At 49.4% G+C, this 59,223-nt stretch overlaps 3 protein-coding genes across 8 annotated transcripts in view; 1 reads left to right on the top strand and 2 right to left on the bottom strand.

Moving 5' to 3' along the window:
* Nucleotides 1-5,901, top strand: part of ACACA (acetyl-CoA carboxylase alpha) — a 100,077-nt gene extending 94,176 nt beyond the window's left edge. For all 5 annotated transcript variants that reach the window (XM_015646545.3, XM_033518965.1, XM_015646543.1 and 2 more), the window contains 4 exons: nucleotides 37-191; nucleotides 392-562; nucleotides 3,479-3,615; nucleotides 3,767-5,901. In XM_015646545.3, coding sequence (XP_015502031.1) covers nucleotides 37-191; nucleotides 392-562; nucleotides 3,479-3,615; nucleotides 3,767-3,893 — 590 coding nt within the window. In that variant the 3' untranslated portion in view covers nucleotides 3,894-5,901. The remainder of the gene's footprint in view (nucleotides 1-36; nucleotides 192-391; nucleotides 563-3,478; nucleotides 3,616-3,766) is intronic.
* A 2,351-nt stretch (nucleotides 5,902-8,252) lies between these two features.
* On the bottom strand, nucleotides 8,253-45,511 carry AATF (apoptosis antagonizing transcription factor). Its single transcript, XM_015646969.3, has 12 exons — nucleotides 45,403-45,511; nucleotides 43,952-44,140; nucleotides 43,325-43,756; nucleotides 42,606-42,743; nucleotides 31,753-31,867; nucleotides 31,249-31,453; nucleotides 30,371-30,535; nucleotides 29,529-29,612; nucleotides 22,497-22,564; nucleotides 21,255-21,335; nucleotides 18,318-18,389; nucleotides 8,253-9,099 (listed from the first exon to the last, which is right to left on the bottom strand). The coding sequence occupies exons 1-12, from the start codon at nucleotides 45,485-45,487 to the stop codon at nucleotides 9,036-9,038; spliced, it is 1,698 nt and encodes a 565-aa protein (XP_015502455.1). The 5' UTR covers nucleotides 45,488-45,511; the 3' UTR covers nucleotides 8,253-9,035.
* Nucleotides 45,512-51,748: 6,237 nt separating this feature from the next.
* Nucleotides 51,749-59,217, bottom strand: LHX1 (LIM homeobox 1). Of its 2 annotated transcripts, XM_015646171.2 has the most exons (6): nucleotides 58,176-59,217; nucleotides 56,632-56,858; nucleotides 56,044-56,321; nucleotides 55,199-55,364; nucleotides 54,449-54,850; nucleotides 51,749-53,990 (listed from the first exon to the last, which is right to left on the bottom strand). In XM_015646171.2, exons 1-5 carry the CDS (start codon nucleotides 58,343-58,345, stop codon nucleotides 54,471-54,473), a joined length of 1,221 nt encoding a protein of 406 aa, XP_015501657.1. In that variant the 5' UTR covers nucleotides 58,346-59,217; the 3' UTR covers nucleotides 51,749-53,990; nucleotides 54,449-54,470. The 2 variants fall into 2 exon arrangements, with proteins under 2 accessions (XP_015501657.1, XP_015501656.1); XM_015646170.2 differs by having other exon boundaries at nucleotides 51,749-54,850.
* Between the last annotated feature and the right edge of the window lie 6 nt (nucleotides 59,218-59,223).

Below are 59,223 nucleotides of genomic sequence, written 5' to 3'. Positions count from 1 at the left end.
TGAGGTTCCCCAGCCCTGATCTCTGTGTGGTTTCAGGCACCCCCGAGCTGAGCCCGGCGGACAGGAAGGAGCTGGAGGCGAAGCTGAAGGAGCGGGAGGAGTTCCTGGTCCCCATGTACCAGCAGGTGGCCATGCAGTTCGCTGACCTGCACGACACCCCCGGCAGGATGCAGGAGAAGGGGGCCATAACCGTGAGTGTCCCGGGACGGCCTCGGGGCCCGACCCTTCCCGGTCCCGCGGAGCTCCCGGAGAGCCGGGGCCGTGCCGGGGTGGGAATCCCTCGTGGGGTCTTTCCTTTGCCAGGGGACAGAAGGGTTGGGTTTCCCTTTGGGAAGGAGACGTCTGTTTCTCCGGGTTTCCCTCACTCCTTTCCCCGTCTCGGCCCGGGCAGGACGTCCTGGACTGGAAAACCTCGCGGACCTTTTTCTACTGGCGGCTGCGGCGGCTGCTGCTGGAGGAGGTGGTGAAGAGGAAGATCCACGAGGCCAACCCCGAGCTGACGGACGGGCAGATCCAGGCCATGCTGCGCCGCTGGTTCGTGGAGGTGGAGGGCACGGTGAAGGTGAGTGCGGAGCCCCCAGCCCGGCTTTGGCCCCCCAGGCCCTGGGGCAGCCCTGTCCTGCTGTCCCCGGAGCCACCAGCGCCACCCTGAGCCCCTCCCAGGGCTGCCAGCCCTTCCTTCCCTCGGGAACGGGGACATGGGGATGGACAGACAGCACAGACCCTGGGCACTCCTGCTACAGCTGAGCTCAGCCTGCAGGCTCTGAAGGAAGGGCAAGCTCTGGAGCTGCTCTTGGCTTGGTTTTGTCACCAGCCTCCAATCTCAGTATTTTATTTTATTTTTTAATTATTTATTATTTTTATTTATTTTTTTTTCATTTTTCAATTTAATTTTTTAATTATTCTATTTTATTCTATTTTATTCTATTTTATTCTATTTTATTCTATTTTATCCTATTTTATTCTATTTCACTCTATTCTATTTTATTCTACTTTATTCTATTTTTATTGCATCTAACTTTATTTATTTTACCGTATTTATTTATTTCATTGTACTTTGTCACTGTGCTACTTTATTTAATTTTATTTTGTTCATTTTATTTTACTTTATGCTACTTTATTTATTTTATTTTATTTTACTTTATTTTATTTTATTTTTTAATTTTTCAATTTAATTTTTTTGTTTTTTATTTTATTCTATTTTAATTTTATTCTATTTTACTCTATTTTACTCTATTTTATTCTATTTTTATTGCATCTAATTTTATTTATTTTACCTTATTTATTTATTTCATTGTATTTTGTCACTGTGCTAATTTATTTAATTTTATTTTATCCATTTTATTTTACCTTATGCTACTTTATTTTATTTTACTTTATTTTATTTTACTTTATTTTATTTTACTTTATTTTATTTTACTTTATTTTATTTTACTTTATTTTACTTTATTTATTTTACTTTATTTTTTAAAAATTCTATTTTATTTCATTGTTTTATTTTTTATTTCTATTTTTTTTCATTCTGTTTTTAAAGTCCCCAACACCCAGGGGTTCCAGGGAAGGGGGGGATGTTCTCTGGAGGGCAGCAGCCTTTCCAAGGTAGAGCCTGAGCTCTCCAAAAGCAGGCAGCTCGTTAGCTAATACATTACACCAATCAAGGAGAGTTATCTTAAGCCACAATTAATCTGCTCCCTGGCATATGTTGATAGGGAAGCATCATGCTGTTTCTTAATTAAAAGCAAACGGATTAAAAATGATTAATAAGAGTATTAAATATTCTCCTAAACTAAAAGCTTTGGGATTCTTGGGTAAATGGAGCTTTACACAGGTCTGGGGCTGCATCGCAGCTTCCTGGGCTGGTTTTTCCCCCCTTCCCTGGAACCTTCCTTTGTATGCAGGGAGCGTTGGGGCACGGGCAGGGAGCGGAACCCGGAGAGTTTCAAATCAGAAAAAGGAGAAAAACAATGAAATAAGCAAAATCTTGAAGTGACATCACCGGGCTGAGACAATCAGAGACGTCGTGTGAAAGGAAATAAAATAATCCTGGGCTTTCTGAAACGTGTCAGGGGCTGGGATGGGCTCTGAAACAAAAATTCCTCCCTGGCAGGGTGGGGAGGCCCTGGCAGGGGCTCCCAGAGGAGCTGTGGCTGCTCCAGATCCTGGGAGGCTCCAAGGCCAGGCTGGAATGGACCAGCCTGGGACAGGGGAAGGTGTCCCCTCTGCACTCCCTGACAGCAGGGGACAGCCAGGGGACAGCAGGGGACAGCCAGGGACAGCCAGGGGACAGCAGGGGACAGCCAGGGATAGCCAGGGGACAGCAGGGGACAGCCAGGGGAGAGCAGGGGACAGCAGGGAATAGCCAGGGGTGTGAGGCTCTGCTCCCAGGGACAGCAGGAGAGGGAGCAGCCTCAGAGCCAGGCAAGGCTCAGGCTGGATATTGGGAAAATTCCTCCATGGAAAGGAAACTCCTCCATGGAAAGGGAAATTTCCCCATGGAAAGGAAACTCCTCCATGGAAAGGGCTGCCCAGCCCTGGCACAGCTGCCCAGGGCAGTGCTGAGTCCCCATCCCTGGCGGGATTTAAACGCTGTGTGGATGTGGCACTTGGGGACATGGTCAGTGCTGGCCCTGGCAGTGCTGGGGGAACGTTTGGACTCGCTGATCCCAGAGGTTTTTCCCCTGGCTCTGTGTCCCGGGGCTGGGGCAGGGGCTGGCTGCAGCAGGGGGTGCCAGGGAGGTGCCACCGCGGAGTCACCGCCCCCAGCTCATTGTCATTCTGCCTTTGACTTGGTTAGTGATAACAGAGAAGGATAGTGCACCTTTAAATGAGGAGCTTTGTGTTTAATTACCCAAATAAAATGACATAAATATGAATGAGTGCTAATGGCAGTACTTGCTTTTCCGGAAACCATTAACAAAACGATTCTTAAATGATTTGTAAAGAAAATGAGAGGAGAGGAGAGAAGGCTGTTAGGGGCTCACCCACTCCTGAGTTATTACACAGCCAACTATCTAGCAAATATCAGGTGAAATGATCTTGTGAAAGGCAAAAAGGGGGTTGTGGCTCAGGGTTCCAGGAGCTGCCCGAGGAGCTGCTTGGGTCAGGGGTCCCAGGGTTGTTGGGGACAGCAGCACAGGGACAGGCTGCAGGTGATGGGCACCCACGGGTGATGTAGCCCTGGGAGAATCCCTGGAGCAGCACAGCTCAGGTCAGCCGTGTTCCACCAGGATTTGGGGAGCTGATAACCAGGGAAACTGGGATTTATCTGGGACAGCTCCTGGGATTGCTGCAGCTCGTTCTCTGCTGCGCTGACCAAGCACCTCCTTGGTCCCCTTCCATCGCATTTATGGCAGGATGCAAAAGAAAGAAATAATCTTTGATCTTGTGCTGCCTGTTAGGTGTGTTTGTGGGGACCCCAGATGTGTCACCCCAGCTGCCAGTCCAGGAGCTGTGGGGTGAATGTGGGATTTTTTGGCAGGCCTACCTGTGGGACAGCAACAAGGACCTGGTGGAGTGGCTGGAGAAGCAGCTGACGGAGGAGGAGGGCGTTCGCTCGGTGGTGGAGGAGAACATCAAATACATCTCCAGGGATTACGTGCTCAAGCAGATCCGGAGGTGGGTGCAGGGAGGGGCCGTGGGTGGGACCAGGGACGGCTCCAGGGCTCCTGCCCCTCGCTGGCCACCCGGGGCCGTGTCCCCTCCCAGCCCCCTGGAATTCCTGCTGGCAGCTCCGGAGCTGCCTCACTCCGCTGTGTCCTCTTTGCAGCCTGGTCCAGGCCAATCCCGAGGTTGCCATGGATTCCATCGTGCACATGACCCAGCACATCTCCCCCACCCAGCGAGCCGAGGTGGTGCGGATCCTCTCCACAATGGACTCTCCTTCCTCCACGTAAGAGCCTCCAGCCCAGGCTGCCCCTGCCCGGCGCCACCAGGAGGGACCCGGAGCTGGGAACTGCCCTTTGTCTGCTCAGCGCCACGGGGAGCCTCAGGGAACGCTGCTGCAGTGACAGTTTCATTTTTACAGATCAGGCTGACCAGAGGAAGCGTGTCCTTTGGCCAGGGACACGAGGCAAATGTATAAACACAAGCGCCTGCGGAACTGAGTCCCCGCTGTCCTCCTGTACCTTATTTATTGACCAGAGCGGGGCTGGGTGCTCTGGTACCGCGAGGCCTTGGCGTGGCAGGGCCCTGCAGGGACATCCCTGACCTTCCAGGGACACCCCTGGCCCTGCAGGGACACCCTGCCCTCCTCTCCTCTCCTCCCCCGTGCCCGGCAGCAGCAGCAGCTCTGTGCTGACAAGTGCCAATGTCTCCCTGTCCCCTCTCCGGGGACCCCCGCAGCCCCTGGCTCTGTCAGTGGTGATTTGTGTGTCACCCTCTGTCAGTGGTGATTTGATTTGTGTGTCCCACGTCTGTCTTGTCTCGTAGGTGGAGTAAAACCAGCCTTTGGCTGCTGTGGCCAGGGCTGGCCCCGTGCCCCCAGGAGGCTCCCAGGCTCCCCAGGGCTCTGAAGGCTTTTTGGGGGGCAGGATTTTGGGGGCTGAACCCCCCTGGCTTTGCCTTTGTGCCCAATTCCTTTAGAACAGGCTGTGAATTTTGTGAAAGGCCCTTCTGGGAGGAGGTACAAGAGACCAAAGTGCAGCTGCTCAGCGTTTCTGCTCTCCCTTCCTGATGTTTTCAGGGAGAGTGGATGGGGCAGCCCTGCTGTGTATCCCTGCTGTAAGTGCTCATCCCCTTCCTGCAGGCAGCAGGAGCCAGATCCAGGCAGCTGAGGTGAGGGGGGGGAGAAAGGACAGAGCCAAATCCCCCAGTGGGCTTGGAACTGCAGAAGGAAATCTCTGAGGATCTGAGGAGAGCTTTTCTCCAGCATCCTGCCCTGCCCCAGAGCTGCCTGTGCTTGGCTGGGGAGGGGCCACTCTTACCTGGGAATGGGAAAAAATGTGTTTGGTATCTCATTCCAATGGTCAGGATTAATTGGGTGTCAGGCAAGTGCAGGAAGGGTTGACAGCTGCCCAGATCCACAACTTCTTTGTACGTGTTTTTTATGTAACAAAAGCTCAGAGAAGCTGCAGTGCTGGAGGGAAGCACAGCCCACCCCTCACACACAGCTCCTGCTACGGAGCTGGGTCTGCCCAGTCCCGGGCTCACCAATGATGGTCCTGGAAGAATTTCAGATTTTACAGCCCCTCCTTTGGTAGAGCAGGAAGGGCTGGATGTCAGAAGTGTGGTCAATCAGAAGGGCTGTTTTTATGAGAATGAATCAATGATGCTGCCAGTGCCTCTCACCTCTCCTTGTTTCCTCCTGAAGTGCAATGCAGCCCTTCTGCCTGTGGTGCCAGTGACTGGAGGTGCCAGCCCGGGGTCTCTGCCCCCCTGCCCTTGGCCAGCAGAGCTCGGCCACCTGCAGGACTTGCTTTTTCTTAATAGTTAAGAACCCTAATTTGATTTAAGGATTTTTTTTTTTTTCCCCCCACTAGAGCCCCCTGAACAAGCCCCAAAGATGCTTTTGCTTACGCCAGGGTGGGCTGCAGCAGGACACACAGACAGAGAATGTGTCAGCCAGGCAGGACCGGACCTGTGGGCTCCTCCCCTGCCTCCAGGGCTCCCCCGTGGTGTCACCAGAGTCCCTTTGCAGGACGTGCAGGTGCAGAGCAGCTCCCCCATTGCAGTGCTCCAGCACTGCCCCAGGCCCCGCTCACCTGGGGCTAAAACAGCTCCAGAAAAACCTGTGGGGTGACATCGGGGTCTGGCCCTGGCCTGGGGGGTCTGGGGCTGCTGGGGCCCTGTGATGGCCCCAGGTGTGTGGGGGGGGTGGGGGAAGCCCCCTGGGTACGAACGGTTCTCGCTGGTGCTGAAGTATTCACTTACCTCAATTTCTTTTAATAAAAAGAATGAATTACAGCTCTGTTGCTGCGAGTGGAATCTGTCACCCCTGTGCTGGGGGAGCTGAGCTTTGCTTGAGGCCAGGACAGGGAGGGTTCTGTGGAACCCCTCCAGGCCAGCTCTGCCCCATCCCAGGTCCCCATTCCCCCAGGGGTCTCCTGATGGTGGCCACTCCCCAGCCCCATCCTCCACGATTTATTTTGTCACCTTTAACATCACAGTGAATGGGACAAACAGGGGAAAAAACCCCCAGACCTCAGTGATGGCTGCTGAGGTGGGAGAACTTCGGGACCCTTTTCCCAGGGCAGTTTTATGGGCAGGGATGGTTGGACTGGAAGATCTTGGAGACCTTTTCCAGCCTCACGTTGTGCCCTGGTCAGTAGGAGCCTGCAGGGAAGGGACTTTGGCTGAAGGATGTCCCTGGGAGCAGATCCACAACCACCCTTTGGAGGTCTCCACGTGAAAGGTGAGATTTAAATTCACCCACATGAGCCACCACAGCTCCTGCACTTGATTCTTCATGTTTCTCAAACCAGAATCCTGACAGTTAAAATCTGGGGTGGTGAGGGGGCAGACCCTACTGAACTCCAGCATCACGTTTAAAACTCTTTAGCCTAAAATATCTCCATATTAAAATGCCAAGAAAAGACGTACCAAAGCTGTAAGCTCTCCAAAGCCCAAGATCAAAGTGCCATCATCTTTTAATGTAAACCTTTTGTTGCATCAACAGTCTTAAGAGGGATGAGAGACATCAAAATAAAAACTGAGACAAACTGGGGCTTTGTAGCTGTTTTTTGTTTTAGTCTCTTCTCTCAATTTGGGCCATGAAATAGGTCAGCTCCATTACTGATCAGCCTTCCCACAAATATTTAAAACAAATTGAATTGCACACCCAATACCCATCACAATTACGCCAGGCACAATAACTAAATTAGCAATTCAACAAAATAATTGGAAATGCGATTCTCTCCATTCCAGAGCCTCCCCCGGGGGTTTGGCCGATCTATGGGGGGAAAACTCTGCTTTACTAATTCTGCAGCTAATTAGAGACACACTTGTAAATGAAGTTGTTTGTCTGAAAGTTGAAATTCTTCGCTGTGGCGGGGCTGGGGGGAGAGGATTAACACAACCCTCTGTCCCTCCCTCTGCACACCCCAGTCCCCAAAACACCTCCGAGTGTTTTGCCAAGGTGTAATGCCCATTTGTGGAGGTACTAATTAGCAGCTGTATCATGAATTAATAAAGAATTAATATTCTGGTGGGGGGGGGGAGGGAGGGAAGATCTCACTTGCTGTTAATTGGCAGCATTAGGAAAAGTTGGTGGAAATCACCCCTGGTTCTTTGTGTGTGTCCAGGGACACTCGGGGAGCTGTGCCCGTGCTGGACCTTGGGGACACTGCTGAGGCACAGCCCCTGTCCCTGCTGTCCCCAGGCTGTGTCAGGTGCCACCACCACGCTTGGGGGATGCCAGGGGCTGCACTTTCCCTGCACCACCTCCACATCCAGCCACGGCCCCTTTTCCTTGGCCTTTCCAGCAAGGTCAGAGCTGCAGTGGGGCTGCATCCCCTGGGCCAGGCTGTCCCCAATGTCCCCTGGGCCAGGCTGTCCCCAATGTCCCCTGGGCCAGGCTGTCCCCAATGTCCCCTGGGCCAGGCTGTCCCCATGTCCCCAGCCCAGGCTGTCCCCATGTCCCAGGCTGTCCCCGTGTCCCCAGCCCAGGCTGTCCCCATGTCCCCAGCCCAGGCTGTCCCCGTGTCCCCAGCCCAGGCTGTCCCCGTGTCCCCAGCCCAGGCTGTCCCCGTGTCCCCAGCCCAGGTGCTGGCAGGGATGGGGATGCAGAACCGGCTGCTTTCACACTGATAAGTGAATTCCAAAGCCGTGCTTAGCGCGGCTCGGGCTCTTATCTCCTCCAACAATGCTGGCGAGAAGTTATCGCATTTAAAGTGGTTGGAATTACCCTTTTAACATTACAGCCAGAAAGAGAACAGCAAAAAGCACCGAGAGCCCCGGAGCTGCGGCTGCAGAGGACACGGGAGAGGCAGGGGAGGCTGGCACAGCTGGGGCAGGGCTGGGATGGGCTCTGGGGGACACTGACATCCCCCACGGGCACCAGTGGCTCCTGAAATCCTGAAATCCTGCTGCTTTTCTGCCTGGCCAGAGCTGGGGAGGGAGGAGAGGGAAGGGAAATCGATGTCCTTCCCTGGGAGCTGCAGCTCCTCTGCGAGGGAGCGGAGATTTATTCACCCCTGAAAGCTCTGCTCCACCCAAAGTCAATCCTCACCTGGCACTTGGCCTTCTGAAGGAAACCTGATGTGTTCCCACAGGGCAGGAGGGACCCTGGGGCCATTCCTGCACGGATCACACCGGGACAAGCAGCTCACAAACCTCTTTAATTGGGGTGCCCAAAGCCCAGCCAGGGACAGGGTAACTCTGGCACAAGCTGTGGCAATCAGTGATCTCAGAGAAATGCCAGGTCTGACTGATCAGGGCAGCTCCCAAATTCCCTTCATGGGGATTTACTGCAAAGCCCCCACACCCCTCAGCTCTGTCCTGGGCTGGGACCCTGCCCTTGCTGGAGAAGTCCCCGGGAGCAGCAGCAACATCCCAGCACATCCCATGTCAGGAGCAGCAAATGTCCCTGTGTGTGCTCAGCAACCAGAATGGGAACTGGGAGCCCTGGTGCCTGCACAGGAGCACCTTTCCTCTGTTTTCAGTCCATGTTAATTATGGAAATGACATTTAAATCCTCTTGACTGGTGAAAAATGAAGTCACACACTCCCAATATGCAGCCAAGCACCAGAACAGGGCACTGAACCCCCCCAGCCCCCAAATCTCCAAGGTTTTAACACAACCAGGAGGGGATGGATTGTGTCCCTCCCCCACACTGTGCCCAGGATGCAAAATCAAGGTCAGGAATTGAAAGGGAATAGTTAAAAATGGATTGTCTTTGGGAGGAAGCACTCCAGGCTGGACAGGGGGTGTTCAGCCAGGCTCACTCTTTTCTCTGACTTCACAGGGTTTGATGCTCCTTCAGGGAGGATTTCAGGGACAAAGCAGAGGCTGGAGAGAGCTGGATCTGCTCCTGGGCAGCCTGAGGGAGCAGCTGAGGGCAGAACCAGCTGGGAGAACACCAGCAGCTCAACCCCAGATCCTAATTCTGCTCCAGCTCTTCTCCGTTCCTGACTTTTCCAAACAGCGACCGATAAAGCTCCGTCCTGGGAAAAAAAAAAGGTGGAGAGGGAAAAGTTACTTTTCAAGGTCAGAATGGAAGCAAAAGGCTGCCACAAAACCTCCACTCCTTCCATAGGAAAGGCCTCATGTAATTAAAAATGCATTTGAGAATCTTTATTAATAAATACAGGCTGGGGGGGGAACTCGTGTGAGCCCAATCCCAGGCAGGACAGAAATATGGAAATATTCCAGTGTGGCTGGATATTGCATCTCCAGAGAATGAGGGTTTCTATAAGTTTGCCCTTTACAGACAGGCTCTTCAAGTAAGAAAACAAGATTGAATATTTTAATAGGATGTACGGGGCTGTGAGGAGGATTCAATCACACAGCCAACGTGGGGCTGTAATTTAGTTTTCATACATTTTCTTGGACAGTACTTGAAAAACAATGAAAATGACCCAGCAACAAGATTCCAATTAATATCCCATGTGCAGCAATTCTGATAACAGGAGCAAATTTCCCTTTAAAAAAAAAAAAAAAAAGAAAAGTGGGCTGGTGTTATTTATCTTTAATTTTAGAACCAGAGAACGTGAGCTGGGGGAAAGGAGGGATTCTTATAAACCAGGCATGGAGGGAAAAGCAGAGCAAAAGCTGGATTTTCTCTGCCTGCAGCTCCTAAAGCCTGTGGTGGGTGCATAGATGGGGTTTTCCCTTCCAAGCACAGCAATATTTGGGTTTGGGCCAAATACACCTCCATGGGAGGTTCCCTGTCAGCTTCCAAAGGAGGAATTCCATGTCCAGCAGAGAAGGCAGAACTTCCCCAGGAAGTGAAGGAATGAAGTCTCAGTGCCAGCAGTGCAGGATGGATGGACAGTTTTGTGCTGCCCGCAGGGAACAGCCTCAAACTCCCCTCAAAAACCACCCTAAAGGAATTTGGGAAATTCCAGAGGGGTCTTGATCCTCTCTCCAGGCTCTCTAGGCCCTTCCCCTTCCACATTCATTTGTTTTTTCCATCCCCAGCTGCCCATTTTGGGGAACTCCAAGGGAATTACTCAAAGAGAGCAAAGCTTCTGTGTCTGCCTCATGAGCAGCTAAACCCCAAAGGTGCTGCTCTGCAGCTGCCTTGGCCTTTCCTGCTGGGGGAGAACCCAGGAGAAGAATTCCTCAGGTTTTTGTCTTCATTTCTGTGGGTTTGATGCTCTCCTGTGGGTGCAGGAGTTCAGGGATTGATGCTGAATTTGCTCCAATCCCACAGATTTGAAATAAACAGTGATTTTTCGAGCAAGCAGGGCCCAGGGAGGTTTCAAGGAAGAATTTGTCTTTGCTGGCAGAGCAATGTTTGCTGGCACTGACAACTGTGACATGGAAACTCCAGGTTTGGGGGTCAGGGGGATTCCCTCATCCTCCCAGGAATGGCACTGGCAAAAGGAATGGGATGAAGCAAAATCCCAGGATAATGACACAGCAGGGACAGACACAGATGAGAGAAGGAGAGAAATCAGGTAACCCCAGCACCCCCAAAACAGGGCAAATATTTCACCCTGAAAATAAAATATAAAAGAACCCAAGCCTTTCCCCCCCTCTCATCAGCCAGGCTCCCTTTCTCTTCCAGCCTCTCCCCTCAGCAGGATTTAACCATGCAGAGAGTAAAACTCATCAATCCTCCAGGTTTAACCTTGTCTGTGTTTCAATTCACCAGGGTAAGTGCAGATTTTAATACTTTCAGCCCCCTTCAGGCGATGCATAATGAACTTGGATTTTGGTTAAAAAAATATCAAATTTCTCTCCTCCACCCAGAGATATTAAACAGCAGACTTGAGGCAGAGGGTTGAGACACCCAGTGCTACCTGGAGCTGGGGGAAAGGTGACTTTAGCACCAGGAGTGCAGCCTGTGCTGAGGAATAACCTGGCCAGGTAATTAACACAACTTCCACCTCAGCTACAGCCAGAGCAGGTCGATACAGGGGTCTTCCCTGAATTAAAATTTAACTTACCCTTTATTGCAACCCACAAAAGCAAGTAATGAGCACTAACATTTTTATTTCTTTTAAACTGTCATTTAGGCTGTAGAGGGGATAATTACCTATTTCCACTGTAGTAAGGTTTTATCACCCTTAGTGAGGCATTTTCTAATTTAATATTTTTACTGTATTATCATAAAACCTGTTTCTGGAAAAAATGATCAGGAACCACACAGCCATTTGCCATAAAACATGTGTGTGTAAGTACCTTGGCTTAATTATTTATGCATCTCTTCCAGAGACAGGGGATGGCACGTGGCACCTCCCCACCTGGACACTGCTGCTTCCAGGTCAACAATATCAGTTTTAAAAATGAAATAAAAGCAGCTCCAGCCAGTCCAGGTGGTGAGCTGGGGTGCTGAGAGTGGTTCTTCCCCCTCCAAACCCCAGGTGTTGCCACCACAGACATTTTATAGGCAAAACAGAGAGAAAGGAGTGCCCTGGATGAATATTAATGGCTGCAGCACATTTCATAAATCTCCATGAAGCATCAAAATATAAATCAGAAAACCTCTCAGCAGATCCCCAGGAATCTCCTCTGCCCCCCTGCAGCAGCACCAAACACTCAGAGGGGAAACCAAACACGGGAGGGGGCAGCCAGTGCTGGGCTGTTCTGGGTAATTACAGTCATGTTATTTCCTTTTTTAAAACACAGTTCTGTAAATCAGTAGAACAATATCAAGGGGAACAATTCAGTTTCTAAGGGGTGGTTTTTTTTATTAAAATAGCCATAGTGCTCCAGTCACTGCTGTGCTCTTTAGTAAAAATACCCTCCAACCAACTTCTCTGCCTTTTCCCAAGTACCTTTTACTTCTTCTCTTCTTCTACCCCCCAAAAAAGACAATTTAGAATATGCCACAAGCAGTACTGAAATGAGTACATCCCCCATTCCTACTGCCATCCTCTGCTGGGAACTATGAATTTTTAATTCACAAGAACTGGAGAAGATGGAACATAAACACCCGTGGAAAACACACAGCTCCTGATGGAATCTGAAGTTTCCTTGGAGAACTTTCTGTGTGCCAGACTGGCTCAGCTGGTCAGGGCAGGTAACACCAGGTTTGGGGGTTCAGCCCGTGGGTGGATCCTGCACTGAAGAATTGGATTTGATGATCCATGTGGGTCCCTTCCAACTCAGAATATTCTGTGAAATGTTTTGTCCAGTGGTGTGAAATTCAGATTAAAGTGCCCAGCAAGCAGGAAGAGACAAAACAAAGCTGAAGCCTTAAATTTCTCAATAAAAATGAGTATTTCTCTTACAAAATGAAATGAAAGGAACAGGAATTCCAGGTGAGCTTGGTGTGCTCAGTGCCCAGGGGATTTTACCCACTCAAAATCCCAGGTATTGCTGCTCCACACCAGGAAGGCAAAACAGGCTGAAACCATTTATTCCCAGTTTCTACCCAAAGGTTGAACCAGCCCCAATTCCCAGCCAAATCCTAAAGCCAAGAGGGCTCTGCTGTGCATTCCCACAGCTCCCAGCACACATTCCCTGCCCCAGCATTCCCAGATGGGATCACTGGGATGGGGTTAAAGGGGCTGTGGGGCTGCTGCAGCCCCAGGAGGTGGCACTCACCCTCTTCCCAAAATCCCAGCCAGAAATCCCAGGAGGCTCACAAAGGGCTCCTGCAATCCCCTCCCTCCCAGGCAGGTCGGGATCGGGTCCTTTGTGCCTCTGCAGATGCTTTTAGCTTTAAATTACGGGAGGTGACATGTGACCTCTGGCTCGTCCCCTGGGGGCAGCCAGGGTTTATAAATATTTCACAAAGCTGGGTCTGGCCCTAAACAAAGGCACATCTGGAGGGGCTGGATGTGGGGATGGGGTGAGGACAGGGGGACAGCAGAGGGATGGAGCTCAAGGCACCATCCCCAGCCGTACCCAGCCCTGAGCTCCATCCCTGCACCAATTCCAACATTCCAGCAGCTCTCGGCCTCCTGCCCCGAGCTCACAGACACAGAGCACTGCTGGAACCTCTCTCAGCCTGGTTTTGGTCCCAACCCCATTTCCACAGGAGCTTTTGCAGCACAAAGCACAGAAGATGCAGAGAACCAGCAAACACAGAGAGGGGCAGACACCTCCAGGCTGCTCCACTGGCTCGTGCTCCAGCAGCTCCAAATTCCCCAGGAAATCCATCAAGTGTCGCTTTCCCAGGCTGGTTTGGGATGGGTATTTGAGCAGGGCAGGCTCTGGGATGCTGCTGGGAAGTGCCCTGTGCAGAGGGAATCGTTCTTTGTGCTCCTCATATTCCGAGGACGATTTCCCTCTTTCACAGCTTGCCTGTTTTATAACAGATTTGATGCAGGAGAAGACAAATTGTCTCACAAAGGAAAAACGACAAATCATCTCGCAGCCCTTAACAGGTTATTTTTTTTTCCCCTTTTAAGAAAGAAATTTCCATACCAGAGGTGCCTGTCTTCTTGCCAGGGATGTCAAACATCAGCTGTGGGGACAGGATGATTCCAGCCCAGTGCCAGCAGCTGGGTCACGCTGCACTGGCAGCTGAAGCCACAGGACCCTGTGCAGCCCTTCCAAAAGCCCTGGATGAGGGACACGGGTGCCACACTGCACCTCCAGGGGCTCACCAAGCCACAGGCTGGGGGGATTTTAAATACAACTAAACCAGGCACAAAGAGAAGAAATCTCAAGGCCAGGCTGGACACTGGGGCTTAGAGCAGCCTGGGACAGGGGGAGGTGTCCCAAACCAGTCTGGGATTCTATGGTACCAAAGCTGTGGTGCCTCAGGATCAATCCAAGCAGGTTTAGTGGCACAGGATGATGTTTCTCCTTTGGTTCTTGAGTGCCCTCCATGCTCCTGCTACTCCCTTTGTTTCCTAGAGCAAAGCCAGAGCAGGACATCCTCTCTCCCAGGCTGGGTCTGAACAAACCTGGAGACATTTTGCTCACACCAGCAGGGTCAGTGGGGTTTGTGCCATGCAGCAAAGGAGCTGTTGGCTCAGTTCTTCCATCTGGAAGGGCTTTGCTTCCTCCCAGGAATTCTGTGCTGGTGAACACCCTGGATTGACAATCGCCGAGCCCAAATTCCTCCATTAATCTGCTCTCATGGTGTTTTAATACCCCAAGTACAAAGTGAGCCAAGTTAAAGGCTGGTATCTCACCAACCTTTTTTTTTTTCATTTTTTTTTTATTAAACTCTTATGTCATATGAGTAAATTAATCTTTTAATACCAGGATTTCCTGCTACGTACCCCCCTCTGCTTGCGAGACGCTCTGTGACAAAGCAAGTGCACTAAAGGGAGAATGCTGATTGGGAAAATGCACAGGGCCTGGCTGGATCCAAGGGAAAGGCTCTAATCCAAACCTCACTGGCAGCTGGATAATCTGGGTGTTAATTCAGCCTCCCAGCAGGCAGCACTCTGCTCCTGCAGGAGCAGCACTGGGCTGGAGGCTGCTGTGCCACGCAGGACCCCACGTTCATTTCCTGCACTGGGATGTGGGATTTAAGGAAGTGATTCCCACCTCACCTTGTGGTGACACTGCAAGGCTTGACACAGTCCCATCAGAGCCATCTCCTTCCCTCTGATTTGGCTCATGAAGGATGCAAATTCCTCCTCCCTAATGAGGATCCCCTTGCCAAGGCATAAACCAACCTGTATAAAATGGGATCTATTCCCCCACCCACCTTCCCCCAGCTGTAAATCCCCATCTGCAATTCCAGCGTGTCCCTCGTGTCCTGCCTGACTTTCCTGCAGGAAAGGCTCCCTCAGAGCCCTGGGTGCCAGGTTTAATGATGATGTATGGGTGCCCCTGCCCTCGGGGGGTGCGGGGAGGGGTCACTCGTGTGACACCGCCTGCCTGGGTATCAACAGCAAATTATAAACCGTGTCAATCCCAGCTAATGCAAAGCTGTAATCCTCTTTAACAAGAGATCAAATCAGTGCCATGAGTTATGTTCATTCTGTAATCTGATAAGAAATAGAGTGAGCCTCTAATAAAAGAGTAATGAGAGCCCTTAATGATGCTGTTAAAAGGTAGCGCCAGTTAAAATATTGCTGTTGTTCCAGCTGATTAGATCACTGTTGCATATTTGCACAATCTTGTTTTACCTGTCAGAATAACCTGAGTTGTCTTGGGAGATAAAGGTGTTTGGACCAAAGATCTGTGTCCTTAGAGGATGTCTCTTCCTGCAAGTTACTGTTCTCCAGAGGTGAAATTAGGGTGTTCATCAGACTTTGCAGTGATGTGACACCAGCCCTTGTTTCAGTGTCTCTCCCCTCACTCGGGGCCAGTGCAGAGCCCTGGGGGTTTGTGTGTCACAGCTGCCACAGGATAAACCCCAAATGCACACCCAGCTCTGCCAGGAACACAGCCTGGCCTGGGACTTGGATCCACCCCACACCTGCCCTCACCCTGCAGGTCTCCAGGGGCAATCCTGAGCCTCAGCTTGTCCAGAAATAAATACATGGATCTGGCACAGGAGCTCTCTGCAAGTGCACACACATCTGAGCTGCCAAAAGGGGAGGCCTTCAGGGCAGTGACTGCACAGAAGGTCTGGGCTCAACCTCAGCTCCAGCCCAGTCCTGGGTGGGATCTTTAGGAATCCCCTGAGGCTTTTGCCTCAAGGATCTCTGGAGCCAAAAGCCTGTGGAGATTGGGGCTGTCACCTCTCTGTGCCCCATTTCACCTCTCTGTGCCCCATTTCACCTCTCTGTGCCCCATTTCCCAAAGCAAAGACTGGCCTGCTCCCACCCTGCTGCTCAAGGTACTGCTGAAGGATCCATGTCCTGGTGATGGCAAAAACCTATTCCAAGGGAAGTCCAAGAAGGGGAAACCACACGAGGCCACCCTCAAAGCCAGGAGAAACCACAACCAACCTTGTCCTGCCCCAGACAGCTCCTCTCTCCTCTGGACAACCCCAGACCACACTCCCAGCTTTGCCTTTGGGTTCCTTGTCCCAAGGCAGAGCATTTACACAGCAGTGACCTTGGGCCGATTAGAAAAACCTCGGCCCACGAGGACAATAAATGTGTTAAAGTCTATAAACACAGACCCCAAGGTAACCATAAAAATCACTGCCCAGTGTGTGTTTTAAAATACTACCAGAGAGGGGTTAAAAGGGAGGAGGGCTGGAGGCCACCAGTGCCCCACACATTACAACATAAAAGATGTGAGCAGGAGGTTAAAGAGCCCTGCCCATGCTTGGGGTGCCTGGAAATCGGGCAAGGGGAAGATTAATGCCTCCAGCAATGCTGTCATCCCAACCAGCAGCAAGAGTCAGGCAGAAAGTGGCAGGGATGTTGACAAAGGAAGCTCTTTGACTTGTGTGCTTCCCTTCTCGAATTCAGGCTGTAAAATCTGGAGTGATCCCCTTCTCCTGGCAGTGCTCAGGCTGCTTCTCCCCACAGGGATTTCTTCTCTTTCTGTTTGCACAGCCAAGGAAGAACCAGAACCACAGCACCACTCACTCCCTGCACTCTGCACTGCCCCCAAGCCCACCCACACCTGCAGACACGTATTTATTTATGTACTGCTGCCTTCCTGCCCCTGTGGCCACTGGTAAAACCCAGAGGGAAAGCTCTGCCAGCTGTTTCTACATCCATTTTATACACTGGCACTGAGAAATCTCTCTCACTACAGCACAGTGCCCTGTTGATCAGAGATGTATTCATTTTGGGGTCATGCTTTTTAAGTGTCTGACCAGAAAAAAAACAGAACTCAGAGCACACTCAGTGAAGTGTACATGTGCATTTTCAATCCAGTAAGTCATACCTGCAAACAATAAAATTATCTGCTTCTGCCACAAAGGGAAGCTGCTGCTTCCCTCTCCAGCACAGAAGCATGGCCTGTTCTGTTTAATTCACCTGCAGATGTTGAATTCCTCTTGCCTTGTGTGGTCTGGCTGTGTGCTGGACAGAGGTTTTGTGGCCCGTGCCAAGGGCAGGGGCATTTAACCAGAGGTGGAGCTGACCCCAGAGAGTGGCTCTGGTTTTCAAACAAATGACTGAGAGCAGCAGATCTCTTTACTTGGGGAGAGCTGAACCAAAACACCTCCAAAAGTCCTCATTTTCAGACCCCACTGCAGTGTTTTGGATGTGTTCTGTGCATGGATGCAGACACAAATGGTGGAAACTGGGCACGAAGACAAAAAGTAACACCCAGCTTTTCACAAGAATTCCCACTCAAATGTGCAAGGGCTGCTGCAAAGAGGAAGCAAGAACCTGTTCCCAAGAAATTATGGTCCTAAATTACAGCAGAGGGAAATTTAAGCTAAACATTAGGAGGCTGGAGGAACGGCTTGGAGCCCACCACATTTCTTTTTGTGGTGAGAGGACTGAAAAATCAGAGCAGCTGGGGCTTTGCTTTGAAAAAAAAATTAAAAAAGGAGATAAAAAAAAAACAGAGTAAAACAACTCTGAGAAAGATGCAGTGATGAGACAGCACAGGTCCTGTGAACACAAAACTTCTCATCCATAAGTCTTGCAATCCCCCAAAAGGCAGCAGCAAGAGAGCAGCAGGTATTTGGTTTCCATTTCACAAACAGACAAATAACATCTCTCCCTCACAAAGCACAAACATGTTCCACAACCCAAGGGAAAGATGTTTCTCAAGCTTTCTGCGTCCATTCACTGGAAAAATTATTCCACCTCCTTTTCACAAGCAGATTTGGGGTTAAAGTGCATTGCCAAAGAAATATGGGTGGTTGTGTGGGAGAGCTGCCTGGTGACTATGCACAAAACTTCACTGGTGCTTTCTTTACTAATTACTACATTAAAACATTATAGTCTTCCAATAAAATCCTTTACTCTTTAAACAGAGATAAACACAAGCAGCATAAAAGTCTTGAGTGAATCTTGGAGAATTATTCCATTTATTAACTGAGCTAGGAAACTGCACATGAACCAGAATACAGAAGTTGTCATTTCTGTTAGAAGAGAAGCTCTTTTTAAGTTCTGATTCTACCTGAAGACACCAGGTGGCTTAGCTGTGTATTTCCAAACTAATTCCATAAAACAGGGAAATTTCAAAATGGGAGGAGTTCTAAAGCAGCAACCAAAACATAGGTGCTGAGATTTATGACAACTTCTCGTTTGGTGTCACAGTAATTACAGAGTGAAAGCTCAGCCAGGCTGCCAGGACAGATGTGACCAAGACACCCAGGCTATGATGCCAGTGACAAATGGGGAACTGATAAGAAGGAATGGAGAGGGTGACAGGCTGAAGAACAGGTCAATACCACGCTGTCATGGAGCCATTTGAGAAACATAATTAATCTTGTACTCACCTGGCATCATCATTCATTGTGCACTGGTCAATAGGTGCCATGAAGCTCACCAGCTTGCTGTGGACATGGTACCTGAGGAGAGCAGCAGGCAGCACATCAGGAGCTGCTCACAAGCAGGAAATGCTGCCTGCCTGCCCAGGAACAGCCCAGCTCCCCCAGGGAAAGCAGGGCTGGCCTGGGGGCTGATCCCTAAGGAGTGGCCAGCTGCAGCTGGCAGTTCCCCCTCCCCTCCCAGAACAGGAATAATCAGGTGACACAATGAACACCAAACTCCTTCTCATCCCAGCCAGGGACAGCACAGCAGCAGCCACAAACTGTGAGCCCCAGACAGACAGCCCTGAGGGGTCAGACAGACAAACAGCCCCTCCTTCCCAGCCCTCCCTCAGCTGGCATCCTCACCCCCTGCTGACACCTGTGCCCACTGCAGGCAGCAGGAGCACCAGACCTGCTCCAGCATCCATCTGCTCAGAGCTCTGCAGGGCCCTGAAGGACACCAAAATCCCACTCTGGAGCCATTTCCAGAGCTGGAAAATCTTACCCTGAGTAACCTGCAAACAGAGCATGTGAAAACAAGGGGAGGAGGAGACAGGAGAAGGCCTGTGCACAGATGGGATGGGGCGTGTTCTCATCACCCAAACATTGCTGCAAGCTCTCCTGCCCCTCCTGAGAGAGCATCTCCTTCCCATTTGCCACCCTGGGCAGGAACCTGCAGGGATTTCATGATTTATATTCAAGGACCAGACATAAAATCTAACAGGGTACTGAGAACCTCTGAATGAGAAGGCTTTAAACCCTGTGTGCAGGGGATTCCAAACCCAGGTGTTTGTGTGCACTGCCTGCCTAGCCCAGCCTGAGGTGTTCCATCCAGGCTGCTGCTATTTTTAGAGCTTGACAAATAACAGGCAAAAGGATTCACTAGCATTTGCCCAGCCTCACCTTTCCACTGTGCCACCTCTGCACTCCCTTTTGTTTGCCTGTGCAGGAACCTTGCCCAGGGGTGCTGAGCTCACAGCCCCTCTCAGAAGGCTCAGCAGGCACAGCCTCACACCAGGCTTCTCTGCACCCTGCAGCCTTTGTCCTGCCTCTGGAAGGAGCTGCCCTGCTGTGATGCTGCAGGGATGGATCAGGAGCAGCCACAAACCACAGGGGACAGCCTGGGCTGTGCAGAGCTCCAGGGGACAGCCAGGGCTGTCCTGGCACGGGCTCGTGGCCACTCAGCCTCTGGCACCAGCTGTTTGTCCACATCTGATTGCTTTTTAAATCAAGGCTCTGAAAACCCCAGCCCAGCAGATGTGAAATATTTCACTTAGTGGAGGGAAAGACGCCCCACACTGCAGCAGCACAGATCAGAAAACACTGACAGGTGAATGTGAAAGAGGTGTGCAAACATCCCTCCTCCACAGCTCCCTCCAGCAGGTTTCTCAAGTTTGGTTTTTGGATGAACTTATTTCCCCTCTTAGTGCCCAAATTTCCCTCATGCCAAGTGGAAGACTGGCTGCTTCTGGAAGCACCTGAAGATCCTCAGCCCCTCCAATAATCCAGCACATTGCATCTAAACTGGCTGTAATACTGAAGCTTTGCTAAAAATGAAGAATTAAGGAGAAAGATGAAACTTGGTATTATATACTTGGCTCTCCAGGATCTCAAAGTGATGAAGGCAAATTTAAGCACCGCTGTGCCAGTTTTAGAGAAAGAGAAGGAAGAACAGAGGGTCAGGGATCTGCCTGGGATGACACCAAGTCTCAGTGGGAGCACCAACTATTTAAAAACACCCATTTAGGCTCTACTTTCCTATTCTGAAAAATGCAGGAGCTTAACTGCATTTTAATCCCAAGCACAGACAATGAGACTTTCTTTCTTTTATTGTTATTTTCCCTGCAGGGTCAGTACAACTTTTAGTTAAAGAAGCCAAAAGAGGCACCTAAGATGGAAGACTAGGGGGGAGAGCTGCTCTCCCAGGACTGCTGAAGGCACAGACTGCACACAATGAGAGACCTCCCCATTATTCCTGGAGGTTTACGAGGCTGCCTCAGTTGTGTGATGTTGTCAGGAGTTTTGACTGAATCCTGAATATATCCAATTATGTGTGATGCTGACAGAAAAGAATATTGATAGTCAATAATTATAGGCTTTTCAGGCCAACAAAGTAGCTCTTCCCTCTTTCAATAAATTATCTTATGACATCTATCTTAAAAATTGCTATGCCAGGCCAGACCCAGACTGACTCCACTGACTTTCTATCAGATGCCATCTAAACTCAGGATTTATAGTTTACTCACAAAGGATGGTTAATGTGGTGGATTTTTCAGGAAGCAGAGCAGCTTTTCAGCATCCTCCCTCCTCCACCACAAATCATGCTGATCTCAGGGAGACTCAGGGAGCTGCTCTGCAAAGGGGAAACACCCCCTGCTCTCCAGGCTGCTTCCCTTCCCACGTGGAAGATTCTTCCACTGAGTTCAACCCAAATGAGTGATCCAGGAGGGAAATGATTCAGACATGAAGGAAGCTGTGATGTCAGTTACCAGCAAAGAGGGATTTGACACCAAATTCCACCTGGCACTCAGTGAGAGATAGAGATTTACCTGAGGTATTTCTGCACATCTTCCCTTGGAGGTGCTGCCCACGTCTCAGTCAGGAAATACAAATTGCCCAAGAGGGGTTTATTGGCTCTCTCTGGAAATTACAGCCCCAAATGGCTCAGGGACATGTGAGCACCTTTCTCTGGAGTTTCCCCAGACCCTGACTGGGGCAATGCCACCAAGCTCTTATTGCAGGCTCCATGAACATCAGCACCCAGAAATGCCCTCAAAGTCACAAATCAGCCAACATCCCCCAGAGCCAGCTGGGGTAAAACACACCCAGAGCTCTCAGACTTTTGTTTTTGTTTTTTTTTTTTTAAATCAGGACTTGTGTGTGCTTGCAGAGGGTGTCACCCACCTGATTCTCCTTCCTTTGCTGGCTTTTCTGTCCACTTTCTTCTTTATTTTGCTCCGTAACTTCTGGATGGCCAACCACTGCCTGGGGAATGCAGAACAACAGCAACACAACTTCAGAGCCACTCAGCACTCCCAGAAAGACTCTCTGACCCCCAACTGTATTAAAAGTTCCACTTCTCAGCCAGAACTTCCTCAAGTCAAAGAAGTTTCCAGCAGAGAAAAACTTCTCCTGGTTATAAATATTTTTTTTTAACTGAAACGAGCGTCATCTCACCTGATTTATACAATGAAAACTCGACATCAGGGAAAAAATCTAACAAAATCCAATTACTGCAATCTTAATATAATCTTAATTACTGTAATCTATTTTATTGTAAAGTCAGATAAATGTACAATGCAATCACCACTTAAATGTAATTTTGTCTATATCGTTTTAAATCACAGTGAATAGCTTTCCATAATATTCCAGACATACACAAAATAAATCTGACACATTGCACTAAAATTTGGGTGATATTTTACAAGGAGAAAAGTTGTTTCACCATCACAAAATTTCCTGATGCATTTTCTTCCCCTCCTGATAGACAATCCCCCCCCAAAACTGTTTCAGGGAAGAGCCCAACTCCAGCTTTTCCAGCTTCCCTTGGCTTTTACACTTTTCTGAATCAGAGAAATTCTGTGGCTATTTCAATGTACACTGCTCATGAAGTGGCATCTGGAAGATTTCTAACTACTTTCTAACTCTAAAATTAAACAGAGAAATAAGAGCTTCATTGCATAGAATTATATTTTACTTCTGCATGCAGGGAACATCCCCTGATACTGTTTCAATTGTATAGGATCTTTTCTTACAGGAGGGATACACAGGAATTGCTTTAGCTGATGTCAGAAGGTTTATTCTTCTAAAACAACAGCAAAGCAGAGTTAACAAAGACACAAAGCCAAATTTCAGCAGTGGACAGCCAGTTTTTGTGCTGCAGGAACCACTGAGAGACAGAAATACCTGGACCAAACCTTTCCAATGGGGAATTATCTCCAGAGGATCACACACAAACAGCTGACAAGTCAGACTGGGTGATCCATAACTCAGGAGTCTGTTAGAGAGGATGAGCTTCCTGCCTAATGTCATAATGCCTTTTTCCAGGTGAACTCAGGATTTTGCCCTCTGCAATGAGCTGGACTGGAGGGGCACAGGTCACTTGGCTGGGCTGAAGGCAGAGATGTCACAGCCAGTCCCACTCACCTGCCCATGGCCACCTGGTCGTTGGGGTCCAGGGAAGTGGTTTTACGCTCGATCAGCTCTCGCAGGAGCTGCAGGAAAGACAAAAATTCCACGTGAAATAAGCACAGTTGTTGTGTAGCCAGCTCCCACAGGTGAAACAGGGGCAGATGTGCAGGAAAAGCTCAGCCCCACAGGGCTCCCCCCAACTCCTGGGGAAGGGCAGGGGGAGCTGAAACAATTCCCAAACAGGAGCTGGGCAGCGACGCTCGCTCGAGGAACAGCACAGCAAAATAATTTTTATGGCTACAGTAGGAATGCTCAGGCAGCCTTTTCTATTTCCTTTCATGTCCTGAGGGCTGGGGTTTGTCCTCTTTGCTTCCTGCAGCCAAAGGATGTTGTGAACAGCCTTTTTGGATCCTTGACTGGTGCTGCGTGTTTATCACCGCTCGCTGCAAACCGTGCGTGCCATGCCTTGGGTATTGGCCAAGATATCAGCACAAGGAACAGAAATAAACCCTCCAAAACCGAGGGGAACAAACTGCTTTATGCAGCAAGCACAGACATTACTGCCTCAGCTCAGAAACACCTGAAACAGACCCACCTGGAAACAGAATCCAGGCAATTCCAGGGAAGAAAGGATGCAGGATGCTTTTCCTCCACCCTGCACCTTCCTCTCCTTCGAGGCATACATCACATTACCAGAAAAAAAAGAGTGATTCAAACATAATTAAAAACCTGACACTATTTTCTTTTTTCTACTTGCTTATTTTTGGAGATTATTATTGCTGCAATTACATTTAAAAATTCCAGGAGCCTGGCCACTGGTTTATTATCACTAGAAAACAGCAAGCTACTTCTCTGCCCTGTTTATCTGATTGATTCCCAACATCTTTCTGGCACACAATCTATCAGTTTATCTCTGCCACTTCATCACAGTCACTTCTGGCAGCTAAATACAAGATCCAAATCCAGTGTTACACAGACATACGACACAGTAAACCTGTGTAACACCGCCACTCTGCAAACAGCTGCCCTTAAGGCTAAGCAGAAATGGGATCTTGCTTTCCAGTCAATATTCTGTCAAAAGCAAGGTGGGAGGGAGGTTTGGAGCAGCAGCCACAAGTGGTGAGGAGAGGTGAGAGTGGTTTTCTCCTGCTCCAGCAGTGAGGGGTGTTTGCTGTCTCCTCTGAGGCACAGAGATGTCACACACACCCCCTGTGCTCCCGGGGAAGAAGAAGAAGAAGAAGAAGCAGAAGCAGCAGCAGCAGCAGCAGCAGCAGCAGCAGCAGCAGAAGAAGAAGAAGAAGAGCATTTCCTGCAGGGCTTGGCTCCTCCTGCTGGCCCAGAAATCCAGACTGAAACACCAAGGAGTGCCCCAAGATCCTACACTTGTGCCCACACTGGTGGGAATGGGATGGGATATTGGGCAGGAATTCCTGGCTGGGAGGGTGGGCAGGCCCTGGCACCGGGTGCCCAGAGCAGCTGGGGCTGTCCCTGGATCCCTGGCAGTGCCCAAGGCCAGGCTGGACAGGGCTTGGAGCAGCCTGGGACAGGGGAAGGTGTCCCTGACTGTGATGGGCTGGAACAAGATGAGCTTTAAGGTTTCTTCCAACCCAAACCATTCCACGATTCCAAGGTGCATTTTTGGGGCAGGTTCCTAACCCTGAAGCAATTCTGTTGACTTTGGGGCTGCCAAGGCCTTCCAGTGCTCCAAATGTTCTTCCAGTACAGTGTGAGCTGTGGGACTGGGGACGCTGCCTGGGAGAGCAGAGCGAGGCAAAGATGAGGGAGAAGTAAAAAAAACAAGCAGGAGCAAGAGGGAAATTAGGAAATGGAAATAAAAGCTGTGAAGCATCTTGTTACATCTAAATAGCGAACGTCTCCGAGCTGAGGTTATAAATCATGCTAACAATGGTTACTAAAATAAAAGTGGATGTAGCCAGAGGCTACCACTGAAAAAGTCAGCCCAGGCCTGCCTGGCTGCCTTTGGTCTTTAAGGATTTGATTAGTTTTCTGCTTTCTGGTTCAGAGTCTTGCATCCAGCCCGTGCTCCAGAGCCAGCCAGGGCTCAGGATATAGAGTGAATGATAAATTCATTTACTGAATAAAGCAACACTGTTTTCCCAGCACAAGACTTAAACCACTTCCCAAACGGTAATATTTCATTAAGCCTGGCGATTCTGCTTAGAATTTATTAGTCAAAACAGAAAACTCTCATCAGACCCCATATATTCCATTAGGAGTGATATATGGTGTCTCCCAATGCCTAATTATTAACTAGGAAGTGTGAGTAAATCACCATCAGCGTTAAGCCCTGATGTGTGAAGACAGAGTCAGGCAATTCCAGCATCAAAAGGCTTTGATTTGAAAGAGATGCTGTTTTGCTTTCCCTCCTTCACCTCTTACCTGAACTTGCAGAACCTCAGCTCAGTCTCCCACGGCAGCAAACACAACTGCAGGGAGGCACAGCCCCATCCCACAGCTCACTCCCAATCCCTGCTGCTCCTGCCATGAGCTGCCCAGGAGGACAAACCATGGGAGCAGAGGGAAGCTGGCAGTGGCTTGTTCCTTGAACTGAATGAAGCTGAATGTTCCTTGGCAGGAGGTGCTGATGTTTGCCAGGAGAGCTCCTGCTGCAGAGCCCAAACTCTGTCCTGACACCAAAGCCAAGATCCCTGCTGGAAGCACTGAAGAATTCCCCTACAATTCCCCTGAAGGAGATTCCTCAGTGCCAGGCAAAGAGATGCACACCCAGGCCACTGGGCAGAGTCAGAGGGACTTGGAAATGCCATCAGGGTGTTGTTCAAGGGTAACAGAGACTCATTTCTCATTTTAGAGGTCAATTTTCATTTTAGAGGTTAGGTCTCATTTTCATGCACTATCTATCAGTGTTTCTAATCCTACACTCGTTGACCTTTCTGATTTGCAGACCCCTAAGAATTTCCAGTTGAGACAAAGAGCTAAGGAGAGCTGAAATCAGCCTTGTGACAAAAGGCTCACTTGTCTTAGACCTTACAGAGCAAATCAAATTAAAAAAAAAAAAAGTCCATCTGTAGATCCTTTCAAGCTCCTACTGAGTAGCCGTGTAACATTTGGATTTCTACCATCACCAGAGAAAATTTAAGTTTGCAGCTCAAATATTATTTTAAACCTCTTGAAATGCTTTTTAAAAACTTATTTTTTATATTTAATAAAATGCAAGCTGAAATCACTGGACAGCCTCTTTTTACAAGCCATTTTATTCAAATTCAGGTTTGTGTAAGATGCACAGATTTGCCTATTTTCGAATAACCCATGAAGGGAAGCTCCAAATCAAGCTTTAAAATGTGTTATTAACCATCTACCCAGCCATTTGAAAGATACATGCCTGTGATAAGAGTATTGTATTGCCATTAACCTGTGGGATGGTTCGAGACATCTCTTATTCACACAAAACTCTAAATGCATCTAATTAAAGCCACAAGATCAGCTGTCCATATTAATCACTCACCGGTTTAATTAAGGTAAACCAGCTTGTCACAAAGCCAGGCTTCTCTCTATTCTTCACCATTATCGACTTTTAATAGTTCCCTGGATTGGTAATTCCTTGTTTATGGCATGATCAAAGTCCTGGGAGAGGACACCACACTGTGGGCCCAGGAAACCGCTGGGGACACCAGGGGAAATTCACCCCCCAGTGAAGTTCTCCAAAGAGTCACCCAGCAGGGTTTAAGGATGCTGACCTTGGGGTAAATCCCAGCTGTGGGGGGATGAGAGCCCCTCTTGGAAGGCTTTGGTGTTTCCCTGGATGCTCCCCCTCCTCTCTGCTGCCCACAGCCAGGACTGGTGGCCGTGGGCTGTCCCAAAATGCACACCACCACCAAAACCTGGGAAGGAGGGAGCAGGAGAGCAGAGGAAAAAAGGGATTATGGATATTCCCAATTCTCCTTAGGCATACCTGCTGCCAGCAGTGATGAACATTTGTTCTGGGAAGAGCTGCTACCAGTGGAACACTTAGCATATGAACACTAACCTAATTCCTGTTGGAAATAAACCAATTTCCACTCTCTCCTTTACCAGAGGAGTATTTCAACCTAACAATAAAATCTCCACTGTAGCATGTCAGAGCAGCAGCTCCCTGGTAGCAGGCTGGAATTTTAAGTCTTAATGCTGCAATATCAGCTGTAATGAATTCCATGTAAATATGACTTCTAAAAATAAAAAGCCTTTTTCTTCCCTAAAATCCACGTATGAAGGAGAGTTTAAAGGAAAAGGAAATGGGCTCCAGCCTCTCACTGCTGCCAGTAATGAGAAGCCTTCTGAAACACTTTAACTATTCCCACCCAAATAAAAATATTTCACTGCATTATTCAGCTCAGCCTTCCATCACCATCCAACAGGGGTCATCAAAATAAAAATTGTAACTGCTCATGAAACAAGCAAAGAATAGGAGAAAAGGCAAAGTGGGATGAACAGGCAGAAGAGAGTTAAATCCTGAATCATCACAAAATTCCACCAGACCCACCTGCTGAATTCTACTGAATATTAAGACCTGGACAAGAAAATTGTTTTTCACCAGAAGAAAAACAGATTAATTAAAGAGTTTTTTATTATAATCTATAATAAAACAGTAGAACTACTTATTCTGTTATCATTAACTTGTGCACATTCATCAAATTGGGTTCATTTTTACTTGCCTAATTTCACACTGACACATAGAGGAAACTGCTTTCCAGTGCTGTTCTTTATCTGAATGTTTACCTTTTAAGCAGTAATCAAAATTAATTAATAACTATAAAATGTTATTTAGAAGAGTGAAAACAATCCCAAGGAAAGCCTGGATGGAGATTTAAACAGGGAGGGAGAGGCAGGTGCTGAAATGCAAGCTGCAATCAGTGTTATGCACAGGGGTCAGAGGTTGGGAGCACCCTCAGCCTGGTGCTGGATCACTCCTGGAGAAGCAGCTCCCTCCCTGGGTTTGATTCCCATGTCCACATGCAGACACACAAACACACACACACAAACACACACAAACACACTCACACACTCACACACAAAAGCACTGCTCAGTTCTGACCCAGGGAAAGCAGAGCCATTCAGGGCCCTGGCAGCTCCATTGTGCTGCGCTCTCCCCGCTCTCAATGCAGCGCTCAGCTCAGGCTCAGCGCCCTGACAAATAAAGGAAAGCACTTTATGAACCCAATTTAATTGGGAGGTGACAGAAAACACAGAGCCACTTTCCTCAGCCTTATCCCTGAACTGGCTCCAGCTCCAACCTCTGCCAAACCTCGCTGAGCACGGGACACGAGCCAGGGCAGTGGAGCACCCCGCAAACCCTGGGGATCTGCACGGATCCTCTCTGCCAGGAAGCATTTTGGGGATGGAGGAGAGGGGAAAGGGAAGGAGAGGAGGAGGCAGAGAGATCAAAAAACCCCCAGCAAGAGAGGAAAATGGATGTGCAGCTGCCCGGCGGCTCAGCAGATGTCTGTGTGTGATGTACGAGGCCGGGAGAAGCTGTCGGAGCCGCTGCCAAGGACTGGGAAGTGATTAAAGCCTGCACCAGGCTAAGCACCAGATTTCCAGTCCGTGGGGTTCCCAAAGTGGCACCCATGCCTGGCTGTGCTGCCAGATGTTGCTGGCTGCTCCCTCTCCTGCAGCTGGAGCAGCAGGGAATGCAATCTGGAACGCTGCCTTCCGCAGGGGCCGTGCGAGCCCCTGGCACCCATCCTTCACCTCTGCCCGGGCCTCAAACAGCTCCAATTTGCTGCCACTTCCCTCTTGGGAAATGGCCAAGATACAGTTGTGCCTGGCAGACCCATTTGTTTTACTCAGGTGATTCTCTTCCCTCAATGACCTCTATTAGTTTAAGTTTTAATTTAGATTAACCCCAGCACCCCAATTAACCAGTGAGGGGAGAAGCTAAGCTGGTCCTGCTCATATTTCTGAAATCACAATTTAGCACAGTTACAGTCATTAGAGGGAAAGATGGGGACACTCATCCATTGCTGTTTTCTTTTAAAAAATTTAACATTTCAGGGCTGAGAAGCACCTCCTCTGCACAGGTCCTTGCACTGTCAACCTCAGCTGTTTCTCCACTCCATGAGTTTGTTATACCAGCTTCATTTCTTCTGTGTTCTGGGGTCCAATCTGCCCCCAAAGCTGAGCTTCTTGGCCACTTGGACCCCAAATTTCACCTCAGCAGTATCTCAACAGATTTGGCCCCTTCAATCCCAATAGGACAGTTCATCTCCCATCACCATTTGGAGCCTGGCATCCTCACATGGCAACAGCTCTCTCCTACTCCCCAAGCACTTTACTGGCTACTCTAATATCTATTCAGATCAAAAAATCTGTCTTTCCAGTGATATAATGGTATTTGTTTAGTCCTGAGGTTCAGGCTCTGTGTGGATCACCAAAGCAGGCAGAGTTTTTCACACACACTGGAAGGACTCACAGAGACACATTCCTCAATAAGTGACAATTCCAGTTTTCATAAAGCTGGCACTGTCTCTATTAAATAAACTACAAACACTGCTTTCCCTGCACTGGGTGCAGATTCCTTGCTTCTAAGAATTTTGCAAATAAAAGGAATTACTGGCCTGGATCCAAGCTGGCCCAACTCCAAGAAAAGCGCTGGAGCAGCCCAGGAGCTCTCCCAGTCCCCACAGGTAAATGAGATGATTTAGACTGAGACAAGAGCAACTTTCAGTGCTCCTGAGGATCTCCTGGGATTGTTTTTCCTAAGGGGGCTCTGAGAACTGTCACCTTGAGAGGACTCAGAGCTTTTCCTCTTGTGTTCCCCAGGGAGAACAACAGGAACAGCTCCTGCAGCCCTGACACACCCAAGCACCAGCAGCAAGTTCCCAAGCACAGGGCACCTTCAAACTCACACAGCCCTGGAGAAAAACAGAGCAGAGTGCCCTGAGGGACTTGCACAGATTTGGGGTGTTAAAACAGGTAACTGAGTTTTACAGGTAAAGAGAAATATGGAGCACAGAACCAACTGCACTTTCTCTGCAAGATCTGAAACCCAACTGGAGCTGTAATTCCAACACACATTTACCCATCACCTACCTGGTGATAAAAGTCATCATCATCAAATATCTCCTCATCGATGTCCTTCAGGTGCCTGTTGGAATCTGAGGGAGGGAGGACTTCCTGGAAGCATCAAGGAAATACTGAGAGCTCATATGTGCACATTTCTGTCCCTAACTCTAGACACATCACATGCAGCAGCTTGTAAACACACTTGATGATATGAAGGAATGGGGAAAAACTTCCAACATAACCAGCTTTTAAGGACCAGGAATACATTTAAAGGCAAAGCAGAAATGCTGCCAATGCCAAAATAGATTTATGATGCCTTTACTGGGAAATAAATAGGACTGTGCAAAGACTTTCTGGCAAAATACTACAGATATTTTTAATGTAATGGCAAAAATACATCTTGCAAGTCCAGTAATTCTACCTGATCTCTCAGAATTGAGTATTTATTCATTCTTAAATACTAAATTAATAAAGGACTTACTACTAACATATTCTGCAGGTTACATGCAGTATGATTTTAAAAGGGGCTTTCTGGGTTAAAGACTCTAAACTGCAGAGTGAAAACCAAGTTTTGCTGCTGCCACCTCCAAAACCAGATTTAGTGAGCAGCACTAGGGAGGGGGCACAGTCCCAGCTCAAACCTTGTCAGGAACTGGGACAGGAGATAATGCAAACATCACAAAACTGGAATTTCAACATCTTTACTCAGCCATTACAATGCAGGAATCACCACTCAGACACCTCCTCCATCCATCCATCCATCCATCCATCCATCCATCTCCCAAACAAGCACAACGCCCGCTAAAGGTTCGCGCCCATCGCTCTGCGGAGTTTCCCAGGATGAGTTAGAGAAATAAACCCCCCCTTACCGAGTTGTCAGGCCCAGGCTGAGGGGCTGGGGCAGGCTGCTGCTCCTGCTTGCCCAGCACGGTGTAGAGGGAGCGGCGGGTCTGGGTGCGCCGCAGCAATCGCTCCCTGTCCAGCAGGACGTGATCGATCTGCGCCAGCACCGAGCGCTCGAAGGCTCCGAAGCCCTGCACGGCATTAAGCAGTGTCAGATAACACACACAGCCTCTCCTCAAGGCACCACTGCTCCTCTATCTTTCCATGTCACTGGATAAGCAGTTCCAAGAGGAGGAGGGGGTCTGGGGCTCGTTGCAGGGATTTCTACGAGGATTTTTTATTTGTTTCTCCCTCGCTCCCCCTTCCCAACCTGAGGCGAGTTGACGCCTGGCTTAATAAAATGCCTTTGCTGTTCTGGTTCAGATTAACTTCTCGATGATTAATACCAACTCAGGGGTGTGAGGAGACCCCAGATCTCTGGGTGAAATGATTACCCATTGTATTAAAGCCTACACTTCATGGAGGAGGAGAGCCTCAGAGGGCCCTGCTCTGGGAGGAACCACAAACAGCTCCTGCAGCAGCAAGAGTGACATTTTCCTGGAGATTATTTGCTGCTGGAGATTGGCTGTGATGGGCTGCATGGTTGAGAGAACACAGAAACTACCATGAGACAACTTACACTGTCCCAGGCTGCTCCAAGCCCCGTCCAACCTGGCCTTGGACACTCCCAGGGATGGAGGGGCAGCCCCAGCTGCTCTGAGCACCCTGTGCCAGGGCCCCCACACTCATAGGGAAAAATTTATTCCATGTAATCCCACCCAAATTTCCCCTTTTTCAGTGTGAACTCGCTCCCCAGATCCCTGCTCCATGAGAGCCATGGCAGCACACACAAAGCAGGCCTTGCCTTCCCCATTTTGCCCGTTGCCAGCTTTGTCTTGTCGTGCCACTTCTGCAGGGTGCTGTTCCTGTAGGTCCTGAAGTCCTTGTAGCGCTTGGCTATGAACTCAGGGTACTCCTCAAACTTCAGCTTCCGTTTGGGGAGGCTCCTCCTCTTCTCCTGAACCTTCTCCACTGGCTCCTCATCGCTGCTGCTCGGGATTTCATCCTCACTGGAACAAAAGCACTCGGGATAAACACCCTGTCCCTCCCTGAGGCAATGTGTCAGTCCTCAATGGCCCCTCCACCACCAGCCCACACCACACTGGCATTTTTGTTAAAAGGTTTAGCCCCTGCTCCATTATCAGAAATATCACAAACCAGACTTCCCACAGGCAGAAGGAAGTGTCTGTCACCCAGACACAGCAGCAACTGAGAGAGCAGCAGGGTGAGGGTGGTCAGGAAGGCTGGGCATTGTCCTGATTGCTGGAGACCTGAGGTTCAGAAAGATCCCATCTCTTTTTGCATTTACCTCTCAGTTTTTGCTTGCTTTCCATCAACCAGATGCCTCGTGCCTGGGTACTGATAAAGCAGCTCATCCTGAAGTTCCACCAGCACTTTCAGCAAGGCCTCCAGGGCTTTACAACCTGCAGAGCAAGAGACACAAGTGACAAGATCTGATCTATGGGGGAAAGTTTAAACCATGACCTGGCGAGTTTAATGAGAAGATTCTGATCAGAAAAGCAGAACTGCAGGCCCAGAAATCCTCAGGAAGAGAGAAAGGGAAGAAAAGATGGGGTGGAGGAGTGTAAATTGATCAATACACAGTGTGAATGTGGTTTTTATTGGGGTGAGCAGTTGCACTCCAGGGTGCTCACACAGATCCTGAAGGGAGGTGTGATGCTGGGTTTGCAGCTGCCAGTTCTCCTGTGTCCATGCAGTGCCTGTTCCAGTGGCTGTGAGTTCTCCAAGGACACACAGTTCCAGCTGACTGTGGGACAGGTTAACTGCACACTGTCACAGCATCTGCTCTTCCAAAATAGCTCTTCTGTGGCAACCAACAAGCCTCCCTGCAGGACTCTCTGAGAGAAAACAAGTGTCAGCCCAGGCTGACAAACTGTCCCTCTGCACATCCATCACAGGGTCAGCTCTCCCAGGTGAAACACTTGGCACACCCCTACCCAAAAACCTGAACTGAACTTTGGCTGTCAGAGCACGTGGGGCTGCTCTGCTTAACTCCCAAAATTCCCATTGTACATGGCACAAAAAGAACAGGGAGAGCTTTTCCCCTACTCATTTTTTTTTTTTTTCCTTTATTTCTGCTTTTCAGTGGGGGACACAGAGATCATGGGTAGAGTGAACAGCAAATCTTCCTCAGGCAGACAGAGGCAGAAATCAGCCCAGACACTCAGAGGTCTCAATCTGCCGTGTGTTCCCACTGTGATATTGCTCAGTCGTCACCACCTTCAGATAAATTATGGCCTGACCTCAGTAACAGCAATGTCAAGGAGAAGATGCTTTAAGATTTTTGTTGCAGATCAGCTGTTGGACTCACCCTCCCCAAGCCCATGGTTCATTCTAGATACACTCTGACAGCTCCTCTATATAAACCTATTAACGGATTAGGTTTGCTGCACTTGTAAATCAGACGTGTGTGAGCATCAAAACAATTCCACCAGACAAACAGACAAAAGCCCTTAAAAATACATTTGTTGTAGGTGTCTGCAGCTAAAGCATCACTTGCAGGAGCCAAGTGCCCCCACCCTAGCCTGAGTGCACAGCTTACACCAGCAAAATCCTTCCCACTGCCTGCAACGCAGCCAAATGTCCCCAGAGCTTCCCAAACTGTTTATTTTCTCCCCGCTGCCTCTCCTCCAGCAGCAGTGCTAATGCACCCCAGGCAGCTTTGATCCTGGCAATTACAACTGGAGTAGCACTCCAGCCCTTCTGGGGTACAGCAGGGCCACGGTGAGCAGGCAAGGAAATAAAGACAGGCTCAAGCTGCCCTGGGCTATGAGATACAGACCCCAGCAGAAGTGGGGATGGGGAACAATTTTATTTGGAGTGAAGGGGCTGGGGAGGGCAGGGAAGACAATGACCATGTGTCTAACCAGGTGGGAGGGATAATTATTCCAGGCAGTGGCTTCATCATGAGCCTCTTACAGCTGGGTAATTTCCCTGTTCCCAGTTCTTGTGTATTTAATAGCATTACTGGATGCCATTCTCACTTCTACTGTTGGCTGCTTAAGTGTGCTATAAACTCAAATTCAGAAGCCAAATATCACCCTCCTCTGCTCTCTTCCCATCTAGCCCTGCCCTAGCCATCTCACATTTAATTCCAGAAGGGGCTGTTTTCTTCCCAGTCTCCTCTTCATCCCCTCTTCCCTGTCTGCCTTTACATGTCTGCTTCAGGGCAGAGACTGGCCTCCTTTGTGAATGAAGGCAGCACAAGCCAAAACTGTTCCATGAATACAAACTGGGTCATTTTGAAAGGAGGCTGGACACTGACTGACCCTCCTACCCCCAGCAGGAACTTTGTAATGCTGCTGCTTGTCTGAAACAAGAACACAACAAACGTGGTTGGGACTCAGATGGGACGCAGAGTGTCAGTGCTGAGACACTGCCTTGGAAGAGTCACTTTGAAGAGTCCACAGAAGCCCCTCCATTTTGTGTCCAGGAGGGAAAAAGTTGTTCCAGATCCAGCAGGCAGCAGATCAATCCACCCAGCACGCTGGGAACCAGCAGCAGTAAATCAAAGTGTGCCTTTCTCTCGGTGCTCCTCATATGTCCCTGGTTTATCCAGCCCTCCAGCCAGGCTGGAAGTAGCCCTGGAGTATTTAGCTCCATCCAGGGACAGCACTGCCATGGATCAGGGTGTCAGGAGACCCACCAGAGATGAAAGCTGTCCTGCTGCTCTCAAACCACACAAGAACTATTCTGCCCATGCCAGTGAACAAACTGGAGCAGGGTGACCCGGCTGCACGGACTGATCCCAGAGCTGCCATGGATCCACGCACTGCCCGTGGGGATGGGCTGCCAGGGGGGCTGCTGGGCTCACCCACGCTCCAAGCCCTGCATTCCCACACTGGAAAAGCCCTGCCCTCCTTCCCATCACCTCTAAAGACAGGGTCTCATTTCACCCTCCCGAGCAGCTGCACGGAGCAGCGGGAGCGGCCGCGTGCAGGGACGCTGAATCCACGGAAAATCCCTTCCTGGGATGTGCCAGCAGGAACCACCACCTACCCAGCACACAGCTCCACCTCAGAGCCCGTGCCTGCACTGGAAATAAAGGACTTTTTCCCCTCAATTAAATCTGAGGCTGTGGCATCACTGGACTATCAGAGGCACGCAATGCTCTCCATCCTCCCTGCACCTCCACAGGCTGGGGAAGCGCTCACACAGAGCAGCTGGAGCAGGGCTGCCATTGGGAAGGGGGGATCAGAGCAGAAGCTGAGCTGCACAGAACTGGGAGATTCCCCTGCCTCCATGGAGAGTCCCCAGGGCCCCGTGCAGCCTCTGTGTCCCCAGCCCAGCTCCCATCACGCAGATCCAGGGGAGGAGAGGAATCCAACCTCCCATTCCGATGGCTGCACACAAGGAGGAGGATCCTGGTACACAGGTTTAGCATCCCAGCACTCAGATGGAGAAGGGGAATCTTCCCTCCCTTCAAAGGGTCGTGGGACAGGAGTTAAACTCCAGGTCAAAATGGCCCTCGATGTGCTGGCCTCGGAACAATGCTCCCCATTCACATCCAGCTGCCAGCCACTTGCACTCCTCATCCCCAGCAATTAATCCCCCACCAAACACGTTTGATTAAATCTTTTCAAGCAAATCCTTTGCTTTGCTTTTGTTAGTTCACTTCTTGTCAACATCTATTAAAATATGCCTTTAATTCTCCCACAATCTTAAAAAACACCGATTCCACTGTCTTCAACTTTAATCAACTGTATGGCCGGCATTTTTCATTTCATAATAATGTGCTGTTTGGAATTCAAGAGGCAGGCTCAACATCAATCATTCGGCAAGAATTTTTCCACTGCAATAAATATGCAAATGAGGAAAGCCAGTCAGTCGTATTTCAGGCCCGACTTGCTAGTGTTTTAAAAAAGACACAAATTTATTAATTGCCGTTGGCCAGCGGAATCCTATTACTTTGGGCATTGATTACAAAGCTGTGTGAGTGATTATTGTGCAACTCGCAGGCTATCCAGGCATGAGGAAAAATTATTAAAGCAAGGCAGAGATTATCAACTCGGAATAACAATAAGCCTTAACATTTTAGGCCTCTAACTTCTTCAACAAAGAATTACGCCGCAGCTCCGGTGTATCATAATTCTGAAGTCTGTCAGTATTACTTTTGGAGCTTGCTCTATATTCCCAGCAGCAGGAAGACGTTCCCAGCCAGGAAAAGGAGGGGGAATTCCTCCAGGTGTCACATCTCAGACATGGGGCTCTGGACAGAAGCTGCCATGTAATTCCCAGCGTGGAAGGAACCTCAGGGGGAACACTGCAGGATCCCAGCAGCTCCAGCCCTGAGCGTCCTGGGGTCCTAAATCCACGTGGCACAGAAATAAAAGAAATAATTCTGTTTGGTAAGCCTCAGACAGGAGATCCAAGAGCCAGCCCAGACTCAATGATAGGCTAAAGGGGATTTTTTTACAGGTGGTGTGGTTACATTCCCATTTCTCACAGACTTCAGCACGAAGCCCTGGGAAATCTGTCCAAATTTAGGAAATGATGGGAGCAACACTCCTTCCACGCTTTCCAAAACAGCGAGTTTGGGGAATTTTACCACATGACAGTAGCAAAAGGGCCGACTTTGCTGCTGACAGCCAAGGTCTGCTCCACACCCAAACCCAGTTTGCCGGTTCCATTGGAATGCAAATGATGCAAGAGCCTTTGCAGAGGGGAAAATTGTATTCCCTGGGCACAAAGGAGCCAGGGCTGCACCCCCCTTCCACAGCAGCGCTTCAGCTGACTCCCAAAGAGTTCCAGAACAGCCTCAATTTAGCCCTTTCACTCCAATATTACTGCATCTGACAGGGAGGACAACAGGATCAGACACAGATGAGTTTGCTAAAAGTAAAGAAAATAACTGGATTGAACAACAGAATAAAGGCTGGGTATTCAGGGGTTTATTAGAGGGCACTGGGGGAGGGGGAAAGCTGAGGAGGAGAGAAAGAGAAACAGTTCCATGAAGTTCATGCTCTGCTGATTCGCCTCAACCATCATCTTTTGATATCAGCCCAAACCAGGGAGGGGATGGGGCTGGCAAAAATGAGATTTATAAAAACTGATGCTTTACATTACTGGAAATGCAAAGAAGCTGACAGCACACATTCCTGCCTCTGCCAGCCTGGAGTCCCCAAGTACACGGGCAAGGAGAAGAAAGGAAATGTGAAATTTCATAGTTATATCTGGATATTAAGGCCAGAAGGGAACATTAGCCCATCCAGACTGACCTCCCCACATAATACCAGGCCATTAATTATATTTATCATGACAAGCCCCGAGCTTCCATCTCAATGTACCCAATTGCCAATTAATCCGAGTTAGCTGACATTTGCACACGCTTGTCTGGACACTTTTAAAGCCTTTGTTTCCCTGCATCTTGTTTGTGCAGTACACAGACCAACATGCACAAATATTTAGCTAAATTCAGTTTAATTAGCTATTAATCTTGAGAAACTCAGGTGTAGGCAAAGCTGTCTGAGTGTGGTGCAATCCCACGGGCTGCAGTTCAGCAGGATCAGGTCACCAGCCAGGGACTGTCCCAGCAGTTCTTGTACTAAAATTTAAGGCAGATTTCAAATAAACCTCAGACATCACCACTGAACAACACATGTGGCTGTGGAATCACCTGTAAAACCATTTTACCACACCCATCCATGAGGAGACAACAATTCTGCTCAGAAATACTGAATACCACAAGCTAAAAGCCTTGGCACTCTGAGGGCAGGAGTTTTTTCTCTGGAAACAGCCCAAAACTGGATGTTAAATAAATGTCCTGCATTTCTCCACTACCTCCCACACAGAATTCCTGAACAAATCAGAGAGTAATGACAAACCACTAAATACCTTCCTGGTACCTCTCACAGCCCAAATTCTGCACGTGCCCAAAACATCACGGACCTCATGGCCCAACTTCACATTCACACAGCAACAAGAGAGCTCCAAAACTGAGCCCTAAAACACAACAGGCCTTGTCTGAAGCCTCTCACACCATGGCTCTTCCCTCTCACCCACTGGCACAGACAGAACACCCAGAATGGCCCTGGAGTTGCTCATCCTCACTGAGCCCACTCCTCACCAAAAGCTCTCCGTGGCACATTCCACAAAATTCAGAAAAAAAAGGATCTGATTCATTCATTTCTTTCAGCTGAGAGAAGAGTCTTCATTAATGTCAACAGGCTTTGGCTCAGTCCCAAAAAGAGTTGAACAGATTCTCCATGAGATCAGAGGAGAAATTTGGGGACACCTGCATCCACATCCATTTAAATCACAACCAACCCTGCAGGAATTGACAGGGCTGATGCTTTTGGTATTCATAAAGTGTCCAGACTAATACAATTCAATTAAAATGAACTACCAGTTTTAAGTGGGCTAGATCTGATCACAATAATTTACACTCAGGCTTGAAACCCAGTTCTGCTGTCACACATTTGTGCAGGCTCCCAGTAAAATCTTCAAAGCAAGAATATATTTAAGTCCATGATCTTGCCTAGCACCAATTAATCCTGTAACTGCTCTATGCCTCTGGAAAGTGTGTAATCTGCCTGTGCCTCAGTTCCTCCCCCTCCCTGTGACACTCACCCTGCTCTGTATGAATGCATTAACATCTCCAGATGGAGGTGTGGATATACAGGAGCTCTAAAAGCTATCCAGGAATAGAGGTGAGAACAAAATTACCAGGGAGTTCTTGGCAGCTGAGTCCTGCAGGCTTCCCTTAAAAATTCCAAGCCTGTGTCAGTAAATCCCATTTCATCAGAGAGCTGTTCCCTACCCCGGTGTGTTCAGGTGAGGGGGAGAGGGGAAGGCCTTGCCAGGCACATCCTCTCTCCCAGGAAGTGGAACAGCTTCTCTGGCACCTACAGCAGACTGGATTTTATCCAAAATCAGTCCCTGCTTAACCAGTGTCTCCAACATGACTTACCTGGATTTTGTGGAGGATGTAAAAATATTATTTTAAAGACGGGGATTAAGAGAGCCCAACAAAAATCCTCATTAAAAAGACACTGAGAACATACTCATACACTAACTGAGACTAAACAGAATCTTTCTCTCAAATGTCAAAATACTGCAGAACCAACCCAGAAGAAAATGAAGATACCCAGTGTGAAGCTCCCAGAGAGAGAGGTCTAAATGTGCTGCTGAGTCCCAAGTCACAGAATTTGCCATGGGATCAGGTACTCAGCCTGCTGTGCCCAGCTCAGGGAATTATTCCAGATGGGAGCACAATTCTCTCCTACCACAAATTTCCACTTATTTCCACTCCAGAAACAGCCATTTCTGGGTCACTCAAAGTTTTAGGAACAAAAATTCAACGTCTTCATTTCCCAGAAGGCAACAAAGCCCTGTGGTTTGTTTTTTTGTTTATCTGATTCACTTTATTCAGGTTTATTTTATTACTAATCACAAACCTTGGTGAAACTTCACCACAGCTTTCCAAAGTGTAAATATTTGTTGTCCCCACTTTTGTTCCTCCACTGAGCAAATCCATCCCCACACACCCTGCATATCTACTTCCAGCAAACCCACTATTTCTTCTATTTCTTGAAATTATCTGCAGCTTATGCTGAGGAATAGAAATGTGGGATTCTGGTATTTTCTCTTAATCCACTGACAGATGAAGTCAAAGCCAAAAAAACTCCAAAACCCCACAAAAATGCAGTGAGCAGTTTCTATTTCAGTGACCTCGTGAACTCTTGCAGAAGGAAAAGCACAGCCACTTGTCCCTTTAAACTCCTGTAATTTCCATCAGTTTCTGGCAAAAAAAGCCTTCCTCACCTGGGTTTTTGTACATTCTTAACTCATCTCACCAATTATAAAGTGAAAATAACACAATCTGCTCTTTAAAAGCTGCAATTCCCAGCTCTTTTTGAAAAGCATAAACTATTAGTCACCAAAATGTTCCCAGTTTAGTATTTTTACCTAGAATTAGAAAGAAAAAGCTACAGGCCTGTACTGAGAAGCTCAGGGCCTTTGAGGATGAAGAGATTTAATTCCTTAAAGCCCTTGTTACCTCCTTGTCCCTCGATTATTTGTGGGGGTTTTTTTTTCACTCTATCAAGATGTAACACAACAAGCCCCAAACCCTGGAACTGTTGAATTCCTGACAGTGGATGTGGCTCCTCCAATGTTTATCCCACCTCTGCTTTGGTTCTTCCTTGCCCTTGAGGTGATTTTTGGAGACAATTTCAGGAGATCCCCTTCCAAGCTCCCAGCACAGGGAAATATGAGTGGCAGGCCTGCAATCTGTGCACAGCCACAGCACAGAAACTTGCACCTTGCACTCCTTTTCTATGTAAATAATGCAGGGATCCTGCGGGAACATGCCAGGGATTGGAATTTTTAATTAATGGGTCTCTTTAATGTGCAAATCAGGAGCAGATTGCAAATTCTGACTCGCATTGATTATGAAAAACATTAATTGAACGTGCAAGACCCCAAACAGAGGCAACATCTCAAGCCCTGGGCCAGACTGGAAGATGCAGTGCAGGGGAATACAAATCTGTCTTGGAGAAACAGCCCAGTCCAGGCAGCAGCACCTTGGAATTGTGAGCTGGGAGGGTTTGTGTGTGCAGGGCATTAAACACTGGACATTTGTGCTGCTTTCAGAGCTCAGCCACTCTGATCTCAGCACTAAAAACCATCCAGACTTTCTCAGTGGGTGTAAAACAGGAATAAACATGAGCTCCAGGACCACAGTTTGGTCTCCCATTTGTATGTAAAAAGGATGAGAGAAAAAAATCTCAAATATAATTAAAGATACAAAAAAAAAAAAAAAAAGGAAATAAAAAGTAAGACAGCACAAACAAAGCAATGCTGTCTCTTTAAACAGAAATTCATCCTATATAAATTATGGCCATAAACTTTTCCTGCAGTGCAGCCTAATTAATTCTTGTTCTATACACAAAGGGAAATGCTGGGTGACAAATGGGTGTGAAGCCTGAAAGCTGCCAGGTCTGCAAAACATTTTCTACTTCAATTTATAAGCAATTTTGCAGTAAATCATCTACCAGAACCTGAGATCTCAGGAATCTAAGGTTGTCCAAAGCACGTTGTAACATTTAAAAAAAAAAATCATAAAAGATTACAAAAATAATAAATTAAACACTTTAGGGTTTGTAACCTCGGGTCTCAAAACATGGAAAATGAGCATGACCTTGCCATTTGCACCCAGGTTTGGCTTTAAAACTGCAAATGGATGGAGAATTGCTGTCTACTCTTTAACACAATTACACTCCAGCCCCTAGGGAATTCCAGCACCACAACAGGGTTGTCCTGAGTAGGAGATACCCAAGAGAAAAATACACAAAGGACCATTTTCCAATTCAAAAAATTCAATCTTCCTCTGAGCATGGAGCAGAAATTTCATGAGAAATGGAAAGATTTGAGAAAAATTACTGGAAACACTCTTGTCCAGGAGCTCTGAGAGCACTGGGAGCCTCGTGACTTCAGCATCCTGCAGGGTTCACCCAGAGTTTTGGCACCAAGTCTTTTGTGCAACTGGAACACCAAATTGTTCCCTCCTGTTCAATGAGGATGATGAAAACATGCCAGATTTATTTTGTGGGTTTGGACAGAAGTGCTGGGGCCTCCCTGAAAGGAGAGCATCATCCAGGCCAAAACAATGTCCATGCCATGATGATCCCAAATCCTGTCCAAGGCTGAAGCTCATCACAGACAAGTGTAGCAGCAGTAGTGGGATGTTCCTAAATTCAGTATTTCCCATCTGTCAGCCTGAGATTTCCTCTGCTAACACAGTCACTCCAGCTTTATGTTCTGTCTCCACAGATGAAGCACAAACACAAACCCAAGCTGTGAGGAACATCAGAGCTCCCACAACTCCCTGCCCAGGTGATGAGGAGAAGGTGATGAGGGGATCATTCAGCACTTCTTAGCAGTGGAGTTTCCCTCAGAGCTCTGCACAAGTCAGAGATCAGCCTCTGCAGCACTGGGGACATTACACTCCATGTTCTTGGGTGTATTTTGCTTATGGGAAATACCAAAATGTCAAGCATTGTTTCTGTTAAAGGTCTTTAATGATATTGCATCTTAGACCTGTAATGAAACATGGAGCTGGGGCAGTTTGTAATGCATCTCATTAGGGACATTAATAACGTGTGTTCCACTGAAAGGTCAGCACAGCATTGGTGGGAGTTTGCCTTTTTGTCCTTAATCACTTCATTTAAAGCAGCAGAGCCAACTTTAAAGCAGAAAGCAGCTCACCTGTAGCTGCAGGTGGGCTGACTGCCCTGTCCTGGGCAGGGGTAAGGCAGAGGATCCCAGCCAAAACTTGCTGCAGGGCCAAGGTTCAGGGTCAATGTCTGATGACCCACACATCTCTCTCCCCATGCATTCACCTCAAGGCCAGGAAAAAGGTGTCCAAATATAAAAACTGAACAGACCCACACCACCTGGAAGCCCAGTACCTTGCACTTACCAACTGGAGCCTGCATATTATGATTTCATATTGGAGAATCTACTACAGATCTCAGATCAGTGATCTCAGGAATAAACAGATGAAGCAGCCCCATGCTGGAATTCACCTGCACAGACCCTCCTTTGGGCAAAGCTTTGCATTCACTGGCCCAGCACAAAATTGGTACAAGGTATCTCTGGACAGAGCACCCCAGCTCTGCACTGAACAGCAATAAGCAATTGTTTATAAGAGTCTGAGCAAAGGAGAAAGATTAAAAGGCTCTTATGGTGCCTTAAAGTTTTAGCTTTCCTGTTTTTCAGATTCTGCCCTGCCTAGGTGTGTAGTTTTGAGCTTCATGTTAAGTGCCAGTGAGCTCCCTTTACAGAGTAGGGAGACAAAACAATTCCTTCTCTAGCTTGATACCAAGGACAATCATGACAAGTTTCAGGCCAAAAAGCAGAAACAAGGGTGGGCTGAAGAGAGAAAACAAGCAGGATGGGACTTCATAACCTGAAGCTGTAATTGGACAATTAACCCAAATATGCAGATGGACCAAAACTTATAAAAATGTGAGACCTCATGACCAGTTGTGTCCATTTTGTGACCATTTTTGGTCCATCCTGGGTGTAGCCCTGGCCAGGCTCTTGTACTGCCCAAGGTGTGTTCTTTAAGGCCATTCAATAAACACCCACTTTACTCTTAACTCTGTTCTAGGTCAGCCTTCTCAAGGCATCACTTACAGTTCTCCACAGCGTTGTCAAAGTCCTGGCCCCCCTCCTTCCTGAACCTGGGGTAGGTGTCTGGCTGGGGCAGCCTGTTGGCCGTCATGAGCACCTTCTGCATCTTGATCCTCCCTTCCATCAGCTGATCCCACAGGGCTTCACAACAAAAAGGAAATAAAAGAATCAGTTAGCAAGACAAAGCACTTGTTCCTGGTGAAGGACCTGACAGCTCAGGCCCTCTGCTCTGGGTTGCATCGCTCTTGCTCAGGGCAGGCACTGACCAGCACAACATGGGTGCCACAAAGTGTCTCTGGACAAAGCAAATCCCAACTGCACCTCAGTGACCCACAGATCAAACCATCCCTTTGCTTCACTGTATCAAAGGACAGCCTGCAACGGAGGTTTGATAGTTTAACAGCTCAGACAGGAAGGAATGGCATTTTGGGAGTTGTGTTTTGGAAAGAAACAAAGTGATCACAGCAGGAACAGCGCAGGAAGTTCCCAAACCCAAGGGTCCTGTGAGGATATTCAGCACTGGTTCAGTGAAGCTAATGGGTAAATACACTTCACATCAAGAGCTGCTACAGCAGCAGTGACACCAGACAGAACATCTGCACACACACAGGGATGCTGCAGCATGCACAAGCAGGGTGCTGACAGCACCTCACCGTGCTGAGGGGTTTCCCAGCATGGCTGGTTTCACAGTGCCAGCAAACACACAGCAAACATGCACAAACCTAGCTGGTTCCTCACAGCTTTGCCCTTCTCCACCTCTTCAGACTCCCGTCCTCTGGAGAAGGTCAGCACTCCCCCATCATCTTCGCTCTCTTTGGTTTCTTTTTCATCATCGTGGTCTTCACTCCCAAATTCCTCCTCCTCCTCACTCCCTTCTTCCATATCAGCATCATTATCTTCATCCTCATCTTCATCCTCCCCTTCACTGCTCCCTGCATCATCCATCCCCTCTGTAAACTTCTCAAAGTCTGTGATATTCTGGAAACTGAACTTTGGTGCCTTGGCCTTGACAGGTGGCTCCTCTTCCTTATCCTCCAAGTCATCCTCCTGCTCACTGCCAGCACTGCTGGGCTTGTCCCTGGCCTTTGAGCCAACACTGTCCTCCTCTTCTGAGCCTTCACTGTCACTGTACCAGTCATCTAATGCTTCTTCAGCTAATAAAGGAGAGAAAAAAGTTATTTACTTAGCAGAAAAACTCATCAGCGACAGCTCAGGTTTGGGCTGTTAGATGTCCAACTTAATTGTAGCTGTTCTCGCCCTGGAACATGGCCCTGAGGTTTGCCATGCTCAGTCATGTGCTGACATCATGGTTTGCCAGCAAAAAGGGGAAAAAAAATGAGATTTCTTACCAGATCCTTCTTCAGACAGAGCATCTCCCCAGAGCTCTTCCTGCAGAGCTTTCCGAGATGTGGCTTTCCCACTGTACCTCTTATCAGCTTCCAGGAGAGAGGCTGAAGCTCTTTTCCTGATATTGCCAACAGGCAGAATGTCATCCGTGGTTTCATCCTCAAATCTGTCAATCACTTTAGCAACTGTAGCTGTGTTGGGGGGGAAACAAAAAGGGAAGTGGTGTCTGAAAAGGAACTAAATTCCAGTCTGGAAGGAGCCCTGGGAAGCACCTCATGCTCTGTAACAACAGTGCACTGCCCAGGGGAACAGGAACTTTGAAAAGTGCAGGAAAGACACACAAAAAATTTCCTGCAAGGGGGGAAGGTTTCTGCATGAAGCAGAACACAGACTAAGCCCATCCAAGCCCTCCCAAGGATGTAGGAAGGTCTCTGAGTCCTTTGTGTGGAGGACTCTGCAAAGCTGCAGCGCCTTCACTCACTCCATGCTTGCAGACTAAGAGAAAAACTCCAATTCAGACACACTTTGCTCTCCTGCTACATATACAAGCCACACAAATACAAAAATTTCATGTGATTATTGCCCTCCTTCATCCCCATCTTCCCCAGGACACAGAGCCCAGAGAACACATCCCACCATCCTCCCTCCCCACCTTCATTCATGTGCAAGGCACCCGGTGCCAAATCACAGGGTTAGCTCTGTTCCGGCAGTCAAATCGCTGAGTGCTCTCAGTGTGTTTGTAAATGTTAATGCCTCACCTGGAGTGTTTGTTAGAGGCAAAACAATCTCCTGCTCATAACCAAAGCAACAAAACCTGCTCTAAGTCCAGCCAGCAGAGGATGCCCAAATGCTGGGCAATAAGGAGGGGCTGGCCAGGAGGGGCAGAGGCAGATCCTCCCCTGGATCCCTGGCAGTGCCCAAGGCCAGGCTGGATGGGCTGGGAGCAGCCTGGGACAGGGGAAGGTGTCCCTGCCCTGGCAAGGCTGGCTCTGGATGGGCTCTGAGCTCCCTTCCCACCCAAACCACTCTGGGGTTCTGTGAAGTTTGGAACAAAATTGTGGTTACTAAAACGGGAAAACGCCTCCGCTGACCACCTCAATAACCCTCAGGGGTTGTTGAGACGTTTCTTACAAGACATTACTGCTCTCACACAGACTGCAGGAAAGAACCAGGCCAAGCCTAACACAGGCCCGAACCCTCAGGTGGCCGCAATCCTCGAGAACCCCGCTCCTGGACACATCCCCGATCCCGCAGGGGGCTCCATCCCCGAGATGAACCCCGAGCCCCGACACAGCTCCGACCCCTGAGAGCACCCCGGGCCGGGGCACAGCGGGAGCCCGAGCACCCACACCGCCACGTGCGGCCGCTCCGCCAGCGCCCGGGCCGCCCCCGCCGGGCCCCTCCCGCCCCCGCCGCCCGCGGTGCCAACTCCCCTGCCCCGGTCCTCCCGCACCTTCCTCCGCATCATCCTCGGGGTCCCGCAGCCCGGGCCGGGGGTCCAGCAGCTCCTGCAGCTGCAGCGCCAAGGGCGCCGCCATCTTGGGGGAGCGCGGGAGCGTGGGGCGGGGCCTGGGGCGGAGCCTGCGTGAGGGGACGGGGCGGGGCGGGGGGAGCGCCCGGTCCCGGCAGGATCCAACCGGGAATGAACCGGGAATGAGCCCGTGATCCAACGGGGATCCAACCGGGAATGAACCGGCAATGAGCCCGTGATCCAACGGGGATCCAACCGGGAATGAACCGGCAATGAGCCCGTGATCCAGCCGGGATCGATCCCGGGATACAACCGGGAATGAACCCGGGATCCAGCCGGGAGCCCCCCGAGCCCCCGCCGCTCTCTCGGCCCCCGCCGTTCCCGGGGCGTTCCCGGTCCGTGTGGGCAGCGGGGCTGTGGGAGCCGCGGCCTCGCGGTGCCGGATAGCGGCAGCACAGCAGCGAAATCCCATTAATAATGCACAATATGACAACTATTGCTTTAAACCAGCGTCGAACTCTTTCAGCCACTCCAGCGGTGCAGAGCTGAATTAATTCTTTCCCCTCCCTGTGTTAAATATTCTGTGGCCTGCTGGAGTCCCTCCCACAGCAGCGAGGTCCCAAAGCCGGGTTCTCAGGTCAGGCACACAGATAGATCCTTACACCTGAGTTACACCTGAGTTACACCTGAGTTACACCAGCCACAGGGAATTCAGGAATTTTGGCTCCTGGGATCAAACTCTGGCGGAGGAGCAGCAGCCAAGCGATGCAGACGTGACCTGCAGAGAGCCCGAGCAGGGACAGCTTCTCTGGGTTTGCCCTGACAGCCGCTCCCGGCCCCTTTCTGTGGTTCTGAGGTGGCCCCAGAACTCAAGGAATTGCCTGGAATTGGGGAACAGCAGTCGAGGTTGGCACGGATTTTGTCCCAAGGGGGCAGGGGCCCCACTCAGCCTCTCCAATCCGAGTTGCAGATGTAGGTGGGGGCTCCGCATTTGGGCTTCCCACATCCAGCAGCGTTGGGATTCCACCTGCGAAGGTTCCAGCAGCCCCCTGCGAACCTGAGCAGGCTGAGGCTCACCCATTTCCAGTCTCCTCTGCCCCCGAGGTGCCTTCAAACGCCACAGAAGCGAGCAGGAGGTGATTTGTGCCGGGAGAACGGTGCCGGGGTGCAGCCGCATCCATCCCTCAGCACGGCTCATGCGAGCGCTTCTCCTACAGAGGGCAGAGGAATATCAGGAATTCCCATCGCCTCCAACCGGGGAGAAACCCGGCAGGCACCGCCTGGAAAAACCCAAACATCGCCCTCCCCTTCTCAGCCCTGCTCTGACCCTCCCCGCCAGGGTACCTTGATGACAAAATAAAGCTGGATTTATATAAAACCCAGTGTTTACTGAAAACGCACATTTTCACGGCAAACCCCCACGCCCCAACTTTAAAATACTCAACGTCATAAAATCCAACTCAGTTTTGTAGTTTGTATTTATTTTATCACGGCAGGATGGATGGCTCTAATGCTCTGCATAATCGATGATGGGGGATTGCCTCTGCTCCAGCAATGAGAAATTAAACACCGATTTTTATTTTATTTTATTCATTTATTTATTTACTAAGACATGGTTTGAAAAAACAGGAAACTTATATACCAGGAGACACACACACGGTGTATCTTCCCTGGCCTTGCTTCTAGGTTTTTCTTTTTTTTCCCCCCTTTGAGTTTGTTGGTATTTTGTTCTCAGAAGGCACCATAAACAAAGGGAGGAGACTGGAGAAATAAATCTGTGGAAAGTTAAGTAGCAGGAGCAAGTGCTTACCTGTGCAGTTACTTCTGAGTAACTAACCACTCACACAACCAAAGAACAGTGCCCAGACTCCCCTGCATAATTGCATTTTCAAACCTCTGTGCTCTTAGAGTGAAAAAGGGATATTTTCTATCCTCACAAATAATGGATTGCCCTGTTAATGAAGGGAGAGAGGCTTTTAGTGATGGTTAAATAAAACAGACCCAGTAGAATTAATAAAAAATACAAGTGAGTTGCATTAGTCCTTTGGAGTAAAAAATGAGCTCCTTGAAGTCGCAGCGTTTTTGATACTCAGGCCACTGAGATCAGGATTTCACCCACTGAGACTAATGGGACAATTGCTCCATATAAATCCCAAAGCCAGCAATGCATTCAAATCCACGTCCACACAGCTGTAAACTCAGGGGTCCTGGCAGAGCTCGCCTGTTCCTCTGCTGTGCCACATCCATCACTCACACCCGCACAGAACAAAAACTGCTCAGGTGTGGGGGGACCCCACACCACTGGGTCACCCCAACCTCACTCCCACAGCCACAGGACCTGTTAATTCACAATTTTTCAGGGGGAGATGCAGTCAATACAAAGCCACATCAAACAGTAACTGCAGCCTATGAAAGTCGGGGATTGTTAAAATATTTCACCCACAGAGTCGCCTTTGCCGCTGTTTATTCTCTCTCCTCTGCCTTTCACTTAGCAGGGTAATTAAATCAGACTCCAGGGCTGGGTTTTAATTTCTGGTTCACATGCCCTCCAACCGTGCTGCCATGCCTGGGACTCAGAATAGAGCAAGGGAATATTTGTACAAAAACTGTATCGATACATTTTCATTTAAGATGCTCATGAAAGGCTTTCTATGCCTCACGGTGGGTTCAGTAAAACCCTTGGCCTGTTTAGAAACTCCATCAACCTCACTGACATAATTTCTTTGGCATTTTCCTTCTTTATTTTACTTTTTTGATTCACATTCCTGTTTGCTGAAATGGGACTAACACCCTAAACACAGAGCAGATAAACGAGGGAACGTGGGACAGGCTGGGCTAGAAAAAAAGCTTCCAATTCCTCCCTCTCGGCGTCTTTCGCTGCTGTATCCTTGTGGCTCGGCAGCTTTTGGGGAACTGTCAGATGAGAGGGAAGCTTTGGCAGGGCAGGGCTGTACCACACTCCGTGTCTGTATAATTACAGGCTGATAATATGAATTTAGAGCTGTTCCTTCAGCAGGACACAGGAATGGGCAGCGGAGGGAGTGCGGAGCCTCTCGGGCACTGCCAGCGAGGGACGCCCAGCTCAGCCCCGGCCCCACGGGGGCTGCAGGAGCCCTTTCCAATGGCATTCCCAGCCAGATCCACGGGAATTACCCGCCCCAGAGTCGCCTCTGCTGAATTTAATTGAGTTACTTCATCAACAGCAAAATTTGACCCATATACAGAGGGCCTCGTGCTGGCCAAAAATAGCCACAGCTGGGGCTGATCTTGTCAACGCTTGGGCAAGCAAATGTCCTTTTCCAAACTGACCTTTATCATTTCAGTCATGCTAGTTCAGTTAAAATTTTCTTTTTAGAACAGCAACACAATTTATCCATGAAAATGAGACAAAAAAAAGTGAAAAAGCTGTGGAGAAGAAGAAAGGAACACAAGCAAACCCCATCCACTAAAACAAATTACATAAAATTTAGATTATGTACATAAAAAACTCTCCTTATAAATATTTATTAGTATTTTTCTTCTGTGCTTTTATTTACTTGAGTACTTCTGCTATTCCTAACCCATCCCTCATTCAAAAAACACAATTGTTTTAAAGATTTTATCAACCCTTAATGGTTCCTACATTGAAAAATAGAAGGAACAGAGTGTGTCTGAAGAGATGCACAGCCCAAAGATGCTTCCAGCAGATAAGAATTTTAAAGGCCACCCAAAGGCAATTTAAAAACTAGACAAAAACTGGTTTTAGAAGGAGCAAAATGTCTGATTTTCAAGCAAAGCACACATGTGCTCCCCTGTGCACGGCCATGCCAGCACACAGACAGGCACAAGGGAAGTGTTCGAGGCAGCCTCTCCCATGGGCTTCACTCCCAGAAATTCCCCACAGCCCCTGGGAATTCCTCTCATTCCGGCTCTGAGGAGCCCAGGGGGTGTTTCCAGCCCAGGTTTCAGTCTGTGCTGTGTCACAATTCTCACACTGTCCAGGGACCTGGGACAGGCCTGGGCTCCCGAGTGAGCACAGCCAAGGATTTTCTCCCAAACCACGTGGGATCCCAGCAGCCTCTGAGCAGGGTCAGATTCCTCAGGAGAGGAGCTTGGAGTAAAACCAAGCAGCAAAAATGTCCCTAATTCTTACAATTTCCAAACTGTGAGCAGTGCCCTAACAGCAGTGAGGCAGAGCTGTCCCTGAATTTGGTGACATCCTGGAGCAGAAGCTGTGAGAGTCACAGTCACCCCCTGTCCCAGCAGTGTCACCAAGGGACGTTCCCACAACAAAACCACGAGATGCCAACAAAGCCAAGCACTGTGACCCCGTGTGCCAACGGGAGCAGCCCTGCAGGGACACCCTAAAAGCACCCCAAGAACACCCCACAACCACAGTTCCAGCAACCCCAGGAACATGGATTTAGGGATTTGGAGGCCACCTCACCACAGGGCCACATTTCCTTTCCAATCCCTGTGTTACAATTCTGCATTTAATGAGTGAGCAACTCTCCAGGCCACACCAAACTCCACTATCCAAGCACCAGCTCTGTAGCTAAACCACCACAAGAACTATCAACAAATAAAATCCCAGATTTATATCAAAATATATTTTAATGGGCCCACTAATTTAATTTATAACTTCATGGGTGTTTTGTTGGCATGAGGAATGCTGAGTACCCCAGTGCCATGGCAGAGACAAAGAAAGGACCTTCCAAAACCTGCTCCAGAGCCACAATTCCTTGTTACTAGTTCACCAGCACAGAAGGATTTGTATCAATTGTTTAAACTCAGTTCATATGAATTTATCTATTATGGGAAGGAACAGAAAAGGAGATTGAAAATGCTTCAATTTCATATTGTAAGAACATACAAAGCTTAAAGACAACACAGTTATTCAAGACAAAAAATCCAGACTATAGCAAAAAGAACCATTCCTGAGAGGACACTGCAATATTTGCCATTTCCCAGGATGGCAAAAGTATGTCTATCACCACTGATATTTTAAATGATATTTATTTATCAATTTGTATCCTCTACCCGTCGCTCATCACCTGAGTACCGGCTTTAAAATATCACAAATCATTTGTCTATAAATCATCATTTAAATACATCTTTACTCCTGGGACACAGATCTTCCCAAATCTCTTTCCATCCCCAAGCAAACAGATCCCAGCAGAGCCTGGGGAGGGAGGGGATGGGCAGAGAGGAGCCTCGGTGGGAACAGTGTAGGAAATTTGGGCCAAAAGCAGGGGTTTGGCTGCTGGAAACTCACGGCATTTTACAGACTTTGATCAACCTGCAAAAATCCCCTTCACACAGAGCAGCTCCATGCAGACAGTACTCACAGGAGGTGCCTGGAGCCCTTCTCCTGGGGCTGGAGCAGGTCTGACACGTGGCTGCACACAGATCTTCAGCCTGGCCCCTGGCACGGCCCAGCATCCCCGGCCAGCCCAAGCCGGGTGAGCGCCAGGAGGGGCAGGGACAGCGTCACCCGCTGCCCTCGCTGGGACACGGCCCCGAGGTCACGGTAACGGCAGCAGGAGAGGCAGGAGAGATCAGAAGAGAGCAGTTACTTCCCTAAAGGCTCCTGGGGAGGCCTTGCATGGACACAGAGCCGGGCACTGCACGGCAGAGGCAGCTCAGGATCCTGAGATCCCTCCAGGCCCTTTTCCCACAGCCCTCCCTCCATCCATCCATCCATCCATCCATCCATCCATCCATCCATCCACGGGAACGCCGCTGGAGTCAATGGAAATGCTCTTGTAAACAAGGACTTACAAGAACCCAATGTGACAATGCTTTCCAAAGGAGTTTTGACTGCAATTGTTGTTGGATTAGGGGCTTCAGACGCACCGAGCTCGCTCTGAGGAGCGCAGAATTCCAATCTCCACAGGGCTGGGGCTCGACTTTGGCCATGGGAACGGCTCCTGGGCTCCCCCAAACCCAGCAGAGCCCCAAGGAAGCAATGGGAGTGCCACAAAAGGACAAACTCGCTTTTTTACAACCTAAACTGACCTAAACCCAGCTGTGTCATTGTCTAAATCAACACAGAATAAACTGTACAAGGACCAAAAGAAAGAGAGAGAAAGAAAGAAAGAAAGGGAAGAACCCCTCAAAATTTCCAACAAAACAATTTGGTGAAATCCTCATTTAAAATCATTGATTCAACAATAAAGCAGCAGCCCAGCCCAGCAGCACAAACAGCAGTATTTATCTTTCCCAGATAAGTAGAAGTTTGGAATAAATAAATCACCCATTCCTCCACTTATATAAATGCAAACCAGAGCAACAAAACATGGCAATAGCACAAAAGACAAACAAATGAGTTAGACACGGAGTCCAGGAGTTTAAGAAGTCTCCCCTGTATTTAATAAAGCATGAATTATTTTTTTTAGAAACACTAACAGATCCCTTGTAGATAGTTTTTTTTATCTTTATATTGTTATTATATAAGACATTTTGTGTTTAAAGTGAACTATTGCTTCATCTAGGTGGCCCCTCTACTGGGCATAGAAATTAGGTAGCGAACAAAATCAAAAATCACCATTGAAAATTACAAACTATACAACTTAAAAGCATTTGGAGTTGGTTCTTTTCCCACATCCAGTCCAATGAGAGAAATAATGGAATCACTGGGAATGGGGAAGTCTGGGGTTTAGCATAAAATTCTGTGTCTAAATCAAATAAAAGAGAAGCCAGCCCAAGCCCCGGTGGGTCGAGAGAGGAAGGAGGAGATGCAATCCCAGCTCATCCCTTTCCATTAACCCAGCAGGTGGAACATTCAAACCAGAGACTTTGCAGAACCCAACCCGACTCTTTGTCCCTAACACAGCTCAAAGTCCTCTCGGAATCAGTGGGACTTTTGCTTTTGAAGAACTGAATATTCAGGATTCTGCCACGGCTGATAATTAAAACTTGAAATCTGACATTTTGCAAGGCTCCAGGATTTTTTTTGTTTCATTTTTCTCCAAGAGAATGAGGCTGTACCGAGGGCAAAGCAAAATATTCTCCCCCGCTGCCCTTTAGAGAACTCCAGAACGACCAAACGCCGTCAAAGCATTGAGTCTGCCTCAGCTCTAAGAAAAAAGGATTAAAATTACATTCAGGAAGCTGAGGTTATGCTGCATCCAAACCATCCAATTAGGAGAAAAACCAGTAAAATTACCTCTGGAGAATTAACTAAAACCGGATCAATTGCAAACCGTATCTTTGCAAGCGTTTTACGTTTACAACACGTTTTTGTTTATGCATAAGATCAGCATTTCAAATGGTCTCTCTTAGCACAGAGCACAAATAACTGAAGATATTGAATAATTTGATTGTTTCTGAATTTTAAAATTTAAAATGCAGTGTAAACAGGTTATTTGGACTTCAGCAACTGAGTCTGGAGATGGAAAGAAAGGCTGGAGCTGCCTCTGGCCGCTGTCTGCATCAACACCAGGGCTTAGACTTCCACCAGAGCCAAAGAGCTGCTCAGGATTAGCAGCAGAGTGGATTATTCCTTCTCAGGGCTATTTTACTCAAGAGAATCAATTTTTCCAAAAATTGCTTAAAACATCAAATGAAACACAAGTTATCTAAACATCAGATTTTCTAATTTTATTAAAAACGCACAAATTTTATCCAACATGTTTTCTTTCATACAGTGAATGGTCTAATATGCACTGGAGGTCACACAAGCTTAGGTTCATTAGAACAATAAAAGACATATGAGAAATTTAATATATAAAGAAAAAAGTAGCAGCTGTTGACTGCATATTTGACCATAAAATTTAAATATTTTGGACTTTTATTTTAAAGACACAAAAATAAAACCTGTGTGGGTCTATATAAGTCATATTAACAATTCCATGAATGTTCAACAGGACTAAAAATTAGCAAAGATGTTTGTTTGTCTTTTTTTTTTTTCTTTTTAACCTTGTAACACTTTTTAAACACCTTCTCGGGTTGCTGGTGCAAAGCACCTTACAGTATTTGTGCTATATATTTACTTTATTTGGCAACTGTCTGGGTTTTGTGGGTTTTTTTTTCTTTGCCTTCTGTAAACAACACCTTTTACAAACTAGCACAGTGAACCACAAGCCCTGCAATCTGTTAGAACATCTACAGAAAAGAAAATGAACTATTTTGGTTGGCTGCTCAAAATTTTGCTTTTGAACAAGAGGTTTTTCTAAAACAGGATTTATTAGTAAAACATTGAGCTCCTGAATTTAACATTAGACGTAAACAGTTGACTGTTTTTAGTTCAATAGAGTCTTTTTTGTTTAGCTTTTCTCTCTCTGTGAAGGTAGAATACTTTTTGTTTGTTTGTTTTTTCAAGTCATTTTCGTTAGAGGTCTGGGTGGTGACCTTTGCTATGATGAGGAGGTTTTGTACGTGTAGCTTTGTGAAGGTAGAAGAGTTGGTGCTGAGGGCTTAACATTTAGTATTTGCTATTTTTGGAAAAAAAACCAAACAAAACCAAACCAAAACAACCGAAAACAAAACAGAAAAGAAAAAAAAGAAAGGAAAAAGGAAAAGTTGTCCCACCTGATCGTCAGCAGGCTGAAATGGCCGAAGCTAAAAAGAGTTTCTTGTTGTCGAACTTTCTGAGAGACAAAAATGAACAAACAGATTCATAATGCCAGAACCATCCTTAACCGGGAACGCTATAGAGAGTTCTTGAAGCTTTTTTTTCCCCTTTTCTTTGACCTCTCCTTCATTCAATTATTTTTTAATTTTTTTTTTTTTTTAAACGAGAAGTTTCTAAGGATTGTGGCTCTTAGGATGACATCCAACAGGGTAATCAAACTTACGCCATCCTACGGAATGGCAGCACTTTTACTGTACAGCTTCCCCAGTTTCTTTGTCAATGGTACAAAAAAGTCCCCTCGCTTGTTTGATACAACCATAACATGGAGATTGTCCTGGTCTAGAGCAAAGCTTGCCTTGGAGCGATTGGATTCAGTTCGTTCCCAAGGTAAAATTGTCTTAGGGCGGGAGAGATGTTATATGAATTCATTTCTGTACACCATAACAATAAGCAGACTAGATGATCATCACTTACTTAGACCCAGTTTGTTTTAAAGCTACCACACAGCTGCTTCGTTCATCTCTGGAGGGTGGGACAAGTGATTGCCGTAGTTAGCACCACCGTTGACGGATATCGACGAAAATGGGGGGCTGGGACCAAAAACTTCTGCGGACATGGAGTGCAAGGACCCGGGCAGGTTGGGTTCGGGGCTGGGCGAGTCTCCCGGGGGGTGCGACATGATGTCAGTGAAGCGCTGAGCCTCACTCGAGGGGTGGTGTCCGGGCAGGGGGTGGTCCATGGCCCCCAGCGGGGTCCCTGACGGCCCCGAGGAGGGCACGAACGGGAGATCCACGGGGGTCTGCGCTTGAGACGAAGGCGGTCCTTGCGGGAAGAAATCGTAATTGCTTCCAGGGCCGTAATACTCGCTCTGATAATCTGGCGGACAAAGAGAGACAGAGGGAAGGTAACAGGCGGGCAGGTACCCGAGAGGGGACACGGGCGGCGCGGCTGGCGGAGCTCTGGGTGTCACACACGAAGCCGAGGGGAAACGCGTGACCGGGCTGGCCGGGCTCCGGCAGCACCGGCACCCCCTTCCCGCACAGCACCGACACAAAGCGGCGCTCCCGAAAACACCGGGGGAACAGCGGCAGAACTCCGGGATCCCGCCGGCAGCGGCTGCGGGGAGTCCCGCCGTGGGCGGCGGGGAACGGAGCGGGACGGCCCCGGGGCTGCGGCCCCGCATCCCGGCACGGAGCGAGGCAGGGCGGGGGGAGCGGTACCCACCTCCGTAGAAGGAGAAGGGCCCGTTGGGGATGAGCTCGCCGGGCTCCAGCCGGTCCACGAGCGGCCGCATCCTGCGCGGGCTGCGGAAGAACGCGTGTCGCCGGGCGCCCAGAGCGCTCAGCTGCTTCATCCGCCGCTCCTTGGAGCGCCGGTTCTGGAACCAGACCTGCCGGGGCGGCGGGAGAGGCACCGGTCACGGGAGCCACGGGAGCCTCGGGTCCCGCTCCCGGGAGCCCGAGAGGCGCCGCCGCCGCCCCGCTCCCCCCTTCCCCTCCATCCCCATCCCCATCTCCGTCCCGGGGCTGCGCTTTTCCCCTTTCCCGGTCTCTCTTGCCCAATGAGCCCCGAGTCGCGCTCCAAGCGCGGCCGAACCCACGCGTGACGGCGGCCTCGCTCCCCACCGACTGCGGGTCAAGAATGATTGAGTTAATTCTTATTACCCTGACAAGATTACTGCTAATTACCCTCACACTGAGCCTCTCCAATCTAACCTCGTCTGTAATGGTCCTTTAACCCCCCATTACCCCGGCGCTGCGGGTTTATAAACCTTTTAATAATTCTAGCGCGTTGTCATTCTTATTTACCCATTAACCCCTCACATTTCTGGTTATTAATTTCGATACTGTTTGCAGCTTCTTTAGGACTTTTGCGAATAAACCCGCGGCTCTGTCTCCGCCGAACGGCCGGGGCTGGGCAACCGGGAAGCCCCGGGACTCCTCGGTAATAACGATTTCAAAGGCTGCCGGGGCTTCCCCGGGCCCCGAAATGCGGAGAGTGCTGGGCACCGGCCCCTCCTCGCCCCCGCATCCCCCGGAGCCGTGTCCGGTGCCCGGAGGCGGCGGTACCTGGATGACCCGCATGTTGAGGCCGGTCTCCTGTGCCAGCTGCTCCCTGATGTGCCGGGTGGGTTTTGGGGTGGCCGCGAAGGCGGCTTTCAGAGTCTCTAGCTGTTTGGCTTTGATGGTGGTGCGGGGTCCCCGCCGCTTGGCCCCCAGGTTCTGGTCGTCGTTTTCGTTGCTCCCCGTCTCCTTGTCGGACACGTTGGCGCTTTCCGAATCCTTGGCGTCGTCCTGGGAGGGGTCTTGAGAGTCGGGGGACAGGCTGGGGTCACTGCCGGTGGTGGCTGGGGGACAACAAAACCGGGTCACGCTCGGCCGTGGGGGAAAATACCGACCGCGAGGGACGGGCCGCGGTAGGACCGGAGGAGAGGAGAAAGAAGGGAGAGGATAAAGGGAAGAAGAAAAAAAAAATGGGAGACAAGAAGGAGAGGAAAAGAAAGGGATGGGAGAGTGAAGGGAGAAAGGAGGGAGAGGAGAAAGAAGACAGGAGAAAGAAGAGAAGAAGGGAGGAGGAACGAAAGGAGCGTCTCATCCCAAGGAGCAGCCGGTGCTGAGCGCATCCCCGCCCTCATCGCCCCGGCCGCCCTCCCTCACCTGAATGCAGGCTGTTTTCTTTGGCAGTATTGCTGTTATTTAGGTAATCTTCTTTGCAGACAAACTTGTTCTCATCTATGATGTAGAGCTCCTCGCCGGTGGAGAGTTGCTTGTTACACATCATACACGTAAAACAGTTCAAGTGGAACACTTTGCTCCGCGCCCTGCGGACCAGGTCGCTGGGGGAGATGCCCTGGGCACAGCCCGCGCACTTGGTCCCGAAACACCTGCGGAGAGAGGCCGGGCAGCGGTCAGCAGCGCCCGCGGAGCGCGGGGCCCGAGCCGCGGCCTCCGCACACCCTGCTCGCCCATGCAAAACGGGATCCGATAAAATACAGCATCCCTGCAGAGCGCTCTTGCTGCCCGATATCACAGCTTTTAAAAATAAAAATCAAACCCGGCCTGGGCAGCCGGCGCGGGACCGCTCGGGATCGCTGAACGCCGGGGCTGCGCTGCCCGGGTGTCCCCGCGCCCCGACACCTGCAGAAAGGAGGCTCTGAGCAACAGCTCGCAGAAATTCTACAGAAATTCTGTGTCGGTCCCGGCCTCAGTCGCGCTCCTGCCGGAGGAGCCGCCGGTGCGGGCAAGGCCGGCTCGGGGAGCCGGGGAACGGTGGGGCCGGACCCGCACCAGGGCCGGAGGCCTCCCGTGCCCCGCTCAGCCCCGCGGGGCTCTGGGAACCGGGATCGGAGCAATGCCGGGCCCATTCCCGGGGAGAAGCGGTGGAGCTAGGAGCGGTGCCGGTCCCCGTGAGCCGGGAGAAGCGGCGGCGGGGCTCTGGGCCGGGGGCCGGGCCGGGCCGGGCGCTGTGCCGGTGTGCGGCGGGGGTTCCTCGGCCACCCCGGCCCCGAGCCGGTCCTTGCCCTTAGCGCCGGTGTGCGGCGGCGGGGCCCGGCGGGGCAGAGGCACCGGCGGCCGCTCCGAGCCCGGGGCTGCTGGAGGCGCCGCAGCGGGCCGGGATGCGCGGGGAGAGCGGCGGCGAGCGAGCGTCGGTCCCCACCTCCCTCTTCATCCATCCACCCATCCATCCACCCATCCACCGGCGGAGGACCGCTGCCCTCGGGCCGGCCCGGCTCCGGTGGCCGGGATGCGCTGGACCCGAGGAGAGCCCGCACCGGGCCTTCCCCGCACGGGAACAACGCCGGGTTCCGGGCCGGGCAGCGCCGCGCTCACGGCCGCGGAGAGCCCGGCGGGCTCAGCCCCGCTCCACCGCACCGGGCCCGGGACACTGCCCGTGCTCCCCGAGCCGGGCCCGGCCCGCAGCGCCGCCGGTCGAGAGTTTGGAGGGAACTTTGGGCAACTCGAGCTCGGCCGGGGGACGCGGAGAGCGGCGGCATCAACGGGCCCGGCCCGGGGCCCGACCCCCGGGCAGAGATCAGCGGGAGAAACAGCCGCGATTTGAGATGTTCGCGGGTCACGGGGAGGGAAGAGGCGCTCGTGGGTGCCGCTGACAACGGGGGGAAACAACAAAAATAAAGGGAAAAAAATGGAGGTGGAAAACGAATGGAGAGGAGCGGCGGGGGCAGGCGGAGGCCGGTACTCACCGAAAGAAGTCGTTTTTGCAGTAAAGCTTGCCTTCTCGCGAAAAGCATTTCTCTGTCAAATTGCATTTACATTCACAGCACTGAACACACTTCACATGCCAAGCCCTGTCCAGTACATTCAACAAAAACCGGTCCAAGATCGGCCTTTTGCAGCCTGCACAGTGAACCATTGTCTTTGGTTAGTTCTGAGGGGGCAGCGGTTTCCCAGGTACCAAGGAAAAAAAATAAAAACAACAATTTTTTTGTTTGTTTTTTTTTGTTTGTTTTTTTTTCAGAAAGACGACAACACCGGCGAATGTATGCTTTTTGTTTTGTTTTTTTCTCTTTCTCTTTTTTTCTTGTTTTTGTGTACGTATGTTTTAAAAGCCGTGGAGAAGTGAAGGAGGAGAAAAAGAAGGGGAGGAAGAATAATAAAAAAAAAATCTTCGTTCGAGTGTCCTAGGAGGGGTACACAGGAGAACCCCCACTGCCCAGCGCTTCGACACAGCCGCAGGATCCCGGCCGCTACCAACCACACGGATAATAATAATAATAATAATAATTGTAATAATAATAATAATAATAGTAACAATAAAACAATAACGGCTATAAAGTTCCGCGCTCAAAAAAATAAAAATTAAAAAAAATTAAAAATAAAACCGCCAAAAAAAGCGAGCGTGATGAGTTTTTCTAAGGTCTGAGGTAGAGCAGTCAGGAGTCAAAGTGCTTTTCCCAATGAGAAATCAAAGGAGGAAAAAATATAATAACAATAATAATAATAATAATAATAAATAACGAGCCGGGACATGGAGAGGCGGTGGCGGTCAGACGGGCTGTGGCTGCTGCCGCGGCGACATCGCCCTGCGTCCTGACGCGGGGATGGGGACACGCGGGGACGGGGACACGCTCCGCCGCTCCTCGCTCCGCCGCTCGCTCTCGTTCTCTCTCTCTCTCTCTCTCTCTCTCTCTCTCTCTGTCTTTCTCTCTCTCTCTTTCTCTCCCTCGACGTTTCGGCGGCACCGTCACGCCCGGCTCTGTCCGTCCGTCCGTCAGTCCGTCCGTCCTACCT

Source organism: Parus major, chromosome 19 (genome assembly GCF_001522545.3).
Source record: "Parus major isolate Abel chromosome 19, Parus_major1.1, whole genome shotgun sequence".
In the NCBI taxonomy this organism is placed as follows: Eukaryota; Metazoa; Chordata; class Aves; order Passeriformes; family Paridae; genus Parus; species Parus major.
Note: the sequence above shows the minus strand (reverse complement) of the source record. Positions and strands in the feature narration are given on the sequence as shown.

Coding starts and splice junctions, on each gene's coding strand:
- LHX1 (XM_015646170.2), bottom strand. CDS start 58,345: ATGGTTCACTGTGCAGGCTGCAAAAGGCCGATCTTGGACCGGTTTTTG. Junction 56,322..56,631: donor AGAAAACAGCCTGCATTCAG/GTGAGGGAGGGC, acceptor GTTGTCCCCCAG/CCACCACCGGCAGTGACCCC. Junction 54,851..55,198: donor GCCCTTCTCCTTCTACGGAG/GTGGGTACCGCT, acceptor TTTGTCCGCCAG/ATTATCAGAGCGAGTATTAC.
- AATF (XM_015646969.3), bottom strand. CDS start 45,487: ATGGCGGCGCCCTTGGCGCTGCAGCTGCAGGAGCTGCTGGACCCCCGG. Junction 31,454..31,752: donor AAGCAAGCAAAAACTGAGAG/GTAAATGCAAAA, acceptor CTTTTGTTCCAG/TGAGGATGAAATCCCGAGCA. Junction 21,336..22,496: donor GACCAGGTGGCCATGGGCAG/GTGAGTGGGACT, acceptor TGCATTCCCCAG/GCAGTGGTTGGCCATCCAGA.